The sequence below is a fragment of the Coregonus lavaretus genome (assembly GCF_964263955.1).
Source record: "Coregonus lavaretus genome assembly, chromosome: 14".
In the NCBI taxonomy this organism is placed as follows: Eukaryota; Metazoa; Chordata; class Actinopteri; order Salmoniformes; family Salmonidae; genus Coregonus; species Coregonus lavaretus.
The window spans coordinates 45,113,980-45,182,263 of NC_140001.1; the positions used below are offsets into that span (position 1 = coordinate 45,113,980).

The 68,284-nt window shown below is 44.6% G+C and overlaps 1 protein-coding gene across 1 annotated transcript; it reads left to right on the forward strand.

The window, feature by feature from the left end:
• Positions 1-11,980: 11,980 nt before the first annotated feature.
• LOC311141148 (MAM domain-containing protein 2-like) lies at positions 11,981-60,284 on the forward strand (the record flags this gene model as incomplete). The annotated part of the gene is made up of 14 exons (XM_084176401.1): positions 11,981-12,152; positions 17,924-18,040; positions 33,980-34,230; positions 37,299-37,383; positions 39,907-40,044; positions 40,300-40,556; positions 46,460-46,553; positions 48,362-48,508; positions 48,768-49,033; positions 49,289-49,385; positions 55,368-55,523; positions 58,875-59,134; positions 59,319-59,406; positions 60,223-60,284. 14 exons carry the CDS (start codon positions 11,981-11,983, stop codon positions 60,282-60,284), a joined length of 2,190 nt encoding a protein of 729 aa, XP_084032527.1.
• Between the last annotated feature and the right edge of the window lie 8,000 nt (positions 60,285-68,284).

Genomic DNA, 68,284 nt, shown 5'->3' on the forward strand with positions numbered 1-68,284 from the left:
AGTGTGCTACTGATGGTAGGCTTTGTTACTTTGGTCCCAGCTCTCTGCAGGTCATTCACTAGGTCCCCCCGTATGGTTCTGGGATTTTTGCTCACCGTTCTTGTGATCATTTTGACCCCACGGGGTGAGATCTTGCATGGAGCCCCAGATCGAGGGAGATTATCAGTGGTCTTGTATGTCTTCCATTTCCTAATAATTGCTCCCACAGTTGATTTCTTCAAACCAAGCTGCTTACCTATTGCAGATTCAGTCTTTCCAGCCTGGTGCAGGTCTACAATTTTGTTTCTGGTGTCCTTTGACAGCTCTTTGGTCTTGGCCATAGTGGAGTTTGGAGTGTGACTGTTTGAGGTTGTGGACAGGTGTCTTTTATACTGATAACAAGTTCAAACAGGTGCCATTAATACAGGTAACGAGTGGAGGACAGAGGAGCCTCTTAAAAAAGAAGTTACAGGTCTGTGAGAGCCAGAAATCTTGCTTGTTTGTAGGTGACCAAATACTTATTTTCCACCATAATTTGCAAATAAATTCATTAAAAATCCTACAATGTGATTTTCTGGATTTATTTTCCTCAATTTGTCTGTCATAGTTGACGTGTACCTATGATGAAAATTACAGGCCTCTCTCATCTTTTTAAGTGGGAGAACTTGCACAATTGGTGGCTGACTAAATACTTTTTTCCCCACTGTATATGGGAATCAGAATATCACTGTGGTCCAGTTCTGTGGTTATCACTGTGCATCTTAAGCAATGGAAAGAGTTTGTTCTGGTTGACAGGGTAGGAAAAGTAAATGGCTTCACATACAGTGCATTCGGAAAGTATTCAGACCCCTTGACTTTTTCCACGTTCTTTACGTTACAGCCTTATTCTAAAATTGATTAAATTGTTTTTTTCCCCTCATCAATCTACACACTATACCCCATAATGACAAAGCAAAAACAGGTTTTTAGAAATGTTTGTAAATGCATAAGAAATATAAAACAGAAACACCTTATTTACATAAGTATTCAGACCCTTTGCTATGAGACTCGAAATTGAGATCAGGTGCATCCTGGAGTATGGCTCTGTCTTTGTCAGGTCTGGCAGCGCCAATGACTGTTTCACCTCCTGCAGCTGTGCTCCTCTGACATAAAATACTTACTCACCCCCCCCCCCCCCCCACAGACTAATATACACTTAGATGTACACGGAGGGAAAGTGTCAGTAACATGCATGTCAGTCTCTCCTGGCTCAAAGTTGAGGAGAGATTGACTGCATCACTAATGGTCTTTGTGCGAGGTATTGATGTGTTGAAGGAACCGAACTGTCTGTACAAGCAGTTGGCACACAGTTCGGACACTCATCGGTATAACAGAAGACATGCAACCAGAGGTCTCTTCACAGTCCCCAGATCCAGAACAGAGGCTGGGAAACGCAAAGTATTAAATAGAGCCATGACTACATGGAACTATCTGCCACACCAGGTAACTCAAGCTAGCAATACAACAGATAAACAGATAAAATAACACCTTACTGCACAAAGGGGACTGTGAAGAGACACAGCCATTATATATATATTGTATTGTAATTTGCACTGTATTATGTATTAGACCTAGATATTGTGTGTAAGTACAGATACACTATATATACAAAAGTATGTGGACATCCCTTCAAATGAGTGGATTCGGCCATTTCAGCCACACCTGTTGCTGACAGGTGTATAAAATCGAGCACACAGCTTTGCAATCTCCATAGACAAACATTGGCAGTAGAATGGCCTTACTGAAGAGTTCAGTGACTTTCAACGTGGCACCGTCATAGGATGCCACCTTTCCAACAAGTCAATTAGGCACATTTCTGCCTTGCTAGAGCTGCCCCGGTCAATTGTAAGTGCTGAGTGCTGAAGCGCATAGCGCGTAAAAATCATCTGTCCTCAGTTGCAACACTCACTACTGAGTTCGAAACTGCCTCTGGAAGCAACTTAAGCACAACAACTGTTCGTCGGGAGCTTCATGAAATGGGTTTCCATGGCCAAACATCCGCACACAGGCCTAAGATCACCATGCGCAATGCCAAGAGTTGGCTGGAACATGTAAAGATCGCCGCCATTGGACTCTTTGGCAGTGGAAATGCTTTCTCTGGAGTGATGAATCACGCTTCACCATCTGGCAGTCTGACGGACAAATCTGGGTTTGGCAGATGCCAGGAGAATGCTACCTGCCTCAATGCATAGTGCCAACTCTAAAGTTTGGTGGAGGAGGAATAAGGGTCTGGGGCTGTTTTTCATGGTTTGGTCTAGGCCCCTTAGTTCCAGTGAAGGGAAATCTTAACGCTACAGCATACAATTACATTGTAGACGATTCTGTGCTTCCAACTTTGTGGCAACAGTTTGGGGAAGGCCCTTTCCTGTTTCAGCATGACAATGCCCCCATGCACAAAATGAGGTACATACTGAAATGGTTTGTCGAGATCGGTGTGGAAGAACTTGACTGGCCTGCACATCCCTGACCTCAACCCCATCGAATTTCTTTGGGATGAATTGGAACGCCTACAGCGAGCCAGGCCTAATCGCCCAACATCAGTGCCCGACCTCACTAATGCTCTTGTGGCTGAATGGAAGCAAGTCCCTGCAGCAATGTTCCAACATCTAGTGGAAAGCCTTCCCAGAAGAGTGGAGGCTGTTATAGCAGCAAAGGGGGGACCAACTCCATTTTAATGCCCATGATTTTGGAATGAGATGTTCGACGAGCAGGTGTCCACATACTTTTGGTTATGTGGTGTACCTCAACTCCTTACATGTAAACCCATATGGTACCCCCCCCCCCATACCAATTCCTGGATTGCCCCCCCCCGGGACCCCACATACACAATTGTGTTCTTTACTATATTCTAAAGAATATACTTTTGGTTTACATATGTTTATGGTTTTGTTGTATGCTACTGTATACAACAGTAATGTTTGGCCTAATAAATATTTTCTGTTTTTACATTGCATTGGTGTTTACAGTGTACTTGTTACCCCTCTCAGCAGATTACTTTCACTGTAGAACATTGTATTGAAATGTAGATATAAGCCTATGAAAGACCAAAGAGCTTTATATTTAGAACAGTGTCTACATGGTATATCCAAAATTTTACTATTATGAAAGAAGTGTTTGCCATTTGATGCAAATGCTTCATTCTGACATGTGTTTATGGCATTTTTAATGCAGTGTTACATTTTGAAGGAGATGTGTGCAGTTTTGGGAATTGTGTGTAGAGTTTTGAAAAAAGGAGACAGTTTTGAAAACATGTGTAAGCAGTTGGAAAAAACTGTAATGTAACTTCAACTTTCAGAATGGTATCAGTATAGTACTGAACCGAGACAGTACTTATTTGTACATGAAAGAGGAGGTATGGCTGTATGGACGGAGGCACAAGTGGTTTTCCTGTTCTCCACTGAACGGACCTGGAAGGATACTTTTCTGTCTGGTCTGGTCTAGTGGAAACACTGTGCGTCCCAATTGGCAACCTATACCCTATATAGTGCACTACTTTTCACAAGAGCCCTGGTCAAAAGTAGTGCACTTTTTAAGGACTAGTGTGCCATTTGGGATGCAAATCTCTTTTCAGTTACATAACCACCAGGCAATGTGCTACTATAATGATCCCAAACTCTGTTCCTCTTACAAAAAATATATATATATACTTTAACAGATGAGGCTCCACAGACAGGACAAAGACAATGGTGAGATAGTGGTTCTGTCCCAAATGGCACCCTATCCCCTATATAGTGCACTACTTTTGACCAGGGCCTATAAGGCTCTGGTCAAAAGTAGTGCACTTTGTAGGGAATAGGGTGCCATTTGGGACATACACACTGTTTCTGTTTAATGGGGATTCTTGTAAGATAAGAATAACCAAATCAAAGTTTATTTGTCACTTGCAAAGGATACAGCAGGTTTACATTTTAAATTGTAGTCATTTAGCAGACGTGCTTATCCAGAGCGACTTATGGGACAAACAGGACCCTACATTACTTTACAAACACACACACACACAGACACACACACACAGAACTTGATGAGTGCACTTCAGTAGAGTTCCATCAGCTGATGAAGCTCCTGTTGACCCAGCTAGCTAACAGCTTGGCTCAGTTTACACCAGTAAAACCATGCTGCTGCTTAATTCAGACTGTTCCATTACCTCATCCCATCCATACAGACACATTACCACACTCTGACTGAGTCAGTGGGTAGACACTGGTGGCAACTAGGGTAGCACATACCGTGCAACAGATGAACACTGGCATAAGGATCTGTCCACAGACAAAACGGAGACAGAAAGACAGGAGCTAGACAGGCACCAAACAAAGATTCATCATAAACCGAAACTCTCAATCTTAAATAAACATGCCCCTTTCAAAAAATACAGAACTAAGAACCGATATAGCCCCTGGTTCTCCTCAGACTTGACTGCCCTTGACCAGCACAAAAACATCCTGTGGCGTACAGCATTAGCATCAAATAGCCCCCGCGATATGCAACTTTTCAGGGAAGTTAGGAACCAATATACACAAGCAGTCAGGAAAGCAAAGGCTAACTTTTTCAAACAGAAATTTGCATCCTGTAGCACTAACTCCAAAAAGTTTTGGGACACTGTAAAGTCCATGGAGAATAAGAGCACTTCCTCCCAGCTGCCCACTGCACTGAGGCTAGGAAACACTATCACCACCGATAAATCTACAATAATCGAGAATTTCAACAAGCATTTTGCTACAGCTGGCCATGCTTTCCATCTGGCTACCACTAACCCGGCCACCAACTCTGCACCCTCTGCTGCAACTTGCCCATGCCCCCCCCGCTTCTCCTTCACACAAATTCAGACAGCTGATGTTTTGAAAGCGCTGCAAAATCTGGACCCCTACAAATCAGCTGGGCTAGACAATCTGGACCCTTTCTTCCTAAAACTAGCCGCCGAAATTGTCGCAACCGCTATTACTAGTCTGTTCAACCTCTCTTTCATAACGTCTGAGATCCCCAGAGATTGGAAAGCTGCCGCGGTCATCCCCCTCTTCAAAGGGGGTGACACTCTAGATCCAAACTGCTACAGACCTATATCCATCCTGCCCTGCCTTTCGAAAGTATTCGAAAGCCAAGTTAATAAACAGATCATCGACCATTTCGAATACCACCGTACCTTCTCCGCTATGCAATCTGGTTTCCGAGCTGGTCACGGGTGCACTTCAGCCACGCTCAAGGTCCTAAACGATATTATAACCGCGATTGATAATAGACAGTACTGTGCAGCCGTCTTCATCGACCTGGCCAAGGCTTTCGACTCTGTCAACCACCGCATTCTTATTGGCAGACTAAATAGCCTTGGTTTCTCAAATGACTGCCTCGCCTGGTTCACCAACTACTTCTCAGATAGAGTTCAGTGTGTCAAATCGGAGGGCCTGTTGTCTGGACCTATGGCAGTCTCTATGGGGGTGCCACAGGGTTCAATTCTTGGGCCGACACTTTTCTCCGTGTATATCAATGATGTCGCTCTTGCTGCTGGTGACTCTCAGATCCACCTCTACGCAGACGACACCATTTTGTATACATCTGGCCCTTCATTGGACACTGTGTTAACAAACCTCCAAACGAGCTTCAATGCCATACAACAATCCTTCAGTAGCCTTCAACTGCTCTTAAACACTAGTAAAACTAAATGCATGCTTTTCAATCGAACGCTGCTAGCACCCGCCCACCCGACTAGAATCACCACTCTCGACGGGTCTGACCTAGAGTATGTGGACAACTACAAATACCTAGGTGTCTGGTTAGACTGTAAACTCAACTTCCAGACTCACATAAAGAATCTCCAATCCAAAGTTAAATCTAGGATCGGCTTCCTATTTCGCAACAAAGCCTCCTTCACTCATGCTGCCAAACATGCCCTCGTAAAACTGACTATCCTACCGATCCTTGACTTCGGCGATGTCATTTATAAAATAGCCTCCAACACTCTACTCAGCAAATTGGATGTAGTCTATCACAGTGCCATCCGTTTTGTCTCCAAAGCCCCATACACTACCCACCACTGTGACCTGTACGCTCTTGTTGGCTGGTCCTCACTACATGTTCGTCGTCAAACCCACTGGCTCCAGGCCATCTATAAATCACTGCTAGGCAAATCCCCGCCTTATCTTAGCTCATTGGTCACCATAGCAGCACCCACCCGTAGTCTGCGCTCCAGCAGGTATATCTCACTGGTCATTCCCAAAGCCAACACCTCCTTTGGCCGCCATTCCTTCCAGTTCTCTGCTGCCAATGACTGGAACGAATTGCAAAAATCTCTGAAGCTGGAGACTCTTATCTCCCTCAATAACTTTAAGCATCAGTTGTCAGAGCACCTTACCGATCACTGCACCTGTACACAGCCCATCTGAAATTAGCCCACCCAACTACCTCATCCCTATATTGTTATTTAATTTGCTCTTTTGCACCCCATTATCTCTATTTGCACATAATCTCTTGCACATCTAGCATTCCAGTGTTAATACTATTGTAATTATTCTGCACTATAGCCTATTTATTGCCTTACCTCCATAACTTGCTACATTTGCACACACTGTATATATATTTTCTGTTGTATCTCTGACTTTATGTTTTTTTTACCCCATATGTAACTCTGTGTTGTTTTTTGTTGCACTACTTTGCTTTGTCTTGGCCAGGTCACAGTTGTAAATGAGAACCTGTTCTCAACTGGTTTACCTGGTTAAATAAAGGTGAAATAAAAAAATAAAAAAAAATACTCTCTCTCTGTCTTGCACACACACACACACACAGGGTGAAGTGTAAATGAAAAAAGTTCACAGATCTTTCAGAAGCCTACAGACAGGAAACATGACAGGAAGTGTGTGTAAATTAAAGTCGCTGTGAAGGGAAAGAAAGCATTCCTATGGCGATGGCATAACCTTAACCTGGGTAAATCCCAATGTCTCTCTCTCTGTGATCAATCTGCCCAGCAAATGTTTCCATTTCCAGAAACCAAAATGTGCCATGAAGAGGAACATAGTTATATCACTGTCTGTTAATGAATGAACATTTTATATAAATATTGTCTATTCTAGAATAGGACTCAAAATACTCAAAATAAATAATAAATAATAATAAAGATAATAAAGGACATTAAATTTTTTTTCGATCGCTAACAAGCATCGTTCAATACTGCGGATACATGTGCAAAACTCTAAATACAGTTATCACAACAACACTTAGTGGCAACCTGTGGATCATTTGTCATTGCTTTGACGCAAAATGAATTCAATGACAACATCTTTCAAATTACATAAATACTTGTCTGTCACGGATTCTGCCGAGGCTGCCCCTCCTCCTTGCTCGGGCAGGCTTCAGCGTGGTCGTCACCGGAATACTAGCTACTGCCGATCTATGTTCTACGTTTCTATGTTTCCTGTTGTTGTCTGATTGTCACACACCTGTTTCCCATCATGTCATTACTCCTTCCCTATTTAACCCAGTGGCTCCCATTGGGTTTTGTGCGTGTTTATTTTTCGTTTCGTGTGTCGTTTGGTGAGTGGGTTTGTTCCTCCCTGTGTGGAGGTATTTTGCATTGGTTTCTTTACTTCTTCAGTAAAGTACGTTTTCATAGAGTTCTGTGTCCTGCGCCTGACTTCGATCCACCGCATTACACTGACACTCGTGTCATTGTCTCACAAAAACTACTGAATATTGAATTAGACAAAATAATAATAACTCTTAATTATTATTTTCATTCTACATTACGTAACTGAAGACCTACCCAGGTGTTTTCCATTTTTATGTCATTACCATCTCTACAAAAGGGGACATCTTTGGAATATGTTTTACATAAACATGGACCCAGCCAGAGATCGTGTAGTGGCTTACAGAGGGGGAAGAGTTGCCGGGAGAGGCAGAGGATTACGTATCCGTGGTGGAAGACAACTGAGGGAAGACCCAGAGTTGTAGTGTCAGATGAGATTAGGGCTACAATCATTGATCGTGTTGTCAATCATGGTCTATCAATGAGAGATGCTGGTCTCAGAGTGCACCCAAATTTGCAACGCTCAACTGTGTCATCTATTATAACAACCTTCCAGCAAGCTAACAGGTAAGATATGCATTCTGCATGGGCATCTAACTGTACTGAATATTACAGTAGAGTATTAAATAGAGCAAAAGCTCTCCGAACAACTTGTGTGTAATTTTAGGTCTGTTTTAGGACCCAACGGTTACCAAATGGAGGGGGGAGAGGTAGGATTTTCTCTGCTCAGCAGGAAGCTGTAATTGTTGACATGGTCTTTAGCAACAATGCCATAAAACTCAGAGAAATTCAAGAGAGAGTGTTGGCAGACAATGATACATTTCAAAATGTTGAAAGCACAACCATTGCTAGAGTCTACTGTTATAGAATAACTTATGTTGCCCTGTGGATTTAAAATATTTTAGAGTGTCATGGAGCTTGAAGCCAGGCCAACACCCCACATGTTCGTCTTTGTGGATGAGGCTGGTTTTAACATGGCCAAAACACACCGACGTGGAAGGAATGTGATTGGGAAAAGAGCAACAGTGAATGTCCCGAGCCAGAGGGGTGCCAGCATCACAATGTGTGCTGCAATATCCTCTGAAGGATCTGCTGTTACATAAACCACTAATTGGGCCATACAACACAGAGCGCCTCATTTCGTTCATGGATGACCTCTATGGAAGGCTTTTGCCAGGTGAAAAAAGAGGGCAAGTCAGAAGAAATATGGAAACCAGGGTGATTGTATGGGACAATGTGGCATTTCACCACTCCCATGCAGTCACATTTTACATTTTAGTCACTTAGCAGAAGCTCTTATCCATACATTTTTCACAGAGTGGTTTGCAGCCCATCCCAGGATGGTGTCACTTTTCCTCCCCCCTTACTCTCACTTCCTCAACCCCATAGAATAATTATTTTCCTCATGGAGGTGGAAAGTTTTTGACCACCATCCACATGATCAAATGTCACTCTTGGATGCAATGAATGCAGGATGCCTGGATATCTCTGCAGAAGATTGCCAGGGATGGATCAGGCATGCAAAGAGATTCTTTCCCAGGTGTATTGCGCGAGAGGCCATACGGTGTGATGTGGATGAGAACTTGTGGTCCAATGCAGCAGACGGGGTTGACTAGCATTGTTATATATCTGTTTCATTTGGACAATATGCATATTCATAGTGTTTATACACTTTTTGTTTGTTTAACAGTACTATTTTTGTGTAGTTTGGAATTACTCTGCAAAAAAGCAAAATACAGTAATTTGCAAAAATACAGTAAATTGTATTGAAGCATATTGCAGCCTTTCTGCTTTATTTCTTTACATATCCTGCAGGGCATTCTATACAGTATAGGTTAGCCACTCTTCTTTTGTAAAAATGACTGTTGGTTCATCTAAAAAAATATGATACAGTTTTTTTCGATTGCTAAGACACATTTCTTGAAACCTTCACCCATTTTCTAAAAACTTTAAACACAAAACCAAATCTTCAAACTACATTCACAAAACCCCTGACTCTTCTGGCAAAATCAAACAATCGCCTCAAAACCATTTAACCTGTGCTCAAAATCAAACAATGCTTTCAGATCATACACACAGCCAGTCAATATATAAACACTACAGAGCGTTCATTAGACACTACATAAAAAAAATGGAGAACACAGCGTCCAGGGCATGTAGTTACAGATCATTTTTTAAATTGTATATAGTAAACGCATTTTGCAATTAAAACAAAAAGTATAGTAATCACAACTTAGTACAGTGAATATATTGTATACTGTAAGTAATACATTTCAGTCATTTAGCAGACGCTCTTATCCAGAGCGACTTATAATTAGTGAGTGCATACATTTTTCATACTGGCCCCCCGTGGGAATCGAACCATGCTCTACCAACTGAGCTACAGTATTAAATGTCTGTATATTCAGCATTTGCATAAAAATACAGTAGTCCAACTGCAAAAGCCCAAAGAACAAAGAAAACTCTAAATGAAAAGCACATTACAGTACACTCAAAAATGTTGTGCAACTGCGAAATCAAAGTCAATGAGAGATTCATTCTGCCTCAGCATCACGTCTTTGTGCTGGTTCCGGCCAGAGGACTTCGTCCACATCACAGGCAACGTTGTCCCTTGTCAGGCAACAGGGGAAAAACCCTCTGGTGTGCCGGATCCAGCCTTGACAACACATAACACCTACAGTGAGGGAAAAAAGGATTTGATCCCCTGCTGATATTGTAAGTTTGCCCGCTGACAACGATATGATCAGTCTATAATTTTAATGGTAGGTTTATTTGAACAGTGAGAGACAGAATAACAAAAATCCAGAAAAACACGTGTCAAAAATGTTATAAATTGATTTGCATTTTAATGAGGGAAATAAGTATTTGACCCCTCTACAAAACATTATTTAGTACTTGGTGGCAAAACCCTTGTTGGCAATCACAGAGGTCAGATGTTTCTTTTAGTTGGCCACCAGGTTTGCACACATCTCAGGAGGGATTTTGTCCCACTCCTCTTTGCAGATCTTCTCCAAGTCATTAAGGTTTCGAGGCTGATGTTTGTTAACTCGAACCTTCAGCTCCCTCCACAGATTTTATATGGGATTAAGGTCTGGAGACTGGCTAGGCCACTCCAGGACCTTAATGTGCTTCTTCTTGAGCCACTCCTTTGTTGCCTTGGCCGTGTGTTTTGTGTCATTGTCATGCTGGAATACCCATCCACGACCCATTTTCAATGCCCTGGCTGAGGGAAGGAGGTTCTCACCCAAGATTTGACGGTACATGGCCCCGTCCATCGTCCCTTTGATGCGGTGAAGTTGTCCTGTCCCCTTAGCAGAAAAACACCCCCGAAGCATAATGTTTCCACCTCCATGTTTGACGGTGGGGATGGTGGTGTTGGGGTCATAGGCAGCATTCCTCCTCCTCCAAACACGGCGAGTTGAGTTGATGCCAAAGAGCTCCATTTTGGTCTCATCTGACCACAACACTTCCACCCAGTTCTCTTCTGAATCATTCAGATGTTTATTGGCAAACTTCAGACGGCCCTGTATATGTGCTTTCTTGAGCAGGGGGACCTTGCGGGTGCTGCAGGATTTCAGTCCTTCACCAATTGTTTTTCCTCCCGTGTAGTTCTGGGCTGATTCCTCACCGTTCTCATGATCCTTGCAACTCGACGAGGTGAGATCTTGCATGGAGCCCCAGGCCGAGGGAGATTGACAGTTCCTTTGTGTTTCTTCCAATTGCGAATAATCGCACCAACTGTTGTCACCTTCTCACCAAGCTGCTTGGTGATGGTCTTGTAGCCCATTCCAGCCTTGTGTAGGTCTACAATCTTGTCCCTGACATCCTTGGAGAGCTCTTTGGTCTTGGCCATGGTGGAGAGTTTGGAATCTGATTGATTGCTTCTGTGGACAGGTGTCTTTTATACAGGTAACAAACTGAGATTAGGAGCACTCCCTTTAAGAGTGAGCTCCTAATCTCAGCTCTTTACCTGTATAAAAGACACCTGGGAGCCAGAAATCTTTCTGATTGAGAGGGGGTCAAATACTTATTTCCCTCATTAAAATGCAAATCAATTTATAAAAAAAATTACATGCGTTTTTCTGGATTTTTTTGTTGTTATTCTGTCTCTCACTGTTCAAATAAACCTATCATAAAAATTATAGACTGATCATTTCTTTGTCAGTGGGCAAACGTACAAAATCAGCAGGGGACCAAATACTTTTTTTCCCTCACTGTATGTCACCACAGGCCAATTCCATTGCCTGTAAGAGATTTTCCCTGGAATATGGGTTTCGGTCATAGACCTTCCACTGCCACGCAGAGAAAAACTATTCTATAGGGTTGAGGAAAGGGCTGTATGGTGGAAGGCAAACTTTTAGGAATCGCTGATTGATGTTGAACCACTCGCGTATCCGGACACCACGGTGAAAGCTGACATTGTCCCAAACCACGACATAGCACTGCCTGCTGATGATCCTGCTGCTCACGCTCAAACAAAACATCCTGAAGACCACCCAGAAATGTAAGAAGATGTTCAGTGTTATATGGCCCCAGGGTTGCATGACGGTGGAGAACCCCACGATTACTTATGGCTGCACAAAGGGTGACATTGCCACCACGCTGGCCAGGGACTTCCACAATGGCACGTTGGCCAATTATGTTCGTGCCTCTCCTTCTCCTCTTCGCCAGATTGAATCCTGCTTCATGTACAAAAATGTATTAATGGGGCCTTTCCATGGAATCCAATTCAAACACTCTCTATCTATATAAAAATAGATAAATAAGTAGTTTAGTACGTGATACAGAAAGACAAACTTCTGCAATAGTGCATTTGTATGCACTCCTGATTTACATACACTACAATATAGTGCAGTTTACAGTAACAGTAGGCTACCAGCATAGCATTGTACTGTAAGCATCAGCGCTGAAAGTACACTTACTTGTACATACTGAAATCGTAGATCTTTGACCCTTTCTGAGTTGCGCTCAAAGGGTACTCTGTACACTTGCTTCATGCGTACCCTGCTGCGCTGGAGGACACGGTCAATGGTAGAAAGGCTGACACTGTTGATTCCTTCAAAGTTTACATTGTGTTCAACAACTCTCTGCTGTATTTCACGCAGTCGGATGGCATTGTTTTGAAGGATCATATCAACAATGAGAGCCTCTTGCTGTTGGGAGAACATAGCAGGCTTTCCACCCTCATGTGGTAGTCTTGAAATTCTACAAAAAGGGAAAATGCACTTACAAACGTATACATACAGTAAAAATAGTAATGAACATTACTTCTATACGTAAAATATTGTATGGCAAGAATTTTTTATAAATTTTTTTCCCCAGTCCCCTTTCTATTGACAAAGTGATGTACTGAATCAAATGTATACAGTAAACTTTCAATGACCAAAATAAAAAGAAACAATTACCTGTTCTCTTCTCTGAATGTCCTGATTATGGTGGCCACAGAGAATCTGCTCAAATTGGGTTGTACTCTTTGTCCTGCTTCCCTCATTGTCATTCCATGAACAACAACATGGTCTATCACAGTTGCTCGAATTTCTTCTGAAATTACTGTTCTTGTTCTTGCTTTTCCTCGTACTCTTCCTCCTCGTCCACCACCTCTTACACATACTCTTCCTCCTCTGCCTCTCAGATTGTTTCCATCCATTGTTGGTATCAACATTCAACGCACCTGTGCCACCTGTGCACTCTGAACCGGCTTATATTCTGTACAATTGGTTTGATCACATCATTAGAAACAAGTGTGAACAATTTGGAGTTGTTGTGTGTAAACGATGACAACTGTGTTGTAGTTGTGTTTAACTTTTGTGCATCACAGTGCGAAATGTGTTTTAGTGAGTGAGAATGTGTTTAGAGATTTGCAAAAAGAGTGATTGATTCGACAAATGGGTTTAGGCCACTGAGCATTTGGTTCAGCGAATGGGGTTTAGTGTTTTAGCAATTCAGAAAAACTGTATTAAAGACAAATTGACACATTTTCAAGTGGTAGCTGTTTTTAGAGTTTTGTAGGTCATGATACTATGAATGACAAAGTGTGCATGTCGTGAGAGACTGTTAGCTTTCATTTGGTAGAAAGATTTGCTTTTGAGACATGTAGGATGTGCATTGCCAAGTTGCATATTATTTTGATAACTGTATTTAGAATTTTGCACATGTATCCGCAGTATTGAACAATGCTTGTTAGCAATTTAAAAAAAACTCTAATAAGTGCATAGATGACATCATCCCCACAGTGACCGTACGTACATATCCCAACCAGAAGCCATGGATTATAGGCAACATCCGCACTGAGCTAAAGGCTAGAGCTGCCGCTTTCAAGGAGTGGGACACCAACCCGGATGCTTATAAGAAATCATGCTACACCCTCCGACGAACCATCAAAGAGTCAAAGAGTCAATACATGACTAAGATCGAATCCTACTACACCGGCTCTGGCGCTCGTCTGATGTGGCAGAGCTTGCAAACTATCACGGATTACAAAGGAAAATCCAGCCGCGAGTTGCCCAGTGACGCGAGCCAACCAGACGAGCAAAATGTATTTTATGCTCTCTTCGAAGCAAGCAACACTGAACCATGTGTGAAAGCACCAGCTGCTCCAGACGACTGTGTGATCACGCTCTCCGTAGCCGATCTGAGTAAGACTTTTAAACAGGTTAACATACATGCGCACAGTAGTCCGGATAATAGCACATATCCCGGTTAAGGTCTTATTCAGGATATGCTGTTTACATGCACATTTGATATCCCGCTCACAAGTATCTCGGTATCCATGAATAAACAGAATACTCCTAATTTGCCCAGGGACAGCATAATTCTTTTTTGGACAGAGGTATGTGTAAAAAAAATTTAAAGCCTCGTTTAGATATTTTCTTCGTAGAATTTCCCAGTGGTGTAGCGCAGTTTCGCGGCCCCAAGCATGGTCCGAGCAAGGCCCCGCCAACCCCCCAAAAATGGGGCAGGGAAAATGTTTCAGTTTTATAGCTAATCTCATGCTATTCTATACATTTTTCCATGAGGCTAAAAGAAAATGTTGCTGTTTTAGAGAAAATGTCCTGCTATTCTACACATTTTGCCAAGAGGTTGAGAGAACATTTTGCAGTTTTAAAGCTAATTTCCTGTATTTCTATACAAAACATCATGGCTTATGAGGTGTTCATACAGTGACTTGCGAAAGTATTCACCCATTTTGGCATTTTTCCTATTTTGTTGCCTTAAAATTTATTTTTTGGGGGGTTTATATCATTTGATTTACACAACATGCCTACCACCTTGAGCATGCATAACTATTCACCCCCCCCAAAGCCAATACTTTGTAGAGCCACCTTTTGCAGCAATTACAGTTGCAAGTCTCTTGGGGTATGTCTCTATAAGCTTGGCACATCTAGCCACTGGGATTTTTGCCCATTCTTCAAGGCAAAACTGCTCCAGCTCCTTCAAGTTGGATGGGTTCCGCTGGTGTACAGCAATCTTTAAGTCATTCCACAGATTCTCAATTGGATTGAGGTCTGGGCTTTGACTAGGCCATTCCAAAACCACTCGAGTGCTGCTTAAGCAGTATGATTAGGGTCATTGTCCTGCTGGAAGGTGAACCTCCGTCCCAGTCTCAAATCTCTGGAAGACTGAAACAGGTTTTCCTCAAGAATTTCCCTGTATTTAGCGCCATCCATCATTCCTTCAATTCTGACCAGTTTCCCAGTCCCTGCCGATGGTAAAACATCCCCACAGCAATATGCTGCCACCACCATGCTTCACTGTGGGGATGGTGTTTTCGGGGTGAAGATGGGTATTGGGTTTGTGTTTTCCTTGATGGCCAAAAAGCTCAATTTTAGTCTCATCTGACCAGAGTACCTTCTTCCATATGGTTGGGGAGTCTCCCACATGCCTTTTGGCGAACACCAAACGTGTTTGTTTATTTTTTTCTTTAAGCAATGGCTTTTTTCTGGCCACTCTTCCGTAAAGCCCAGCTCTGTGGAGTGTACGGCTTAAAGTGGTCCTATGGACAGATACTCCAATCTCCATTGTGGAGCTTTGCAGCTCCTTCAGGGTTATCTTTGGTCTCTTTGTTGCCTCTCTGATTAATGCCCTCCTTGCCTGGGCCGTGAGTTTTGGTGGCCCTCTCTTGGCAGGTTTGTTGTGGTGCCATATTCTTTCCATTTTTTAATAATGGATTTAATGGTGCTCCGTGGGATGTTCAAAGTTTCAGATAAAAAAAATGATAACCCAACCCTGATCTGTACTTCTCCACAACATTGTCCCTGACCTATTTGGAGAGCTCCTTGGTCTTCATCGTGCCGCTTGCTTGGTGGTGCCCCTTGCTTAGTGGTGTTGCAGACTCTGGGGCCTTTCAGAACAGGTGTGTATATATACTGAGATCATGTGACAGATCATGTGACACTTAGATTGCACACAGGTGGACTTTATTTAACTAATTATGTGACTTCTGAAGGTAATTGGTTGCACCAGATCTTATTTAGGGGCTTCATAGCAAAGTGGGTGAATATATATGCATGCACCACTTTTCCGTTATTGATTTTTTAGACTTTTTTGAAATAAGTTATTTTTTTCATTTCACTTCACCAATTTGGACTATTTTTCCATTACATGAAATCCAAATAAAAATCCATCTAAATTACAGGTTGTAATGCAACAAAATAGGAAAAAAGCCAAGGGAGATGAATACTTTTGCAAGGCACTACTTGGGGCTCATGTGCAAAGCTCGTGCAAAATTTCCAATAATAAACAGGAAATAAAAAGCTGTGAAAAAGATCCAACATGTTTCTGATAGAAAATCTTCCAAAAGGACTAATTCGAGGCATGTTTCTGATAGTATTTCAGTTAATCTTGGATCCATATTTTATGTGGTTGAAAGTGAAATACTGTCAACATTTACATAAAAAAATTGCACATGAAAGAAACATATTTGCTCTTTCATCAGAATATGACTCCATAAAAAGACTGCTATTTTGAACCAATAATCTAATTTTGGGTTGGGGATGTCCTGTGGGTGGGGGGTGGGAAGGGAACATTTTGTCTTGTTCGGTCTTGTCACTTGTTCCTCTGTCCATGTGTACCTGTTTTGTGTACCTTAAAATAAAAAAAAATAAAAAAAATGATTCTAACAATTTAGGCTACACAACATGGTCAGTAGACCTATGCCAGCATTCACATTTTCTCAAGATGAATGAAACCCACTGGGCACGTAATTTCAACGTGGAAATGTGGGTATTTGGTTGAGACATTGATCAATTAGATTTCAACCTTTATTCACCCACTCAAAAAGACAGCCAGAAGTTTGTTGAATTCCTAATGTGTTATCATTATACTTTCAAACATCTAAAAGCACAACCAAATTCCAACGGGGGAAAAAAATAAACAGTCATCTAAATGTGTTATCACTGTGTTTTAAACCATTTAAAAGCACAACAAAGTTAAAGTGGGAATACAATGTCAGATATTTTGTATTTATACAACAACTTAATGTGTTATCACTGTGCTTAATCTAATAGCACAACCAAATTACCTGTATTGTAAATTAGTTGAGAGTACATTAAAAGTCCACAGCGCAAGTGATCAATGCTGGTCAGTGATTCCCTGTTGCTATGCTTCCACTGTCCGTTAGAACCTGGGCTGCATTACCATCTGGCGCTTCCTCCCTCTCCTCTCTCCTCCTCCACCTCTCCTCTTCTATCCATCTCTCCCGTTTACAACCCGTGTGTCAAGCGCGTTTTTCCAAGTCTTATTAAGACCGTTAACGTGACAAGAGCTGCTCCAATGAGTGAGACTGCTCCACTGTCGCTGTGGGAGTAGGTAGATGAACTTGAACTGTAAACGAGCTAAACTGTCTGGACATTGGCAGTGCAGAAGATACTTGCGCTCGCGCCGTTTGGTGGTTGTAGTCCCTGTGGAATCTGAGGAATGAGGATTTAACGAGTTGCGGGCAAGATCTACATTACCTGCCTAATTGTCTGTCTCGCTGCAGACTCAATATGAACAGCATTTACCTTCTCGCTGTTCTGTGTAAGTTGCAGCCTTTTTCTTTCGATATTCTTTTTTTTTTTTAAAGTTATTTTTAAATACTGCCCCTCAAATATATCTGGCTGACACATAGCCTATTTTTTAGTTTCTCTTTTAGGATCTGGTTCCGTTACTTTTGAGTTTTTCCATCGTTGTTTCTTTCTGGGCACGGTAGACGCTCATGGCAGTTCAAACGAATGACTCCAATTGTAGGCTCGCAGGCACTGCAGCATGATTTGCCATAACTTGAAATAACTTATCTGACTGACTTTGCATGATAGAAAACAGACGCGCTCACCTTTTACAGTAAATTCCGCCAATGGCATACCTGTACCATATGCTATAGCTGTATGTATTGTTCTCATTTTCCTTGTTCTTCAGTCCCCGTGCTTGTTGGGGCGCAGCAGCAGCTGTTACCTGGTTCCTGCAGCTTCAATACTGGTACCTGCGACTACACCTCTGACCCTGCCTATGCCAAATGGACCAGAAACGAGGAAGGTTGGACAACTCACTTACTTTGCTTTTTTTTTTCGATCGAGGCGTAAGAGGGATGGGGGAGAGAAGCTAAAAAAGGCACAGAGAGTGGGGGTAGTTAGAGAGAGAGAGAGAGGCAGAGTTGGGAAGAGACAGAGATGAATCTGTGTGTAGGGGTTTGGGGAGATGCTAATGGTTCCGTACAAACATTTTTCAGAACAGTAAAAAGATGAACCAGTACATTATAGTTTTAAGGACAATAATTGGAGATTGACCTCTGTGCAATAAGTTAAACTTCTGGCACTACAGTTTATACATGTCAATGTATGAGTTCACCCAAACAGGAAAACCAGTCCGGTGAAAGAGAGATGGGGTAGAGGACAGAAAGAGAGATAGAGATACAGTAGATAGATAGAGAGCGTAGATAGATAGAGAGAGAGAGATAAAGAGAGAGAGAGAGAGCAAGAGAGAGAGAGAAAGAGAGCGGAAGGGAGGATGGAGGAAAGAGAGTGTGAGAGATACTGCTTTCCCATAGGATTTATGGAATGTTTATATAACCCCCTTACAAACAGGCCCATTTTTATCACATTCTTGCCGACATGCCGGGGAAGAGTGGTGGTAGTGGTGTGCAGATGTGGGTGGGCATCTGTTCGAATAAATCCATTGACAATATATACCATAACAAATAAATCCATTATTAATTTGTTTAGGCAGGTCCTAAGAAACATTATAAGACTAATAAAATGTATTTTCAAAATAATAGAATAGCATATTTTGAGTTTAATTAGGCCTATTTTACGGGTCTGTGCAGTCATGGCTACGCCATCCAAATGAAATCAATAGTTCGTTATTTTGTTCATTAAACAGACAAGACCCACTGGGCACAGACGTCGAATCAATGTCTATTACACCTTGGTTCAAAGTAATTTCATTGAAATGACATGGAAACAACATTGATTCAATAGTAAGAATATAATGCAATATAACACAATAAAATAATATTATAATGGAATATAACAGAATAAAATATTTTTCACACACAACTTGTGTCACGGAAACGTGTGGAACCGCTGTCATATACAAATTTGATATTTTGAAACAGAGCCCATGCCCATGCTTTTAAAAAATCCATGTTTCATCTCTTTCCTACCATCACTCCACTTTGTTAGGGAGAAGGCATAGGGTCTTATCTTCATCATGATACCGATAGAAAATAATAGCAATCCTATTTTCAAAAGCATGTGACTCACATGATGTGAGTCTCGTGTTCGCATTTCACAACCTCCGCTGGCTTTTAGAGTTGCCTATACGCAACTAAGGAAAATAATCCATTTAATTTTGATGTTCTGGTGCCGTTCGGGCAATTTAAAGTATTGATTGAGCATTTATTTATGGAGGAATGCAACTGTTTTTCTGGGTGATTTGTGATGTTTTATTTGTGCTTCCCATGGCTGTGTTTTTCTATTTTAATGTGTATACAGTACATCGGGAAAGTATTCAAACCCCTTTACTTTTTCCGCATTTTGCTATGTTACAACCTTATTCTAAAATGGATTAATGTCACAAGGCTGATGCGGTGTTGGAGTCAGGCGCAGGACACAGAAGCTTAGTCGATCCGACTTTAATAGTCACAGGAGTAAAATACAAAACACAACGGGCCTCATAAACAGGAGGCGAGCGGATACGCAAAACAGTGCGTAAAGTGCGAACAGCACTAACAATAAGAAAACAAAATATCCTACACCAACAGACAGGCGTACAACGACACACAACTACAAACAAAACCAAAGGAAACTTATAGGTGACATAATCAATACGTAATCGACCCCGGCCTCGGGGACGGCCAGGAGGACGTGGAGTAGGGCGCGTAGGATGACTCCGATAGAACTCAGTCAGGAGGGATGGATCTAGAATGTCCCTCCTAGGCACCCAGCACCGTTCCTTGGGACCGTACCCCTCCCACTCCACGACATATTGTAGACCCCCATCCGACGTCTCGAATCCACGATGGACCGGACTGAGTACGCCGGAGCCCCCTCAATGTCCAGTGGGGGCGGAGGGGTCTCTCTTATCTCACTCTCCTGGAGTGGACCAGCTACCACCGGCCTGAGGAGAGACACATGGAATGAGGGGTTAATGCGATAGTCATTAGGCAGTTGCAACCTGTAACACACCTCATTCAATCTCCTCAGGACTTTAAATGGCCCCACAAACCGCCGGCCAAGCTTCCGGCAGGGCAGGCAAAGGGACAGGTTTCGAGTCGAGAGCCAGACTCGATCTCCAGGGGCGTAGACTGGACCCTCACTGCGGTGGAGGTCGGCGCTCGCCTTCTGCCTGCGGATGGCCCGCTGCAGATGTACGTGGGCAGCGTTCCACATCTCCTCCGAGCGCCGAAACCACTCATCCACCGCAGGAGCCTCGATCTGGCTCTGATGCCATGGTGCCAGAACCGGCTGATAACCTAACACACACTGAAAAGGGGTCAGGTTAGTTGAGGAGTGGTGGAGAGAGTTCTGAGCCATCTCTGCCCAGGGGATATAACCCGACCACTCCTCCGGCCGACCCTGGCAATAGGATCTCAGAAACCTACCCACATCCTGGTTCACTCTCTCCACCTGCCCATTACTCTCAGGGTGGTAACCCGAGGTAAGGCTAACCGAGACCCCCAAGCGTTCCATGAACGCCCTCCAGACTCTAGAGGTGAATTGGGGACCTCGATCAGACACTATATCCTCGGGAACCCCGTAGTGCCGGAAGACGTGGGTGAACAAAGCCTCAGCGTTCTGCAGGGCAGTAGGGAGACCCGGCATTGGAATGAGACGACAGGCCTTAGAGAACCGATCCACAACGACCAGAATAGTGGTATTCCCCTGAGAGGGGGGAGTCCACCGAGAGGTGAGACCACGGCCGTTGTGGAACGGGCAGAGGTTGTAACTTCCCCCTGGGCAGGTGTCTAGGCGCCTTACACTGAGCGCACACCGAGCAGGAGGAGACATAAACCCTCACATCCCTAGCCAATGTTGGTCACCAGTACTTAACACTAAGGCAGTGCACTGTCCGGCCAATACCTGGATGTCCAGAGGAGGGTGACGTATGAGCCCAATAGATGAGACGATCACGGACCTCGAGCGGCACGTACGTCCGACCCACTGGACACTCTGGGGGAGTAGGGTCGGTGCGTAACGCCCGCTCAATCTCCGCATCGACCTCCCATACCACCGGTGCCACCAGACAAGACTCCGGCAGTATGGGAGTGGGCTCAATGGACCGCTCCTCTGTGTCATACCGCCGGGACAGGGCGTCTGCCTTACCGTTCTGGGACCCTGGGATGTAAGTGATCTTAAAAACGAACCGGGTCAGGAACATGTTCCACCTAGCCTGACGAGGGTTCAATCTCCTCGCTGCCCGGATGTACTCCAGGTTGCGATGGTCAGTCAGAATGAGAAAAGGGTGTTGAGCCCCCTCAAGCCAATGCCTCCACACCTTAAGGGCTTGAACCACGGCTAACAGCTCCCTGTCCCCTACGTCATAATTACGCTCCGCCGGGCTGAGCTTTTTAGAATAAAAAGCGCAGGGACGGCGCTTAGGAGGCGTGCCGGAGCGTTGCGATAGTACTGCCCCAATACCGGCCTATGACGCGTCCACCTCTACCTGGAACGCTAAATTGGGGTCCGGGTGCGCCAGCACCGGAGCCGAAGTGAACAGGTCCTTTAGTTTACGAAACGCCCTGTCCGCCTCAGCCGACCACTGCAAACGCACCGGGCCCCCCTTCAGCAGGGAAGTAATGGGAGCTGCTACCTGTCCAAAACCCAGGATAAACCTCCGGTAGTAATTGGCAAAACCCAAAAACTGCTGCACCTCTTTAACAGTGGTTGGGGTTTGCCAGTTACGCACGGCTGACACCCGGTCAATCTCCATCTTCACCCCTGACGCGGACAACCGATGACCCAATAAGGAGATGGACTCCTGGAAAAACAGACATTTCTCTGCCTTGACATACAAGTCATGCTCCAACAGCCTACCCAACACTCGGCGCACCAGGGCTACATGCTCGGCTCGTGTAGCAGAGTACACTAGGATGTCGTCAATGTACACTACCACTCCCTGCCCATGCAGGTCCCGGAAGATCTCGTCCACAAATGATTGGAAGACTGAAGGAGCATTCATTAATCCGTATGGCATGACCAGATACTCATAATGACCTGAGGTGGTACTAAATGCCGTCTTCCATTCATCCCCCTCCCTAATGCGCACCAAGTTATAAGCGCTCCTGAGATCCAGTTTTGTGAAGAAACGCGCTCCGCGTAATGATTCAGTCATACTCGCAATCAGAGGTAGAGGGTAACTGTATTTCACAGTAATCTGATTGAGACTACGATAATCAATACATGGGCGCAAACCTCCGTCCTTCTTCTTCACAAAAAAGAAACTTGAGGACGCAGGGGAAGTGGAGGGCCGTATGTATCCTTGTCTCAGGGACTCCGCTATGTATGTTTCCATAGTCGCCGTCTCCTCTTGAGAGAGAGGATACACATGGCTCCGCGGAAGTGCCACACCTGTCTGGAGGTTTATCGCACAATCTCCCTGTCTATGAGGTGGCAATCGCATCGCCTTCGTCTTGCTGAACACGAGTGCCAACTCCTCATACTCAGGGGGAATGTGCATTGCGGGCACTTGGTTCGGACTCTCCACCGTGGTCGCCCCAACGGAAACACCTAAACATCGCCCAACACACTGGCCAGACCATTCCTTGAGAGCCCTCTGTTGCCACGAAATGGTGGGGTCATGGGTGACTAACCAAGGAAGCCCCAGCACCACGGGATACGCAGGAGAGTCAATGAGGTACAACTGAATAATCTCCTCTTGACCCCCCTGCGTCTTCATCTTTAGTGGCGCTGTGACCTCCCTAATCAACCCAGATCCCAACGGGCGGCTATCTAGGGCATGGACAGGAAAGGGTGCATCAACGGGCAGGAGGGGAATCCCTAACTTAGAACAACATTTCCGATCAATAAAATTCCCGTCTGCGCCTGAATCGACTAGCGCCTTATGCTGGGAATGAGATGCAACCTGAGGAAATACCACAGGTATACACAAGTGAACAACAGAGAGCTCTGGGTGAGTGGGGCGCCTACTCACCTGAAATGACTCCCCAGTGCGCGACCTGTTGCCTCGATTCCTCGGAGACCCTCCCCAGCACCTCGCCGCAGTGTGTCCTCCACGGCCACAGCTGGTGCAGGGGACGGCCCCCCTCGGGTTCTCTCTCCTACTCTCTCTTGCGCCAGCCCCCCCGAGCTCCATCGGGCTCGGCTCGGAGGTGCTGGGGGATGGAATGGACGGCCCCATCTCGGGACGTCCGCGGGTGACCAGCAGGGTATCCAAACGGATGGACATGTCCACTAGCTGGTCGAAGGACAGATTGGTGTCCCTGCAGGCCAGCTCTCGACGAACGTCCTCACGCAGGCTACACCGATAGTGATCGATAAGGGCCCTCTCATTCCACCCCGCATCCGCCGCTAGCATCCGGAAATCCAGGGCGAACTCCTGTGCGCTCCTCTTCCCCTGTCGGAGGTGGAACAGACGCTCCCCCGCCGTTTTACCCTCAGGAGGGTGATCGAAAACTGCCCTGAAGCGGTGGGAGAACTCTGCGTAGCTGATGGTGGCGGCGTCTATTCCCCTCCATTCGGCGTTGGCCCACTCCAACGCCTTGCCTGAGAGACAGGAGATGAGGGCGGAAACGCTCTCGTATCCCGAGGGCGCCGGGTGTATGGTGGCCAGGTAGAGTTCCACCTGAAGGAGGAACCCCTGACACCCGGCTGCGGTGCCATCATACGCCCTCGGGAGCGAGAGCCGAATCCCACTGGATTCCGGAGCTGGTCAGGTGGAGCTGGCCGATGGTGGTGGTAATGTAGGAGGAGGTGTGGGCACGCCTCCCCTCTCCCATCGGCGCAGGGTGTTCATAAACTCCTGCATGGCGGAGCCGAGTTGCTGGATCATGGCGTCCTGGCAGCTGACCCGATCCTCCAGCGACTCGGTCGCCGCCGCTGCTCCTGCTGACTCCATGTATGGTGTGTCGTTCTGTCACAAGGCTGATGTGGATGCGGTGTTGGAGTCAGGCACAGGACACAGAAGCTTAGTCGATCCGACTTTAATAGTCACAGGAGTAAAATACAAAACACAACGGGCCTCATAAACAGGAGGCGAGCGGATACGCAAAACAGTGCGTAAAGTGCGAACAGCACTAACAATAAGAAAACAAAATATCCTACACCAACAGACAGGCGTACAACGACACACAACTACAAACAAAACCAAAGGAAACTTATAGGTGACATAATCAATACGTAATATGGAACAGGTGCACTAATCAGACAAAACCAAACAAACATAGATAACATCAAACGGTGGCAGCTAGTACTCCGGGGACGACGAACGCCGAAGCCTGCCCGAACAAGGAGGAGGAGCAGCCTCGGCGGAATTCGTGACAATTAAATAATTTTTTCCCTCATTAATCTACACAAAATACCTCATAATGACAAAGCGAAAACAGATTTTTTTTTAAATGTTTGCAAATGTTTTTAAAATAAAAAAACAGAAACCTTATTTACATAAGTATTCAGACCCTTTGCTATGAGACTCGACAATTGAGCTCAGGTGCATCCTGTTTCCATTGATCATCCTTGAGATGTTTCTACAACTTGATTGGAGTCCACCTGTGGTACATTTAATTGATTGAACATGATTTGGAAAGGCACACACCTGTCTATATAAGGTCCCACAGTTGACAGTGCATGTCAGAGCAAAAACCAAGCCACGAGGTCGAAGGAATTCTCCGTAGAGCTACGAGACAGGATTGTGTCAAGGCACAGATCTGTGAAAGGGTACCAAAAAATGTCTGCAGCATTGAAGGTCCCCAAGAACACAGTGGCCTCCATCATTCTTAAATGGAAGATGTTGGAACTACAAAGATTTTTCCTAAAGCTGGCCGCCCAGCCAAACTGCAACAGCAATCGGGGGAGAAGGGCCTTGGTCAGAGAGGTGACCAAGAACCCAATGGTCACTCTGACAAAGCTCCAGAGTTCCTCTGTGGAGATGGGAGAACCTTCCAGAAGGACAACCATCTCTGCAACACTCCACCAATCAGGCCTTCATGAAAAATGGCACGACAGTAAAAGGCACATGACAGCCCGCTTGCAGTTTGCCAAAAAGCACCTAAAGGACTCTCAGACCATGAGAAACAAGATTCTCTGGTCTGATGAAACCAAGATTGAACTCTTTGGCCTGAATGCCAAGCGTCACGTTTGTAGGAAACCTGACACCATCCCTACGGTAAAGCATGGTGGTGGCAGCATCATGCTGTGGGGATTGAGGGAAAGATGAACGGAGCAAAGTACACAGAGATCTTTGGTGAAAACCTGCTCCAGAGCGTTCAGAACCTCAGACTGCCTTTACCACCTGAACAAAAGGAACACCAATGTGAGAATGCTGTTCATTGACTACAGCTGAGCGTTCAACACCACAGTTCCCACAAAGATCATCACTAAGCTAAGGACCCTGGGACTAAACACCTCCCTCTGCAACTGGATCCTGGACTTCCTGACGGGCCGTCCCCAGGTGGTAAGAGAGGCAACAACACATCTGCCATGCTAATGCTCAACACTTGGGCCCCTCAGCAGTGCGTGCTTGGTCCCTTCCTGTACTCCCTGTTCACCCACGACTGCATGGCCAAACACGACCCCAACACCATCTATAAGTTTGCTGACGACACAACAGTGGTAGACCTGATCACCGACAATGATGAGACAGCCTATAGGGAGGAAGTCAGAGACCTTGAAGTGTGGTGCCAGGTCATCAACCTCTCCTTCAATGTGAGCAAGACAAAGGAGCTGATCGTGGACTACAGGAAAAGGTGGGCCGAACAGGCCCCCATTAACATCGAAGGGGCTGTAGTGGAGCGGGTTGAGAGTTTCAAGTTCCTTGGTGTCCACATCACCAATGAACTATCATGGTCCAAACACACCAAGACAGTCGTGAAGAGGGCACGACAACACCTTCTCCCCCTCAGGAGACTGAAAAGATTTGGCATGCGTCCCCTTCTACAGCTGCACTATCGAGTGCATCCTGACCGGTTGCATCACCGCCTGGTATGGCAACTGCTCTGCATCTGACCGTAAGGCGCTACAGAGGGTAGTGCGTACGGCCCAGTACATCACCGGGGCCAAGCTTCCTGCCATCCAGGACCCCCCATCCCTTTGTTTTTATTATTATTATTATTATCTATGCAAAGTCACTGTACAAATTACCTCGACTAACATGTACCCCCGCACATTGACTCGGTACCAGTACCCGCTGTATATAGCCTCGTTATTTTATTGTGATAATTGTTTTACTATTTTTACTTTTTTAACTTGAGTTTATTTAGTAAATATATTCACTGCATGTGACATTTAATTTTTTTAATTAGCCAAAATGTCTAAAAACCTGTTAATGCTTTGTCATTATGGGGTATTGGGTTTAGGCCGATGAGATTGTAAAAATAAAAATAAAAATTTAGAAAAAGGCTGTAACGTGACAAAATGTGTAAAAAAAACATTGGCAGTAGAATGGCCTTACTGAAGAGGTCAGTGACTTTCAACGTGGCACCGTCATAGGATGCCACCTTTCCAACAAGTCAGTTTTTCCAATTTCTGCCCTGCTAATGCGGCCCCAGTCAACTGTAAGTGCTGTTATTGTGAAGTGGAAATGTCTAGGAGCAACAACGGCTCAGCCGCGAAGTGGTAGGCCACACAAGCTCACAGAAAGAGACCGTAGAATGCTGAAGCGCTTAGCCCGTAAAGATCACATGTCCTCGGTTGCAACACTCATTACCGAGTTCTAAACTGCCTCAGGAAGCAACGTCAGCACAAGAGCTGTTCGTCGGGAGCTTCATGAAATGGGTTTCCATGGCCGAGCCGTCGCACACAAGCCTAAGATCACCATGCGCAATGCCAAGCGCCAGCTGGAGTGGTGTAAAGCTCACCGCCATTGGACTCCGGAGCAGTGGAAACGCATTCTCTGAAGTGAAGAATCACGCTTTACCATCTGGCAGTCCGACGGACTAATCTGGGTTTGGCGGATGCCAGGAGAACGCTACCTGCCCGAATACATAGTGCCAACTGTAAAGTTTGATGGAGGAGGAATAATGGTCGGGGGCTGTTTTTCATGGTTTGGGCTAGGCCCCTTAGTTCCAATGAAGGGAAATCTTAATGCTACAGCATACAATGACATTCTAGACGATTCTGTGCTTCCAACTTTGTGGCAACAGTTAAGGGAAGGCTCTTTCCTGTTTCAGTATGACAATGCCCCATGCACAATGCGAGGTCCATACAGTAACGGTTTGACGAGATTGGTGTGGAAGAACTTGACTGTCCTGCACAGAGCCCTGACCTCAACCCAATCGAACACCTTTGGGATGAATTGGAATGCCGACTGCGAGCCAGGCCTAATCGCCCAACATCAGTGCCCAACTTCACTAATTCTCTTGTGGCTGAATGGAAGCAAGTCCCAGCAGCAATGTTCCAACATCTAGTGGAAAGCCTGGAGGCTGAGTGGAGGCTGTTATAGCAGCAAAGGGGGGACCAACTCCATATTAATGCCCATGATTTTGGAACGAGAAGTTCGAGATCTATATACAGTACCAGTCAAAAGTTTGGACACACCTACTCATCTTTATTTTTACTATTTTCTACATTGTAGAATAATAGTGAAGACATCAAAACTATGAAATAACACATCATGTAGTAACCAAAAAAAAGTGTTAAACTAATCAAAATATATATTTTATATTTGAGATTCTTCAAACAGCTGCCGTTTGCCTTGATGACATCGTTGCACACTCTTGGCATTCTCTCAACCAGCTTCACCTGGAATGCATTTCTAACAGTCTTGAAGGAGTTCCCACATATGTTGAGCACTTGATGGCTGCTTTTCCTTCATTCTGCAGTCCGAGTCATCCCAAACCATCTCAATTGGGTTGAGGTCAGTGGATTGTGGAGGCCAGGTCATCTGATGCAGCTCTCCATCACTCTCCTTCTTGATAAAATAGCCCTTACACAGCCTGGAGGTGTGTTGGGTCATTGTCCTGTTGAAAAACAAATGATAGTCCCAATAAGCCCAAACCAAATGGGATGTTATATCGCTGCAGAATGCTGTGGTATCCATGCTGGTTAAGTGTGCCTTGAATTCTAAATAAATCACAGACAGTGTCACCAGCAAAGCACCCCCACACCATAACACCTCCTCCTCCGTGATTTACGGTGGGAAATACACATGCGGAGATCATCTGTTAACAAACACCGCTTCTCACAAAGCCACAGTGGTTGGAATCAAAAATCTCCAATTTGGACTCCAGAATAAAAGGAAACATTTCCACCGGTCTAATGTCCATTGCTCGTGTTTCTTGGCCCAAGCAAGTTTCTTCTTCTTATTGGTGTCCTTTAGTAGTGATTTCTTTGCAGCAGTTCGACCATGAAGGCCTGATTCACACAGTCTCCTCTGAACAGAGATGTGTCTGTTACTTGAACTCTGTGAAGCATTTATTTGGGCTGCAATTTCTGAGGCTGGTAACTCTAATTAACTTATCCTCTGCAGCAGAGGTAACACTGGGTCTTCCATTCCTGTGGCGGTCCTCATGAGAGGCAGTTTCATCATAGCGCTTGATGGTTTTTGTGACTGCACTTGAAGAAACCTTCAAAGTTCTTGAAATGTTCCGTATTAACTGACCTTCACGTCTTAAAGTAATGATGGACTGTTGTTTCTCTTTGCTTATTTGAGCTGTTCTTGCCATAATATGGACTTGGTATTTCACCAAATAGGGCTACCTTCTGTATACCCCCCTACGTTATCACAACACAGCTGATTGGCTCAAATGCATTAAGTAGGAAAGAAATTCCACAAATTAACTTTTAAGAAGGCACATCTGTTAATTGAAATGCATTCCAGGTGACTACCTCATGAAGCTGGTTGAGAGAATACCAAAGAGTCTGCAAATATGTCATCAAGGCAATGGGTGCCTATTTGAAGAATCTCAAATGTAAAATATATTTTGATTTATTTAACACTTTTTTGATTACTACACACTTCCATATGTATTATTTCATAGTTTTGATGCCTTCACTAATATTCTACAATGTAAAAAATATTATAAAGAAAGAAAAAACCTTGAATGAATAGGTGTGTCCAAACTTTTGACTAGTAGTGTATGTAGTTTGGGTGTAATGTGTATGTTTATGTTGTATATACAGGGCACATTTGTAAAAGAGACCTAGGTCTCAATATGTCTTCCCTGTTAAAATAAAGGTCAAATAGAAATAGACCTTCACTTGATTTAGGCTACATTATTGCATGCTAATTGTTTCTGATCAATGATAAATTAGCAGATGAATAGATGAGCCAAACCACCACCACTTATTTACCCTGCCAGAAAGCAATTAACCAAATATCCTGTACAGACGGAGATTCAGTGAAACAAAATCACATTGATTGATTATCAGTCAAGTCAGTGAAGTCACAGGCTTTTGGTCGGGAGTAGGCCTAAGTGACTGCGAGTAAAGAGCAAAATAATCAACTTGTTAAACTACATAAAATGCTGGCAAAATGTTCTAATAAACTAGGCAAGATGATCATGAGCGTCACTCACCTCAATGTAGTTAACATTTCCCCGTCTGTTTCATTTTTCTGTTTTTATAGTTATTGTTTGGATAACCTTATTTGTATAGATTTTTTATTTGATTACTTATTTTTAAATATTTGTTTACTCTTCATGCGATGCGCACTGCAGAGAACACCGGAAGAACAATTATCACTGAATTATCACAGTGAATTATTGTAATGTTTATGTGTCAATTAATCCCATAAGGGAAGGGTTGCCAACTGGCGAGTTGACACGAAAATTAAATTGCATTCATTTTGTAGCCTAATCAATATCCAAACGGAGGTTCAGTGAAAACAAAACATTTACATTATTGATTTATCAAGACGAGTCCCCACGCTTGTCTCAAAGCAGCTTGATGACGCTGAAATTATAATCTAGTTGACCACACGCGGGTAACAGTTTCAGATTTGATAACGGCAATACCGTTCAGATATAAAGAAAATGTGGAAAAAAGTTGGCGGTATGGTAAAGTTAGCGTAAAAACGTCTTAGTATGAAAGTGTTACAAGAGAGCAAAAGAGAGAGAGAAGACAAAGACAGGAAGAGAGAGAACAAGAAAGAGAGAGCAAGTTAGACAAGCAGTTGGACTGAAAGTATGTACAGGTAACTTCCAAAATAATGGAAACACTTGAGTAAATGAAGGATACAAAGTATATTGAAAGCAGGTGTTTCCACACAGGTGTGGTTCATGAGTTAATTAAGCAATTAACATCCCATCATGCTTAGGGTCATGCATAACAAATGATGGGCAGGCCATTATTTTGGCTACCATGGCTATTCCCCCATAGGATGACAATGCCCCCATTCACAGGGCACTAGTGTTCACTGAATGGTTTGATGAGCATGAAAACGATGTAAACCATATGCCATGGCCGTCTCAGTCACCAGATCTCAACACAATTGAACAATAATGGGAGATTCTGGGGTGGCGCCTGAGACAGCGTTTTCCACCACCACCATCAACAAAACACCAAATGATGGAATTTCTCATGGAAGAATGGTGTCACATCCCTCCAATAGAGTTCCAGACACTTGTAGAATCTATGCAAAGGTACATTGAAGCTGTTCTGGCTCGTGGTGGCCCAACGCCTTATTAAAACAGTTTATGTTGGTATTTCCTTTATTTTGGAAGTTACCTGTATGCCACCAGAATCCTGATGCCAAGCCACACACTCTACAGCACTCCACTCCCAGCAGGCTTTCTGTTTTTCAGTCGGACAACTCTAACATTACATTAGTCTCTGGGTTCACTGCAGTTCTTGAGGACAGCGGCCGCCTCCAACAGCAGGGCTCAGTCCTGGTTTATAATAATCTGTCTCAGGAGTTTACGTAACCCCCTCTAAAAATAAGCGTTGGTGTTGTAGCCTACCAACTCTGTGCCATCGTTGCTTGCCAAATCAAAGGGCCTGCCTCCCAAATGGCACCCTATTCCCTATATAGTGCACTACTTTTGACCACTATATAGGGTGTAGGGTGCCATTTGGGACACAGCCATAATAGTGTGTCTGCAGTCAGCTTCACTCTGGGTAGTGCCGGTTGGGACAATTACCTGCTAACCCTGCGGCTAGACATCCAGCCGGGTTTAGGATTTCAAGTGGTTGAAGAACTGAAGCGTTCACTTTACTACATTGAACGACTGAAGCATTACAAAAGAGGCCTGGCTGACAGAAAGCAAAGCAGAGCAAGCAGCCAAGAGAATGGAATAACTGCCAAACATGAAACTCCAATCCCCTGATGGCGACCCGACACAATCTTGGCGATGTCGGTGGATCATGGTGGCTTGCGGTTTGTTACGCCCACCTGGTCTGTAAATATAGCCATAAAACCAAAAGACTGTGCCGCGTCGTGTTTTCTGTTTGGTTTCCACAGCAACACTGGATTGGAACGAGGGCCAGGCACACCAAAAAAAGAAGAAGACAAAAAAAGACTGGTGGTGGAATGCAAGATGGATGTCATCTGAGTTAATGGTTATTGTTGTGAAGCAAAGACATTATGGAACATCATGGCAGCAGTAAGAAGAAAGAAAGAATACCTGAAAGAAATGAAAGAAAGGATGATTTTCCTCTTTGTCCTCATTTCACAGCACCAGGCCACCCAGAGGGACACAAATTATTCTCTAGCTTGATTAGAGAGATCCCTAACAGTCTCACACTCATGGCCCAGTTTCCCAAAAGCATCTTAAGGCTAAGTTCATCATTTGAACCTTCGTAGGAGCATTGTTAAATCTCCAAGCTGTTTCCCAAAACCATAGTTACCTAAGTTGCACTTGAAAACGGTTGTTATTTACCGACAGCCTCAGACAGTTAGATGTATTAACACATGCTCCAACGATGCACTTAGCAAAAGTTCTCTTTGCGTGGTGTTTTGGGAAACGCATGTTACATCTTTGGCCGTTGTAGGAGCGATGTGTCTTTTAAAACACTCCTAAGCCTAAATTACATCGCTATCAGGAAACCGGGCCATGGTCTGTAGGTGAGCTGGTGTTCGTTCGCTCCTTCAGGTGTATTGGTTTTTGGGATAGGAAGATTAGACAGAATGACTCATAGGAGCGGTGGGATTCGTACCCATGCTGACACACAGTGTGCATGTGCTGACAGGTGACGGAGTAGACCACTAGACCAAGCCCAGTCACTTGGTTTAGGATTTTACAATGGTCCACAGATAGTTCCTCTCCTCAGTGATGTCTTTCTGTCAGAAAAGAGATGTAGAGGGGGTTTTCCCACCCTGTCCTGTGTTAAACACATGGCCTGTGTCCCAAATGCCACCCTATCCCCTACATACTCTTGACCAAAAGTACTGCATTATAGGGAGCTATTTGGGACGCAACCATCATCATCATCTTGTCCTTGACCGTGGTTCACTAGTCTGATGACTGTCTGGTCAGTATGGACTGTCTCCAACAGCTGTAGAGAGAGTTTGTAATACACGCCGGATTTAAAGCAGACATCTATGGTTTGTCTGTTCTCTGTCTAGTCAAACATAATATATAGATCTGTGAGTCAAACCAATAGAGACATACAGTATAACACTTATAACACTCAACAGGAGTGCAGCTGCCCTGTGTAACTTACTTCACCTACTCCACAAACCCCCTCCAGCAGTCACTGTGTTGTGTGGTTAAATGTGCCTCGCTTATACCTTTAACTTCATGTCAGTAGATACCCATTTTGGTACTCTGTAGCTCAATTGGTAGAGCATGGCGCTTGTAACGCCAGGGTAGTGGGTTCGATCCCCGGGACCACTAAATGGCATATTATTATTATTATTATTATTATTATTATTATTATTATTATTATTATTATTATTCCAGGCATTGCGCTAACTCTGGTTAGCATTAGCTCGCAAAACTACCTTGAACTTCCTTCATACTGGACAGAGAGACATACAAATGTTATCCACAAGTTCATCTGACTCTGGGTAAGTAGATAAAGGGCCTCATTGCCAAAATCCCAAAGTATTCCTTTAAGCTAATCAAACGGATGTTTAGCATTGTTCAACTCAGTGATTATTTACATATTTCAAACTGCATTAGATGCAAGCATATGACAAACAACCGTTACAGTAAAATGAAAAGTTAAGTGCTGAACCAAATATTTGTATCATTCCAAGAGAGCCCATCTCCTTATGTCCAGTTTGAACATTGCAGTATTAGTGGTATATAATATATATTCATACTCTTTGGCTTCAATGTGTGGACCTGTTTACAGTTAGGGGATCACTCTGAGGCTTTGTCTGAGGACACCAGTATGAGTCAGGAGTGTTGGTGTTAGGAGACTGTCTGTGGTGCAGTAGAAGAGTCTAAGAAGCTGCCAGCCTGTGTGCCTTTCTCTCACTTTAAGAAAGCAGAGGGCAGTGCCAGACAGTTTGCTCTGCCGATCAACCGTTTAGGCAGTGCACCAATTGCTTTGAATTTGATGTTGGCATTTGAACTCTGCCTTGTAAGCCTCGCGGCCAGCTGTTTTATGCACATCTATGTCAGCATTTGAAGTTGGCCTTGTTGTGACTCGATAGCTTGTATTATGCATCTATTTCACGTTGCACTGTATGTGCCGTTCCAGAAGTAAATGAGCAGGGCTTGATATTGTACATGCCATTCCACAGACGTTTAAACTGTGATATTTAATGGCTGGGGTCATTTTTGTTTGTTTTTGCAGTTCTCCAAATAGCATTTCAGAGTTTTAAAATTGTGTAGAAATGAGGTAAATGGGCTTCAACTTTTAAAAAAATCCTAAACGACACTATTTTGATATCCCTCTCTCTCATCCCCCATAGGGCGTTTCATCACGGCAGACTCGTCCTTCATCGATGGGAGGGAGAAGGCTGTCCTGGTGAGCCCAGTGTTAGAGATTCTGGACTGGAGCTGTCTAAGGCTGGTCTACCAGATCACTGGAGCTGGCTCTCTGCAGCTGCATCTCAGACCAGAAGCAGACAACTTTGACTACAGTCTATGGAGTGCAGACAAGCCTTCAGACAGCTGGCTCATTGCTAGCATAGACCTGAGAAACACTTCCAACGCATACCAGGTACACGCACAAGCACGCATCCACGCACACACACACACATACAAAACGCAACACCTCCAAACCTACCAGGGAGGTATACCCCAAAACACTCAGCCCTCTATAAATTCTATAACTGGGGCCAGGAGTTTTTCCTGACAACATGACCTGACCAGGAAAAACTGTGGGACCTCTTTGGCATTCTAAGACACCCCGGCATACCATTTGGCGGCAGGTAGCTACCATATAAAATTATTTGACTTAAGACCGTAAGATAAAGTGTTATTGCGTTATGTAATAGAAGTAAAAACACTTAAACGAGGGGATTTCAAATATACCGTAAGTGACAAGTGTTAACTAAATAATTTATAACACTTTATGGCTATCTGATATCACAGGAGCCAAGTAACCCCCCTTTAAAGACCTGAGAGGGTTGTGTTTTGATTTTAGGCCAAGGCCACACAGACCATAATAATGACAGAGTACTGATGATGATGTAATACTAAATACTTCTAAGGATTTTTTCCTAATAATTGCACCTTCTCTCCCTACCTTCTAACCACAGCAACGCGCTCATAGGTTGAATCACAAATGGCACCATAATCCCTATTTAGTGCACTGGGCCCTTGCCAAAAGTAGTGCACTATACAGTGGGGAAAAAAAGTATTTAGTCAGCCACCAATCGTGCAAGTTCTCCCACTTAAAAAGATGAGAGAGGCCTGTAATTTTAATCATAGGTACACGTCAACAATGACAGACAAAATGAGAAAAAAAAATCCAGAAAATCAAATTGTAGGATTTTTAATGAATTTATTTGCAAATGATGGTGGAAAATAAGTATTTGGTCAATAACAAAAGTTTCTCAATACTTTGTTATATACCCTTTGTTGGCAATGACACAGGTCAAACGTTTTCTGTAAGTCTTCACAAGGTTTTCACACACTGTTGCTGGTATTTTGGCCCATTCCTCCATGCAGATCTCCTCTAGAGCAGTGATGTTTTGGGGCTGTTGCTGGGCAACACAGACTTTAAACTCCCTCCAAAGATTTTCTATGGGATTGAGATCTGGAGACTGGCTAGGCCACTCCAGGACCTTGAAATGCTTCTTACGAAGCCACTCCTTCGTTGCCCGGGCGGTGTGTTTGGGATCATTGTCATGCTGAAAGACCCAGCCACGTGTCATCTTCAATGCCCTTGCTGATGGAAGGAGGTTTTCACTCAAAATCTCACGATACATGGCCCCATTCATTCTTTCCTTTACACGGATCAGTCGTCCTGGTCCCTTTGCAGAAAAACAGCCCCAAAACATGATGTTTCCACCCCCATGCTTCACAGTAGGTATGGTGTTCTTTGGATGCAACTCAGCATTCTTTGTCCTCCAAACACAACGAGTTGAGTTTTTACCAAAAAGTTATATTTTGGTTTCATCTGACCATATGACATTCTCCCAATCCTCTTCTTGAGCATCCAAATGCACTCTAGCAAACTTCAGACGGGCCTGGACATGTACTGGCTTAAGCAGGGGGACACGTCTGACACTGCAGGATTTGAATCACTGGCGGCGTAGTGTGTTACTGATGGTAGGCTTTGTTACTTTGGTCCCAGCTCTCTGCAGGTCATTCACTAGGTCCCCCCGTGTGGTTCTGGGATTTTTGCTCACCGTTCTTGTGATCATTTTGACCCCACGGGGTGAGATCTTGCGTGGAGCCCCAGATCGAGCGAGATTATCAGTGGTCTTGTATGTCTTCCATTTCTTAATAATTGCTCCCACAGTAGATTTTTTCAAACCAAGCTGCTTACCTATTGCATATTCAGTCTTCCCAGCCTGGTGCAGGTCTACAATTTTGTTTCTGGTGTCCTTTGACAGCTCTTTGGTCTTGGCCATAGTGGAGTTTGGAGTGTGACTGTTTGAGGTTGTGTACAGGTGTCTTTTATACTGATAACAAGTTCAAACAGGTGCCATTAATACAGGTAACGAGTGGAGGACAGAGGAGCCTCTTAAAGAAGAAGTTACAGGTCTGTGAGAGCCAGAAATCTTGCTTGTTTGAAGTTGACCAAATACTTATTTTCCACCATAATTTGCAAATAAATTCATTAAAAATCCTACAATGTGATATTCTGGATTTTTTTTCCTCATTTTGTCTGTCATAGTTGACGTGTACCTATGATGAAAATTACAGGCCTCTCTCATCTTTTTAAGTGGGAGAACTTGCACAATTGGTGGCTGACTAAATACTTTTTTCCCCCACTGTATAGGGAATAGGGTGACATTTGGGGCGCAGACGTACTCTCCCATTACATAAAACCACCCAAGGATCTTCAAGAGAGTGATCGATGGGAAAATAATAGTGTGTACTTTATTAGAGGTTTAACGTAAACCCTCTAATGGAAATAGTCATGGAAATATAAAGCTGTTGTACAAGTGAGAGTGAATTATGAAGGGAAAACCCTGTTCCCATCCCACACGTTGTCACCGTGAGTAATAAGGTGACAGGAATGTTTGAAAGAAAGAAGATGAGTAGGCGGCCAGTACGTTGCAATAAACATTTAACCGAAAATATTTACAAAAGCATACATAAAGGGGCAGATCAGCATTGTACATCAGCACACACAACCAGACGACAGGAATGTTGAAAAGGTGGACGGCGTGTATACCTTTTAAATCACTAGAATATGGCCCCAATCTCATCTTCATCTCTTCCATCATTAGGAATAGACAGATTAGACAGACAAACTTTACTGTACAGGCCAGGGGGCCTAATGGTTCACAGGATACAGGCTCTGCAGCTGTGTCGCCTGGCAGATTTCACCTCTGATTGACTGATGGGAGGTGATAGGTTAATAGGTGCTTACTGTTAGGGCAGAGGCCCAATCCATAGAGTGTAGGAGGTGCTGTCATCTGTTAGGGTTTTATTGCTTTTAGAGTGGAAACTTCTTAATGGAAACTAAACTTCATAACAGTGCTTATCTGAGATTATGGCTTTTTCTCTTTTATTTCATTCTCTCACTCTGTTTCTCTGTCTCTCTCGTTCTTTCTCTCTCTCTCCTCCGCTCCCTCTCTCTCCCTCCCTCTCTCTCTCTCTCTCTCCTAGCTCTTGATGGAAGGTCGACCGAGTGAGGATGCAGGCAACAGTGTGGCGATCTTTGAAATCCACATTGTACCAGGCTACTGCATAGGTCAGTTCTCAGGGGAAAATAGAACTGTTAAGCCCTATATCAGGGCTCATCAACTAGATTCAGCTGCGGGCCGATTTTTTCTTGAGCGGATGGTCGGGGGCCGGAACATAATTACAAATAATTTGTAGACTGCAAATTGACCGCAAGAAGCCCAAACTTATATAATATTTGACAAAAACATAATAATTTCTAACCTTGCTTACATTTGTATACGTTCACGTGTCTCTCTATTATATGCGTGGGAATACTTGGGAATTTGGGAATACTCGCAGAAAACGTGGGGGGCCAAATTAAATTACATTTGTCCCGCTAGCCGCCTGTTGCGGAACCCTTCCCTACATCATGTGGTTTATGATTTAAGATCAAGAATGATAAGACAACACATTTAAAAAAAAAAAAAATTATTTCACCTTTATTTAACCAGGTAAACCAGTTGAGAACAAGTTCTCATTTACAACTGCGACCTGGCCAAGATAAAGCAAAGCAGTGCGATAAAAACAACAACACAGAGTTACATATGGGGTAAAACAAAACAAAGTCAAAAAAATACAACAGAAATACATATATATACAGTGTGTGCAAATTTAGCAAGTTATGGAGGTAAGACAATAAAATAGGCTATAGTGCAAAATAATTACAATTAGTATTAACACTGCAATGATAGATGTGCAAGAGATGATGTGCAAATAGAGATACTGGGGTACAAATGAGCAAAATAAATAACAATATAGGGATGAGGTAGTTGGGCGGGCTAATTTCAGATGGGCTGTGTACAGGTGCAGTGATCGGTAAGGTGCTCTGACAACTGATGCTTAAAGTTAGTGAGGGAGATAAGTGTCTCCAGCTTCAGAGATTTTTGCAATTTGTTCCAGTCATTGGCAGCAGAGAACTGGAAGGAATTGCGGCCAAAGGAGGTGTTGGCTTTGTGGATGACCAGTGAGATATACCCGCTGGAGCGCAGACTACGGGTGGGTGTTGCTGTGGTGACCAATGAGCTAAGATAAGGCGGGGATTTGCCTAGCAGTGATTTATAGATGGCCTGGAGCCAGTGGGTTTGGCGACGAATATGTAGTGAGGACCAGCCAACAAGAGCGTACAGGTCACAGTGGTGGGTATTATATGGGGCTTTGGAGACAAAACGGATGGCACTGTGATAGACTACATCCAATTTGCTGAGTAGAGTGTTGGAGGCTATTTTGTAAATGACATCGCCGAAGTCAAGGATCGGTAGGATAGTCAGTTTTACGAGGGCATGTTTGGCAGCATGAGTGAAGGAGGCTTTGTTGCGAAATAGGAAACCGATTCTAGATTTAACTTTGGATTGGATATTCTTAATGTGAATCTGGAAGGAGAGTTTACAGTCTAACCAGACACCTAGATATTTGTAGTTTTCCACATACTCTAGGTCAGACCCGTCGAGTGTAGTGATTCTAGTCGGGTGGGCGGGTGCAAGCAGCGTTCGGTTGAAGAGCATGCATTTAGTTTTACTAGTGTTTAAGAGCAGTTGGAGGCTACTGAAGGAGTGTTGTATGGAATTGAAGCTCGTTTGGAGGTTTGTTAACACAGTGTCCAATGAAGGGCCAGATGTATACAAAATGGTGTCGTCTGCGTAGAGGTGGATCTGAGAGTCACCAGCAGCAAGAGCGACGTCATTGATATACACAGAGAAAAGAGTCGGCCCAAGAATTGAACCCTGTGGCACCCCCATAGAGACTGCCATAGGTCCAGACAACAGGCCCTCCGATTTGACACATTGAACTCTATCTGAGAAGTAGTTGGTGAACCAGGAGAGGCAGTCATTTGAGAAACCAAGGCTATTTAGTCTGCCAATAAGAATGCGGTGGTTGACAGAGTCGAAAGCCTTGGCCAGGTCAATGAAAACGGCTGCACAGTACTGTCTATTATCGATCGCGGTTATAATATCGTTTAGGACCTTGAGCGTGGCTGAAGTGCACCCATGACCAGCTCGGAAACCGGATTGCATAGCGGAGAAGGTACGGTGGGATTCGAAATGGTCGGTGATCTGTTTGTTGACTTGGCTTTCAAAAACTTTTGAAAGGCAGGGCAGGATGGATATGGGTCTGTAACAGTTTGGATCTAGAGTGTCATCCCCTTTGAACTTAGTCAGACAGTGCAGGTCCTATAGTATGGTGGTGTATGTGGTTCAATTCCTGTCTTCACCCTTCCAACTTTGTCTCCTCCTAATCTGTCTCCCCCGCTGTTTCTAATCTGTCTGAATAAAAGTCATAATGGCCCAACAAATTGAGAACTCAGTCAGAACATTTCTCTGACGATATTGAAACCAAAAATATTCCTTGTGCATGGTACAGAATTTCCATATGCCCACTTATTTGGGGATATGTAGGCCTATAAAGATGGTGTAATGTCACAAAAAACTCACAGGACAAATACATAAATAAGGAAAGTACTAACACTTTACATAACGTTTTCTTATACCTGTGTAGTAACACTGTAGTAACAACATGAAGTGTTACCAGGAAACCTAACTGTTGTTGTTGTCAGAGTGTAACTTTGAGGAGCACCACCTTTGCGGCTACAGTAACCACTGGAACCCCAATGTCAACTGGTACGTTGGAGGAAGTCTGGCCCGAGACCCACAGTCCAACCTGCCTGATGATCACACCATGAGCAACCAGAGAGGTACTTACACACACTGATCACACCATGAGCAACCAATATAAACACATACACACATAAATGCATGCACACTGAAACACACATACCGATACACACATACACATACTGATCTCACCATGAGCAGTGCCTGACCTTAGCGTGTGTTCTGTTCCTTGGGGTATGTGTACTAGTTTTTGTTCTTCGTATCATGATTAACCCAATATTTGCTGTCATGTTTTTACACTACGCCCCCCAACCTTCCACACCACCTCACTCCAGGCCACTACATGTATGTGGACTCGGTTTACGCCAAACGGTTCCAGGAAGTGGCCAAGCTGATGTCTCCCATGACGACTACGCCGATGTCGGGCTGCCTGACGTTCTACTACCAGCGGGACCAGGAGAGAGGCAACATCTTCTCAGTGCTCACTAGAGACATACTGGGACACTACGAGGAGATCTGGAGACCAGAGGTCTATGCTACACCCACCTGGAGGCTGGTCAACGTGGACATCAAGGCCCCACACCCCATGGAGGTCAGTACTGGTAGTGCACACCCTAGAGTTCAGGGGTCAGATGGAAAGGACAGACATACCAGTCAAAAGTTTGGACACACCTACTCATTCAAGGGTTTTTCTTTATTTTTACTCTTTTTAATAATACTGAAGACATCAAAACTATTAAATAACACATATGGAATCATGTAGTAACGAAAAAGGTGTTCAACAAATCAACATCTATTTTATATTTGAGATTCTTCAAATAGCCACCCTTTGCCTTGATGACAGCTTTGCACACTCTTGGCATTCTCTCAACCAGCTTCATGAGATAGTCACCTGGAATGCATTTCAATTAACAGGTGTGCCTTCTTAAAAGTTAATTTGTGTCATTTCTTTCTTTCTTAATGTGTTTCAGCCAATCAGTTGTGTTGTGACAAGGTAGGGGAGGTATACAGAAGATAGCCCTATTTGGTAAAAGACCAAGTCCATATTATGGCAAGAACAGCTCAAATAAGCAAAGAGAAGCAACAGTCCTTCATTACTTTAAGACATGAAGGTCAGTCAATACGGAACATTTCAAGAACTTTGAAAGTTTCTTCAAGTGCAGTCACAAAAAACATCAAGCGCTATGATGAAACTGGCTCTCATGAGGACCACCACAGGAATGGAAGACCCAGAGTTACCTCTGCTGCAGAGGACAAGTTCATTAGAGTTACCAGCCCCAGAAATTGCAGCCCAAATAAATGCTTCACAGAGTTCAAGTAACAGACACATCTCAACATCACCTGTTCAGAGGAGACTGTGTGAATCAGGCCTTCATGGTCGAATTACTGCAAAGAAACCACTACTAAAGGACACCAATAATAAGAAGAGACTTGCTTGGGCCAAGAAACACGAGCATTGGACATTAGACTGGTGGAAATGTGTCCTTTGGTCTGGAGTCCAAATTGGAGATTTTTGGTTCCAACCGCTGTGACTTTGTAAGATGCGGTGTGGGTGAACGGATGATCTCTGCATGTGTATTTCCCACCGTAAAGCATGGAGGAGAAGGTGTTATGGTATGGGGGTGCTTTGCTGGTGACACTGTCTGTGATTTATTTAGAATTCAAGGCACACTTAACCAGCATGGCTACCACACCCAATTGAAATGGTTTGGGATGAGTTGGACCACAGAGTGAAGGAAAAGCAGTCAACAAGTGATCAGCATATGTGGGAACTCCTTCAAGACTGTTGGAAAAGCATTCCAGGTGAAGCTGGTTGAGAGAATGTGCAAAGCTGTCATCAAGGCAAAGGGTGGCTATATGAGGAATCTCAAATATAATATATATATTTTTTTCTGTTTTACTACATGATTCCATATGTGTTATTTCATGGTTTTGATGTCTTCACTATTATTCTACAATGTAGAATACAGTAAAAATAAAGTAAAACCCTTGAATGAGTAGGTGTGTCCAAACTTTTGACTGGTACTGTACATACACACACACACACACACACACACACACACACACACACACACAGGCTGGTCGGCACACACGCGCACACACACACACACACACACACGTATGCACACATGCGCATGCTCGCACACACACACACACACACCACAAACACACATACACCACCAACTTTTATGACCTCAGGTCCAGACAGTGACCCTCTTCACTGACCCCTAACAACACTTCTTCCGACACCAGGGACTCCGACACGCACGCGCACACACACACACACACAGATGAAGTGGTGCCAGGAAAATAGCCTCTCCCTCAATGTCAACAAAACAAAGGAGCTGATCGTGGACTACATCGACGCCGCCGCAGTAGAGAGGGTCAAAAGCAAGTTCCTCGGCATGCACATCACTGACAACCTGAAATGGTCCCTTCACACAGACAACGTGGTGAAGAAGGCGCAACAGTGCCTCTTTTTTTATTTTTTTTTATTTCACCTTTATTTAACCAGGTAAGCCAGTTGAGAACAGGTTCTCATTTACAACTGCGACCTGGCCAAGATAAAGCAAAGTAGTGCAATAAAAACAACACAGAGTTACATATGGGGTAAAAAAAAAACATAAAGTCAGAAATACAACAGAAAATATATATACAGTGTGTGCAAATGTAGCAAGTTATGGAGGTAAGGCAATAAATAGGCTATAGTGCAGAATAATTACAATAGTATTAACACTGGAATGCTAGATGTGCAAGAGATTATGTGCAAATAGAGATACTGGGGTGCAAAAGAGCTAAATAAATAACAATATAGGGATGAGGTAGTTGGGTGGGCTAATTTCAGATGGGCTGTGTACAGGTGCAGTGATCGGTAAGGTGCTCTGACAACTGATGCTTAAAGTTATTGAGGGAGATAAGAGTCTCCAGCTTCAGAGATTTTTGCAATTCGTTCCAGTCATTGGCAGCAGAGAACTGGAAGGAATGGCGGCCAAAGGAGGTGTTGGCTTTGGGAATGACCAGAGAGATATACCTGCTGGAGCGCAGACTACGGGTGGGTGCTGCTATGGTGACCAATGAGCTAAGATAAGGCGGGGATTTGCCTAGCAGTGATTTATAGATGGCCTGGAGCCAGTGGGTTTGACGACGAACATGTAGTGAGGACCAGCCAACAAGAGCGTACAGGTCACAGTGGTGGGTAGTGTATGGGGCTTTGGAGACAAAACGGATGGCACTGTGATAGACTACATCCAATTTGCTGAGTAGAGTGTTGGAGGCTATTTTGTAAATGACATCGCCGAAGTCAAGGATCGGTAGGATAGTCAGTTTTACGAGGGCATGTTTGGCAGCATGAGTGAAGGAGGCTTTGTTGCGAAATAGGAAGCCGATTCTAGATTTAACTTTGGATTGGAGATTCTTTATGTGAGTCTGGAAGTTGAGTTTACAGTCTAACCAGACACCTAGATATTTGTAGTTGTCCACATACTCTAGGTCAGACCCGTCGAGAGTGGTGATTCTAGTCGGGTGGGCGGGTGCTAGCAGCGTTCGATTGAAAAGCATGCATTTAGTTTTACTAGTGTTTAAGAGCAGTTGAAGGCTACTGAAGGATTGTTGTATGGCATTGAAGCTCGTTTGGAGGTTTGTTAACACAGTGTCCAATGAAGGGCCAGATGTATACAAAATGATGTCGTCTGCGTAGAGGTGGATCTGAGAGTCACCAGCAGCAAGAGCGACATCATTGATATACACGGAGAAAAGTGTCGGCCCAAGAATTGAACCCTGTGGCACCCCCATAGAGACTGCCATAGGTCCAGACAACAGGCCCTCCGATTTGACACACTGAACTCTATCTGAGAAGTAGTTGGTGAACCAGGCGAGGCAGTCATTTGAGAAAACCAAGGCTATTTAGTCTGCCAATAAGAATGCGGTGGTTGACAGAGTCGAAAGCCTTGGCCAGGTCGATGAAGACGGCTGCACAGTACTGTCTATTATCAATCGCGGTTATAATATCGTTTAGGACCTTGAGCGTGGCTGAAGTGCACCCGTGACCAGCTCGGAAACCGGATTGCATAGCGGAGAAGGTACGGTGGTATTCGAAATGGTCGATGATCTGTTTGTTAACTGGGCTTTCGAATACTTTCGAAAGGCAGGGCAGGATGGATATAGGTCTGTAGCAGTTTGGATCTAGAGTGTCACCCCCTTTGAAGAGGGGGATGACCGCGGCAGCTTTCCAATCTCTGGGGATCTCAGACGTTATGAAAGAGAGGTTGAACAGACTAGTAATAGGGGTTGCGACAATTTTCGGCGGCTAGTTTTAGAAAGAAAGGGTCCAGATTGTCTAGCCCAGCTGATTTGTAGGGGTCCAGATTTTGCAGCGCTTTCAAAACATCAGCTGTCTGAATTTGTGTGAAGGAGAAGCGGGGGGGGCATGGGCAAGTTGCAGCAGAGGGTGCAGAGTTGGTGGCCGGGTTAGTGGTAGCCAGATGGAAAGCATGGCCAGCTGTAGCAAAATGCTTGTTGAAATTCTCGATTATTGTAGATTTATCGGTGGTGATAATGTTTCCTAGCCTCAGTGCAGTGGGCAGCTGGGAGGAAGTGCTCTTATTCTCCATGGACTTTACAGTGTCCCAAAACTTTTTGGAGTTAGTGCTACAGGATGCAAATTTCTGTTTGAAAAAGTTAGCCTTTGCTTTCCTGACTGCTTGTGTATATTGGTTCCTAACTTCCCTGAAAAGTTGCATATCGCGGGGGCTATTTGATGCTAATGCTGTACGCCACAGGATGTTTTTGTGCTGGTCAAGGGCAGTCAAGTCTGAGGAGAACCAGGGGCTATATCGGTTCTTAGTTCTGTATTTTTTGAATGGGGCATGTCTATTTAAGATTGAGAGGAAATTACTTTTAAGGAACAACCAGGCATCCTCTACTGACGGAATGAGATCTATATCCATCCAGGATACCTGGGCCAGGTCAATTAGGAAGGCCTCCTCGCTAAAGTGTTTTAGGGAGCGTTTGACAGTGATGAGGGGTGGTCGTTTGACCGCGGACCCGTTACGGACGCAGGCAATAAGGCAGTGATCGCTGAGATCCTGGTTGAAGACAGCTGAGGTGTATTTAGAGGGTATGTTAGTCAGGATGATATCTATGAGGGTACCCATGTTTACGGATTTAGGGTTGTACCTGGTAGGTTCGTTGATAATTTGCGTGAGGTTGAGGGCATCTAGCTTGGATTGTAGGATGGCTGGGGTATTAAGCATATCCCAATTTAGGTCACCAAGCAGTACAAACTCAGAGGATAAATGGGGGGCAATCAATTCACATATGGTGTCCAGGGCACAGCTGGGGGCTGAGGGGGGTCTGTAGCAAGCGGCAACAGTGAGAGACTTATTTCTGGAAAGGTGGATTTTTAGAAGTAGAAGCTCAAACTGTTTGGGCACAGACCTGGATAGTATGATGGAGCTCTGCAGGCTATCTCTACAGTAGATTGCAACTCCACCCCCTTTGGCAGTTCTATCTAGACGGAAAATGTTATAGTTGGGGATGGAAATTTCAGAATTTTTGGTGGCCTTCCTGAGCCAGGATTCAGACACTGCTAGAACATCAGGGTTGGCAGAGTGTGCTAACGCAGTGAATAACTCAAACTTAGGAAGTAGACTTCTGATATTTATGTGCAAGAAACCAAGACTTTTGCGATTACAGAAGTCATCAAATGATAGCGCCTGGGGAGTAGGAGTGATACTGAGGGCTGCAGGGCCTGGGTTAGCCTCTACATCACCAGAGGAACAGAGGAGGACTAGAATAAGGATACGGCTAAAGGCTTTAAGAACTGGTCTTCTAGTGCGTTGGGTACATAGAATAAAGGGGGCAGATTTCCGGGTGTTATAGAAAAGATTCAGGGCATTATGTACAGACAAGGATATGGAAGGATATGAGTAAAGTGGAGGTAAACTGGCTGGAGAAATGTGGCTTGGCCCCTAAGACCCTCACAAACTTCTACAGCTGCACCATTGAGAGCATCCTGTTGGGCTGTTACCTCGCCTAGTATGGCGATTGCACCACCCGCAACCGCAGGGGGTGGTGCGGTCAGCCCAACACATCATCGGGGGCACACAGAGTGCCCTCCAGAACATCTACAGCACCCGGAGTTACAGGAAGGCCAAGAAGATCATCAAGGACCTCAGCCACCCGAGCCACGGCCTGTTCACACGCTACCATCAAGAAGGCGGAAAACAGTACAGGTGCATCAAAGCTGGGACCGAGAGACTGAGAAACAGTTTCTATCTCCAGGCCATCAGACTGTTAAACAGTCACCACTAGCCGGCCTCCACCCAAAACCCTGCCCTGAACCTTAGTCACTGTTCTAGATGGCTACCACCCGGTACTCTACCCTCCACCTTAGAGACTGCTGCCCTATGAACATAGAGTAATTGAACACTGGTCACTTTAATAACGTTTACATACCGTTTTACAATGTTGTGTGTGTGTGTGTGTGTGTTTCAGGTGGTGTATGAGGTTGCCTTTAACAGTGCTCGTGGAGGATATGTGGCCATTGATGACATCTCCTTCTCTCCAGAGTTCTGCCACACAGAGACAGGTGAGAGGGTACAGTGGGGTGGGGAATCCTAGAGAATCTTCATTGAGCATGCTTTTTAGTCCAGGGCTAGGTTTAATCTGTGTCTGGGAAACTGGCACAGCATGTTTCAGCAGCAGCAACAGTAGCTACTATCCACATTACAACACTACCATTGAGTCCTAGAGAACCACATAGCCCCTACTCTGCCATCTAACCCACTCTCATTCCCCTCAAGTCTTCCAAACAACATCTTTTTGATTAAGCAAGAGAGGTGGGATGGGAGAAGATGTGCTCTTTGTAGAAAAGTACTGGAATTTATTAGATTAAGATTGGAACATTTATAAAGTTTACAAATATTCATCATCAGACAGCAGGTGAAACCTGAAGACACACATACTGCGACTGTAGAGATTCACAGTCTAAATTCCAGAGAGAACCTCCCTAGTGGTTAAGAGCGCTGGGCCAGTAACCGAAAGGTCGCTGGTTCGAATTCCCGAGCCAGCAAGGTGGAAAAATCTGCCATTCCTCCCCTTAAGCAAGGCAGTTAACCCTGAACAACAACTGCTCCCCATGCGCCGATGACGTCGATTAAGGCTGCCCCATGCACCTCTCTGAGGAATTATCCAGCATGGCACATAATCTATTTAACCACCGCTCTGATGTCATGACTGCATCAATACATACAATCTATGGCTCATTTCTAATGCATGGATACTTTTTTGATTGTTAACAAGTATCCAACCATGTATCCAGTAAAAAGCCCTTGCAGCAGAAACATTGACATTGAAAACCTTCCGTTAAGTCTGTTTGTTTTTGTTTAAAGGTCCAATGCAGCAGTTTTTATCTCAATATCAAATCATTTCTGGGTAAGAATTTAGTGCCTTACTGTGATGGTCAAAAAAAAATATATTTGCTTCTTAGTAAAGAGCAATTTCTCAAGCCAAAAAATGTCTAGGACTGTCTGGGAGTGGTCTGAGCGGGGAGCAGAAAACTGAAAACTAGCTGTTATTGGCAGAGAGGTTTGGAACTCTCTTTCTTATTGGTCTATTAACTAATTAACCACCTGGTGATGTCACCAAGCAGGCCAAAACTCCATCCCACCAAAACGGGCTGACATTTCAGGCGGTCTTTTCAAATAGCTCTAACACTAAAAGGGCATTATCACCTTTTTCACAATTTCACAGTATTATTCCAACTTCATAGTGTGGAAATATATATAAAACACAGGAAAATCAAATTGTTGACCGCACCGGGCCTTTAACTAACTAAACCCCATGACAGACGTTTACTGATCACATAACTCGGCCTCTGACCGCAAGTCACTACAGAGGGTAGTGCGTATGGCCCAGTACATCACTGGGGCCAAGCTTCCTGCCATCCAGGACCTCTATACCAGGCGGTGTCAGAGGAAGGCCCTAAAAATGGTCAAAGACTCCAGCCACCCTAGTCGTAGACCGTTCTCTCTGCTATCGTACGGCAAGCAGTACCGGAGCGCGAAGTCTAGGTCCAAAAGGCTTCTTAACAGCTTGTATCCCCAAGCCATAAGACTCCAGAACAGCTAATCAAAAGACTCCAGGACAGCTAATCAAATGGCTACCCGGACTATTTGCATTGTCAACCCCCCCCCCCCCCCCCCATTTCACTGTAAGGTCTACACCTGTTGTATTCGGCACGTGTGACAAATACAATTTGATTTGATTTGATTTGATTTGATTTAACTAATGTAGAGAAACCCAAAGACTAGTAAGGTTTCAACTATTGCTCTGTCTTTGTCAGGACTCAGGACACATTTGTCCCACCTCTGGACTGTCATGGCTGCTTTCTTTCAGAGCCTGTGGTTGACCCGTCCATTGCCAACTGTGACTTTGAGGAGGGTCTGTGTCACTACTACCAGGAGAGAGTGGAGGGCAAGGTGTGGAACAGAGTATCAGTGAAACCCAACGCATTCAGGATAGGAGACCACACCACAGGGACTGGTGAGTTATAATTACAGTATATAACACTTTACTTAAAGGCTGTAAGACTTTTAATAAGCATTTACCCTTTATAACGTCTTATTGTCATCTCATAAGGGTGAATCCTAACTTCCTCAAAAGTTTTTAAATGTATGCCTCCCATTGACTTAGTGAAAAATGTACTTGGAAGTGGAAGTTAGGCATAACAGCCATTTTGGGTCAGTTGGAAATGTCCTATATAAAGAGAGAGATAGCATTATATCCTTTGTCTACCCTCCAGGCTCGTTCCTCCTGGCAAACACGCGCTTCACGTCGCGGCCGGGTTATGTGGGTCGTCTCCACGGTCCCTTCCTACCCGGCAACCATAGGTACTGCCTGCGTTTCCACTACGCCCTGCATGGCTTCAGGAAGGTGGACAATGCACTGGCGCTCTACATCTACGATGAGAACAACGTGGCTCAGGAAAAGGTCTGGAGCCTCTCTGATACCACCAGAGACATCTGGACCGAGGTGGACATCACATATATGAAGCCCATGGCTACCAAGGTAAGACGAGTAGGGAGGGAGGTAGGGAGGGAAGTGGACATTACCTACAACAAACCCATGGCCACCAAGGTGACACCATGATGGGGGATAAGAGTAGGGGAGGAAGGGACAGATTGATAATAGTTTAGCTTTTGCATGGTGATTAGCCTGGCAATGTCTGTGTTAAGGCCTGTCTGTCTTTCCAGCTTGGTCTCACAGACTAGAATTAAATGTATGTTTACTATGCTACGTCTACCAGGTTGGTCTTTCTTCCAGGTAGTGTTTGTCAGCATCTGTAAGAACTTCTGGGACTGTGGTCTAGTGGCTGTCGATGACATCACAGTGACCATTGGGGACTGTCGAATCACAGCAGGTAAGACAGGACAGGCGTGGGCTTCTATACCTCAGATCTTTGACCTTGTCATTCTGTCAAAGAGACTGCAAATGATAACATACTGCAAGATCCTAACTTGGGATATGCAACTCCAACTGTTTTGCAAATCTCCCATTGATTTCAATACTTAAAAACAGAACTCAAACAGTGAGGTACCCAATATATGGGGTCAGGTGATTCATAGTACTGTATCTGCTCCATTGTTGATTTCTTTGGAAATAAACTCCCTATTTGTAAGTTAGCCTTGCTTGCCATGCCCATAGCTCTTTAGTTTCCATCCAAAGTTAAGTGGTTCTTAAACACTTTGCTATGGATGTTAGCACAGACAGCTGGTTTGGCTAGGTTACATATCGGGGCTTTGTGCTAGGAGTGTGATAGATAGCAAACAGTGGTACATTGGTAGGAGTCAATTGTGTAGTTAAGCCAGGAGTCACTACATGACCAGATCAGGAGAAGCACCAGAGTTTTTTCCTGCTCAGTTCATGTGGCCAGAAAAAACTCATGGCCCCTTTATTCATTAATACACTGAACAAAAATATAAACGTGTTGGTCCCATGTTTCATGAGCTGAAATAAAAAATCCCATACGCTCAAAAAGCACATTTCTCTCAAATGTTGAGCACAAATTTGTTTACATCCCTGTTAGTGAACATTTCTCATTTGCCAAGATAATCCATCCACCTGACAGGTGTGGCATATCAAGAAGCTGATTGAACAGCATGATCATTACACAGGTGCACCTTGTGCTGGGAACAATAAATGGCCATTTTAAATTGTGTTTTGTCAACACAATGCCACAGATGTCTCAAGTTTTGAGGGAGCGTGCAATTGGCATGCTGACTGAAAGGAATGTCCACCAGAGCTGTTGCCAGATCATTTAATGTTAATTCTCTACCATGAGCTGCCTCCAATGTCATTTTAAAGAATTTGGCAGTACATCCAATTGGCCTCATAACCCCAGACCACGTGTAACCACGCCAGCCCAGTACCTTCACATCTGGCTTCATCACCTGCGGGATCGTCTGGGGGGGGGTTGGGGGGGTTTCTGAGGAGTATTTCTGTCTGTAATAAAGCCCTTTTGTGGGTAAAGAAATATTCTGATTGGCTGGGCCTGGCTCCCCAGTGGGTGGGCCTATGCACTCCAAGGCCGACCCATGGCTGCACCTCTGCCCAGTCATGTGAAATCCATAGATTTAATTATTTCAATTTCCTTATTTCCTTATATGAACTGTAACTCAGTAAAAAAAAATGAAATTGTTGCATGTTGTGTTTATATTTTTGTTCAGTATAGCTCTTGTGAATGGCAAATTTGGCAAGACAACTTGCTCAATTAGCTTGAGAAAATGTCAAGCTGGAATCCACCACAACTCTGCTCTTTTTCTCCTACCCAAGCCCAGACTATGGCTGTGGATATGTGGATATGTGGTTTTCCTGCTGGTCCTTTTTTAGCCAGCTGCTGAGAGACTGGGCTGGGTCCTTCAGTTAAACTGTTACCATTCATAAGTTCTTAGATGATCAGTCATAGTGGAATACATCTGGTCTCACCATCTACAGTTGAAGTTGGAAGTTTACATACACTTAGGTCGGAGTCATTAAAACTAGTTTTTCAACCACTCCACATGTCTTGTTAACTAACTATAGTTTTGGCAAGTCGGTTAGGACATCTACTTTGTGCATGACACAAGTAATTTCTCCAACAATTGTTTACAGACAAATTGTTTCACTTATAATTCACTGTATCACAATTCCAGTGTGTCAGAAGTTTACATACACTAAGTTGATTGTGCCTTTAAACAGCTTGGAAAATTCCAGAAAATGGCTTTAGAAGCTTCTGATAGGCTAATTGACATCATTTGAGTCAATTGGAGGTGTACCTGTGGATGTATTTCAAGGCCTACCTTAAAACTCAGTGCCTCTTTGCTTGACATCATGGGAAAATCAAAAGAAATCAGCCAAGACCTCAGAAAAAAATATTGTACACCTCCACAAGTCTGGTTCATCCTTGGGAGCAATTTCCAAACGCCTGAAGGTACCACGTTCATCTGTACAAACAATAGTATGCAAGTATAAACACCATGGGAACACGCAGCCATCATACCGCTCAGGAAGGAGTCTCCTAGAGATTAACGTACTTTGGTGCGAAAAGTGCAAATCAATCCCAGAACAACAGCAAAGGACCTTGTGAAGATGCTGGAGGAAACAGGTACAAAAGTATCTATATCCACAGTAAAACGAGTCCTATATCGACATAACCTGAAAGGCCGCTCAGCAAGGAAGAAGCCACTGCTCCAAAACCACCATAAAAAAGCCAGACTACGGTTTGCAACTGCACATGGGGACAAAGATCGTACTTTCTGGAGAAATGTCCTCTGGTCTGATGAAACAAAAATAGAACTGTTTGGCCATAATGACCATCGTTATGTTTGGAGGAAAAGGGGGATGCTTGCAAGCCTAAGAACACCATTCCAACTGTGAAGTACGGGGGTGGCAGCATCATGCTGTGGGGGTGCTTTGCTGCAGGAGGGACTGGTGCACTTCACAAAATAGATGGCATCATGAGGAAGGAAAATTATGTGGATATATTGAAGCAACATCTCAAGACATCCGTCAGGAAGTTAAAGCTTGGTCGCAAATGGGTCTTCCAAATGGACAATGACCCCAAGCATACTTCCAAAGTTGTGGCAAAATGGCTTAAGGACAACAAAGTCAAGGTATTGGAGTGGCCATCACGAAATCCTATAGAAAATGTGTGGGCAGAACTGAAAAAGCGTGTGCGGGCAAGGACGCCTACAAACCTGACTCAGTTACACTGTCACGATCGTTGTAGGAGTGAGTAGACCAAGGCGCAGCGTGTGAAACAAACATGACTTTATTTAATTAAAGTATCAAACAAAACACGACTCGTGAAGTCCACGGTTAACAATACCGACACGGAACAAAAACCCACAACACCCAAGGGAAAACATACAGTATAAATATGGCTCCCAATCAGAGACAACCCACAACAGCTGACACTCGTTGCCTCTGATTGGGAGCCACTCTGGCCAACATAGACATAGAACAACTTAGAATACCCAACATAGAAAATGAACACATAGAAAGAACACACCCTGGCTCAACATATAGACTCCTAGAGCCAGGGTGTGACAGTACCCCCCCCTAAAGGCGCGGACTGCGACCGCGCCTCAACAAAACCCCAAACAGGGGAGGGCTGGGTGGGCATTCCTCCTCGGAGGCGGCTCCGGCTCCGGCCTTGACCACCACCCTTCCATAATTCCCCCGTAGCGCCCCTGGTCCGGTCTGACCCCGCTGGCTGGATCTGGACTGGACATTGACGGAGCGGATTGCTTACGCTCCGTTGTGGAGCAGCTGACCGGTCTTACCAGGCTGACGACTCACACCCCGGACTTGATGCGAGTAGCAGGAACAGGCCGGGCTGGGCTGTCGACGCACACCGTAGGCTTGGTGCGTGGAGCGGGAACAGGCCGGGCTGGGCTGTCGACGCGCACCGTAGGTTTGATGCGAGTGGCAGGAACAGGCCGGGTCGGGCTGGCGACACGCACCGTAGACTTGGTGCGGGTGGCAGGGACAGGCCGGGCTGGGCTGTCGACGCACACCGTAGGCATGGTGCGTGGAGCAGGGACAGGCCGGACAGGGCTGGCGACGCACACCGTAGGCTTGGTGCGTAGAGCAGGGACAGGCCGGACAGGGCTGGCGACGCACACCGTAGGCTTGGTGCGTGGAGCAGGGACAGGCCGGGCTGTCGACGCACACCGTAGGCTTGGTGCGTGGAGCAGGGACAGGCCGGGCTGGGCTGGCGACGCACACCGTAGGCTTGGTGCGTGGAGCAGGGACAGGCCGGACAGGGCTGGCGACGCACACCGTAGGCTTGGTGCGTGGAGCAGGGACAGGCCGGACAGGGCTGGCGACGCACACCGTAGGCTTGGTGCGTGGAGCAGGGACAGGCCGGGCTGGGCTGTCGACGCACACCGTAGGCTTGGTGCGTGGAGCAGGGACAGGCCGGACAGGGCTGGCGACGCACACCGTAGGCTTGGTGCGTGGAGCAGGGACAGGCCGGGCTGGGCTGTCGACGCACACCGTAGGCTTGGTGCGTGGAGCAGGGACAGGCCGGACAGGGCTGGCGACGCACACCGTAGGCTTGGTGCGTGGAGCAGGGACAGGCCGGACAGGGCTGGCGACGCACACCGTAGGCTTGGTGCGTGGAGCAGGGACAGGCCGGACAGGGCTGGCGACGCACACCGTAGGCTTGGTGCGTGGAGCAGGAACGGGCCGGACCGGACTTGCAATACACCTCAGTACCTCTCGCCGTGCCTCTACAACTTCCTTCCCTCCTCTCGCCAATGGCTCCCGTAACCCGGTGGCCTTCTCTCCTCGTCTCCCATTTCGCCCTGTGGCAGCCTCCTGCTGCCCAGTCGCCCATGCCGTGTGGACCCCCCTAAAAAATTATTGGGGGTGCCTCTCGTCCGTCCGACGATGGCACTGCTGACGCCGCTTCTCCACTCCTGCCTGGATCTCCCCCTTCATCGCCTTCCGGTACCGGACGGCCTCCTCCTTCGTAATCTGCCCCCAGCGTTACCTCCTGCGTGTGTTCCTGGACACGCTGCTTGGTCCTGGTTTGGTGGGTTTTTCTGTCACGATCGTCGTAGGAGTGAGTAGACCAAGGCGCAGCGTGTGAAACAAACATGACTTTATTTAATTAAAGTATCAAACAAAACACGACTCGTGAAGTCCACGGTTAACAATAGCGACACGGAACAAAAACCCACAACACCCAAGGGAAAACATACAGTTTAAATATGGCTCCCAATCAGAGACAACCCACAACAGCTGACACTCGTTGCCTCTGATTGGGAGCCACTCTGGCCAACATAGACATAGAACAACTTAGAATACCCAACATAGAAAATGAACACAGAAAGAACACACCCTGGCTCAACATATAGAGTCCCAGAGCCAGGGTGTGACATACACCAGCTCTGTCAGGAGGAATGCGCCAAAATTCACCCAACTTATTGTGGGAAGCTTGTGGAAGGCTACCCGAAAAGTTAAACAATTTAAAGGCAACGCTACCAAATACTAATTGAGTGTATGTAAACTTCTGACCCACTGGGAATGTGATGAAATAAATAAAAGCTAAAATAAATCATTCTCTCTAATATTATTCTGACATTTCACATTCTTAAATAAAGTGGTGATCCTAACTGACCTAAGACAGGGGATTTTTACTAGGATTAAATGTCAGGAATTGTGAAAAACTGAGTTTAAATGTATTTAGCTAAGGTGTATGTAAACCTGACTTCAATTGTATGATGTTACATGGTAAATACATGGGCAGTGCAGCAGGCCTCTTTGACTTGACAGGAGTTTCTCCAGAGGCCGTTTGGGCTGCATTCACAGTCTGCTGTGGTGAAAACATAAATGAGGCCTTCGCAACAGTTTGTGCCCAGACCTTTAGATGGGTGGTTCTTCTAGGACCATGATATAATAATATTACTGCAACCTTTCAGAGACTATCACAAATGAGCTGGCTTTGATTTTAATAATAATTTATTTCACTTATATGCTGTAGTGTATAACAGAAACCATTTCAAAGCACTGGTAATGTTGTGTTGTAATATTGTGTCACTCTTAAAGCTAAGAAATGGAAAAGGAATGTTTAGCCTTATATACTGCTACTGACTCGGATGATATAGCTACAACCCCGATTGTGCAGAGCAATGGGGATATGGAGTCAAAGCTGCTATCACAGTTATACATTATCTGATTATGAACTCACTTGAGTGATCGTTTTGAACAACACTCATGCCAACCCCCAGTGAGTGAGAACAAGCTTGAAGTAGATCATACCCATATTTCTACATCGAATCAAGATTTGCTGTCAAATTCCTTAAAACAGCTGTGTGTGTGTGTGTGTGTGTGTGTGTGTACGTCTGTGTCCCAGGGCCGTTGAGACGCCTGCCTGGCCAGTGTAACTTTGAGACAGGGGACTGTGGCTACAACCAGGAGAAGGAGACAGACAAAGGGGACTGGCTCCGGGTGCGAGGACAGACCCCCACCTCCTACACCGGGCCCCGAGGGGACCACACTACAGGGGTGGGTGAGTCACCACTTCATTCATTCATCCCTTCATTCATACATACACCGAGTTCAGGCATCAGTTATACACACACACACAGGTTAAATCCAGGTTAACTGGAGTGAGGAAATCACACACACATAAACCCACGCGCATGTGCATGCACATACGGGTAATGCTGATATGCTGTAATTCACCTACGGGTGTTTTTATGTATGACCTCTGATATCTCAAGATATCTAAGAGTTTATGTTTTTTTTTATCTTTGTTGATACGACCTCTAACTCCAGAGCCCTAAGAATCAGTTTTTTAAAAAGATTGTATTTATTTATTTCACCTTTATTTAACCAGGTAAGCCAGTTGAGAACAAGTTCTCATTTACAACTGCGACCTGGCCAAGATAAAGCAAAGCAGTGCGATTAAAAACAACAACAACACAGAGTTACATATGGAATAAACAAAAACAAAATGTACAGTCAATAACACAATAGAAAATATATATACAGTGTGTGCAAATGTAGTAAGTTATGGAGGTAAGGCAATAAATAGGCCATAGTGCAAAATAATTACAATGTAGTATTAACACTGGAGTAATAGATGTGAAGAAGATGATGTGCAAATAGAGATACTGGGGTGCAAATGAGCAAAATAAATAACAATGTAAATAACAATATGGGGATGAGGTAGTTGGGTGGGCTAATTACAGATGGGCTGTGTACAGGTGCAGTGATCGGTAAGCTGCTCTGACAACTGATGCTTAAAGTTTGAGTTAGCGCAGTAGCGGTGCATGGGTAAAGTCACCGGGGAAGCCAAACCAGAAAAAGAAAATACATATTACAACCTATGTGACATTTTCAACCTCTCCCTGTCTGAGTCTGTAATACCAACATGTTTCAAGCAGACCACCATAGTCCCTGTGCCCAAGAACACTAAGGTAACCTGCCTAAATGACTACCGACCCGTAGCACTCACATCTGTAGCCATGAAGTGCTTTGAAAGGCTGGTCATGGCTCACATCAACACCATTATCCCAGAAACCCTAGACCCACTCCAATTTGCATATCGCCCCAACAGATCCACAGATGATGCAATCTCTATTGCGCTCCACACTGCCCTTTCACACCTGGACAAAAGGAACACCTATGTGAGAATGCTATTCATTGACTACAGCTCAGCGTTCAACACATTTACATTTTAGTCATTTAGCAGACGCTCTTATCCAGAGCGACTTACAATTAGTGAGTGCATACATTTTCATACTGGCCCCCCGTGGGAATCGAACCACGCTGATCCTCAACACGGTAACCCCTCACGGTGCGTGCTCAGTCCCCTCCTGTACTCCCTGTTCACTCATGACTGCATAGCCAGGCACGACTCCAACACCATCATTAAGTTTGCCGATGACACAACAGTGGTAGGCCTGATCACCGACAACGATGAGACAGCCTATAGGGAGGAGGTCAGAGACCTGGCCGTGTGGTGCCAGGACAATAACCTCTCCCTCAACGTGATCAAGACAAAGGAGATGATTGTGGACTACAGGAAAAAGAAGAGCACGCCCCTATTCTCATCGACGGGGCTGTAGTGGAGCAGGTTGAGAGCTTCAAGTTCCTTGGTGTCCACATCACCAACAAACTAACATGGTGCAAGCACACCAAGACAGTCGTGAAGAGGGCACGACAAAACCTATTCCCCCTAAGGAGACTGAAAATATTTGGCATGGGTCCTCAGATCCTCAAAAGGTTCTACAGCTGCACCATCGAGAGCATCCTGACTGGTTGCATCACTGCCTGGTATGACAACTGCTCGGCCTCCGACCGCAAGCCACTACAGAGGGTTGTGCGTACGGCCCAGTACATCACTGGGGCCAAGCCTCCTGCCATCCAGGCAGTGTCAGGGGAAGACTTCAGCCACCCTAGTCATAGACTGTTCTCTCTGCTAATGTACGACAAGCTGTACCGGAGCTCCAAGTCTAGGTCCAAGAGGCTTCTAAACAGCTTCTACCCCCAAGCCATAAGACTCCTGAACATCTAATCAAATGGCTACCCAGACTATTTGCATTGCCCCCCCCCCCCCCCTTCTTTTACGCTGCTGCTACTCTGTTTATTATCTATGCATAGTCACTTTAATAACTCTACCAACATGTACATATTACCTCAATTACCTCGACTAACTGTTGCCCTCGCACATTGACTCGGTACCGGTACCCCCTGTATATAGCCTTGCTATTGTTGTTTTTACTGCTGCTCTTTAATTATTTGTTACTTTTATTTCAAATTATTTTATATTGTATTATTTTGTGATTTTTTGGGGAGTATTCTTTCTTAAAATTGCATTGTTGGTTAGGGGCTTGTAAGTAAGCATTTCACTGTAAGGTCTACACCTGTTGTATTTGGCACGTGACAAATACAATTTGATTTGATCAGATAGATGGGCTTCACATAGAGAGACAGAGGGGCACTGTTTCACTCGCTCGGATGCTTTCTCCGGTGAGATACATTCAGCCTCTTGCTAATTGAAGGAAATTTACGAAACACAGAGAGATGAAAGATACATTATTTCGTATGTTTTTTCTTGGTCACACTTACATTTTTGGTGGAAGCCTGGCTTCCCTTGGTAACCATGAATACACGCCACTGGGAATACGACAGATTTAAATATTTTATTAATTCAATGTTTCTTTGTGTGTCATATTTCTTTTTAATGTCTATCACGTTACACATTAGTAATGACAGCATTTGCTTTCCAAACTGTAAATTTTTCACTTACCAAAGACGGCATTAACGATAAGTAATAAAATAAAGACACACGTATAAAAGCCTATTTCCCACCATAGCCTGCTTTTGCAAGATAACTTTTTGTTTGCAAGATAACTTTTCTTTCATTTAGATTTTGGCACAAATGAAAATGTGACACTGACTTACCCCTGGATTGATGTTTCAGCATTGTCTCAATGAAGAACGCGACGTTCGACTAGCCATGTGTGACATAGTTACTGTACAAGCCTGCTAGAGTTAGCGGCAGGCAGACTAGCAATATCCACCATCATAGTACGGATGAAGCCTGTCCTGAAATGTGACAATAACTGAAGCTGCCTAGCTTGATAAAAGCATGAGTAGATCTAGCTTGCTTTGTGCTAAACCACTTTGGGGTTTATAGGACCCTGATACTGTATCCCACACCTCCTGAGAGTTTACATTTCACCTAACCTCTCATATATCAAAACTTCCATAACTTCTCTGTGTATGGGGTACTTCATGTACGTAGTACCTCATGTCTTATATCTTCTATGCCTTCTCTCTCTCTTTCTCTCTCCAGGGTACTTCATTTACATGTATAATCTCTTATATCTTATTCTACTTCTCTCTCCAGGATACTTCATGTACATCGAGGCCTCTCTGATGCGTCCTGGTCACACAGCCCGCCTGCTGTCCTCAGACCTAAGGGGCTCCGTGGAGCCCCAGTGTCTGGTCTTCTACTACCACATGTACGGCTCAGGCACCGGCATACTGAGTGTGCTCCTGGGCCGCGGCGACAGCGAGCGGGACGCTTTGCTATGGAGACGGCGTGGCGAGCAAAGCATCTCCTGGATGAGGGCCACGGTGGACTACGAGTGTGACCACAGACACCAGGTAGACACACACACCCACACAAGCTTGCATACACACACGTATAGGCACACACAGACACATAGGCATGCGCACACACACTCACACACACAGTTACGGACACACACATTGATTATAGATATAGCCATGATATTGTGAGAAGTATGAGGACTTGCATGATTTATGATGATTATTCTTCACTTTGTAGATTATATTTGAAGCAATCCGAGGCCCATCAATTAGAAGTGATATCGCGATTGATGACATTGTGTTTAAAAAAGGACCATGCACAACAGGTGGGTATTCTAGAGCTATGTTGGACTTGAGAACACACATTACACACATTTCACAGTTAACACATTATACGCTATCTAGAAAAACTTTAATTAGTTCAGTATGACATAATTATGACACACTAAATCAACGGCATTGCAAAGTTTTACAGTAATTACTGTGCTATTTTTTTATTGTGTAGAGCCGCTTAACCAAGTCTAGACAGGGGCTGGAGAAATACTGTCAGTACAGTACAGTAAGTACTAGACAGTGTCGTGTCTAATCACGTTTCAGTAGCTCAGGATAATACCCACTGGGCAAAGACACAGTTCAACGTCTAGTTTTGATTTACATTTGGTTAAGTTATCAACTAACGTGAATTCAACGTGAAATCAACAAAAAAAATCACCCGGTCATTGGATTTAGAATAAAGGTTGGGTGAAAAAAAGACAAAATTCCCTTAAGTCGATGACTTTTTGCAAATCCAATCAGCTTTCCACATTGATTCAACGTCATCACATTGTTTTTGCTTTTTTTAAATAACATGGAAACAAATTTTTTCAAGCTGTTTTTGCCCAGTGGGTAACTTCATTCACACACTGCAGTACAGCTTCCTACCACAGGTTCTGGGTCAGAATATACTTAGTTCTCTATACATAGAAAAAGCAAGTAAAGAATAGAAACAGTTCTCTATACATATAAATAGGAATATAATCATTGTTACCACATGAGAGCCGGCTGGGAACAAGATTAAGAATAAAATATACACCTCTCTATTCCCTTCCAACATGAGATTGATTCACAGATGCATTTTAACATTTCTCATATTTCTCTTCTAGATCCTGGTGATAATATTCCATACTCCGGCTTCTCAGAAAACTTAAACGAGATCGAGTACTGAGGGAAACACTGGAGTGGCTGTGTGACTATGTGTTTGTGTGTGAGAAGGTTGGTTGGGGACAATGGTGAGTGTGTGTTTGTGTGTGTGAGTACACTCCAGCAAGACAATTTACCTAGAGTAGAGCAAGGCTCAGTGACAGTATGGACGTTAGTTTTCTCTTCTTCTACAAGGTAGGATATGCTATGATGTAGGCTACAGCACATTGTACAGTCAAGCATTCAATATATTCTGATCGCCCAAACATAAGAAACCAAATGTTCTGGATGTACACTACTGGTCAAAAGGTTTAGAACACCTACTCATTCAAGGGCTTTTCTTTATTTTTACTTTCTACATTGTAGAATAATAGTGAAGACATCAAAACTATGAAATAACAAATATGGAATCATGTAGTAACCAAAAAAGTGTTAAACAAATCTAAATATATTTTAGATTTGAGATTCTTCAAATAGCCACCCTTTGCCTTGATGACAGCTTTGCACACTCTTGGCATTCTCTCAACCAGCTTCACCTGGAATGCTTTTCCAACAGTCTTGAAGGAGTTCCCAAATATTCTGAGCACTTTTCCTTCACTCTGCGGTCCGACTCATCCCAAACCATCTCAATTTGGTTGAGGTCGGGGATTGTGGAGGCCAGGTCATCTGATGCATCACTCTCCTTCTTGGTAAAATAGCCCTTACACAGCCTGGAGGTGTCTTGGGTCATTGTCCTGTTGAAAAACAAATGATAGTCCCACTAAGCCCAAACCAGATGGGATGGCGTATCGCTGCAGAATGCTGTGGTAGCCATGCTGGTTAAGTGTGCCTTGAATTCTAAATAAATCACAGACAGTTTCACCAGCAAAGCACCCCCACACCATAACACCTCCTACTCTATGCTTTACGGTGGGAAATACACATGCGGAGATCATCCATTCACCCACACCACGTCTTACAAAGACACGGCGGTTGGAACCAAAAATCTCAAATTTGAACTAAAGGAATCATTTCCACCGGTCTAATGTCCATTGCTCGTGTGTCTTGGCCCAAGCAAGTCTCTTCTTCTTATTGGTGTCCTTTAGTAGTGGTTTCTTTGCAGCAATTCGACCATGGAGGCCTGATTCACACAGTCTCCTCTGAACAGTTGATGTTGAGATGTGTCTGTTACTTGAACTCTGTGAAGCATTTCTTTGGGCTGCAATTTCTGAGGCTGGTAACTCTAATGAACTTATCCTCTGCAGCAGAGGTAACTCTGGGTCTTCCATTCCTGTGGCGGTCCTCATGAGAGCCAGTTTCATCATAGCGCTTGATGGTTTTTGAGATTACACTTGTTAGGGCTTAGTGGGACTATCATTTGTTTTTCAACAGGACAATGACCCAACACACCTCCAGGCTGTGTAAGGGCTATTTTACCAAGAAGGAGAGTGATGGAGTGCTGCATCAGATGACCTGGCCTCCACAATCCCCGACCTCAACCAAATTGAGATGGTTTGTGATGAGTCGGACCGCAAAGTGAAGGAAAAGTGCTCCGAATATTTGACTGTTGGAAAAGCATTCCAGGTGAAGCTGGTTGAGAGAATGCCAAGAGTGTGCAAAGCTGTCATCAAAGCAAAGGGTGGCTATTTGAATAATCTGTTCTTGCTGAAAAGATGATCTTCTTCTCATCTGTATATCGAATGTGTATCTTTCATTCACACAATGCATTTTTATGATGTGGAACTCCTCACTGTGACAAAGGATTTGTGTCCAGCTTTAGGTCTTAAGTTACAAGATACCAGCGATTCATAATATTCATATTCACTACTTGGATAACCTTCTCTTCTCTTCTATCTCCATCAGGTTTCTAACTTTTCTCTAGTAAAAACATGTTATCCCGTACGTAGTAGGGCTATCTTCTGCTGAAGTCTAGTATGTAAATAGTGTTCTACAAAGAACCAAATTAAATTGAGAGAAATTCTTTGTTTTGATAGAACCTAGAACACCTTGTCAAGAGAGTCAATGTGTGACCAAATCAGTATGACTGACTGATTGATTGACAGAGTCAGAGGTCGCATTCCACTGCTTGCACATTGCATGCATTAACCAGTGGTTGCGTGCCACGTCATCAACTGTGTCATCGACTTACAGATTGCTATAACAGATGATGTGTTTGTAAGATCCGGAAACGTCTAAGCAGTGAGAAGGTTGGTACCCTCACCCAGAGACGGTAGGGAAAGCGAGACACCCCACTCCACTCGTTAATTGTTTAGGGGCGGGGCCACACTGGTCTACTTATTGCGAGTGGGAAGAGTGGGGACAATAGTAGACCAGAGCCATTGGTCTCACCTGGGAAAGCATGCTCACATGAGAGAGACTTACACAGATGGGAACCTTTACCATTTTTTTCCAATGTTAAACTGAATATGACTTCATTAATCCACAATCTTTGCCCTCACCTACCTGCTACTTCCAGTGTTGTGCCTTGTCATAATGTTTACAGTTCATAGGTTAGTCTGGGAAAGAAGGATGAGGAACATGATTAAACAATTGATCTGTTTGTTTACATTTATCAGCAATATGTAGAGTACTCTTTTAAAACAAATAAAAATGACAAGATGTTTTATCATTCTCTTTTTAATCTTTTTTATTTTTTACCAAGCATATTAATAATGTAATCAGTGAAAGCATTGCCATGTTTATCTCTCAATACCACAAGGATGACGCAAGTGAAGTTTAGTCTAGTGCTGTAGGTTGGTTATCTTTGAATGCAGCAGGTATTCATTCTTAAAGTCATTACTTAATGTATTGAGTTTATATATAAATATGAATGCGTCGTGCCTAAGAACAGCCCTTAGCCGTGGTATATTGGCCACATACCACACCCCCTCATGCCTTATTGCTTAAATATATACTGTATACGCTGACTGCACAAGCAGGAGGACTTCTGGTTTCTCATTTTCCCGAATAAAATATCCACTTTTCACTACATTCAGACCACATACAGTGCCTTGCAAAAGTATTCATCCCCCTTTAACGTTTTTCCTATTTTGTTGCATTACAACCTGTAATTTAAATGGATTTTTATTTGGATTTCATGTAATGGAAATACACAAAATAGTCCAAATTGGTGAAGTGAAATGAAAAAAATAACTTGTTTCAAAAAAGTCTTAAAAATAAATAACGGAAAAATGGTGCGTGCATATGTATTCACCCCTTTTGCTATGAAGCCCCTAAATAAGATCTGGTGCAACCAATTACCTTCAGAAGTCACATAATTAGTTAAATAATGTCCAACTGTGTGCAATCTAAGTGTCACATGATCTGTCACATGATCTCAGTATATATACACCTGTTCTGAAAGGCCCCAGAGTCTGCAACACCACTAAGCAAGGGGCACCACCAAGCAAGCGGCACCATGAAGACCAAGGAGCTCTCCTAACAGGTCAGGGACAAAGTTGAGGAGAAGTACAGATCATGGTTGGGTTATACATTTTTTTTATCTGAAACTTTGAACATCCCACGGAGCACCATTAAATCCATTATTAAAAACTGGAAATAATATGGCGCCACAACAAACCTGCCAAGAGAGGGCCGCCCACCAAAACTCACGGCCCAGGCAAGGAGGGAATTAACCAGAGAGGCAACAAAGAGACCAAAGATAACACTGAAGGAGCTGCAAAGCTCCACAGCGGAGATTGGAGTATCTGTCCATAGGACCACTTTAAGCCGTACACTCCACAGAGCAGGGCTTTACCGAAGAGTGGCCAGAAAAAAGCCATTGCTTAAAGAAAAAAATAAGCAAACACGTTTGGTGTTTGCCAAAAGGAATGTGGGAGACTCCCCAAACTTATGGAAGAAGGTACTCTGGTCAGATGAGACTACAGTTGAGCTTTTTGGCCATCAAGGAAAACGCTATGTCTGGCGGAAACCCAACACCTCTCACCACCCCGAGAACACCATCCCCACAGTGAAGCATGGTGGTGGCAGCATCATGCTGTGGGGATGTTTTTCATCAGCAGGGACTGGGAAACTCGTCAGAATTGAAGGAATGATGGATGGCGCTAAATTAAGGGAAATTCTTGAGGGAAACCCGTTTCAGACGGAGGTTCACCTTCCAGCAGGACAATGACCCTAAGCATACTGCTAAAGCAACACTCGAGTGGTTTAAGGGGAAACATTTAAATGTCTTGGAATGGCCTAGTCAAAGCCCAAAGTTTTCTGTTTTTTTGTCTTATTTCTTGTTTGTTTCACAATAAAAAATATTTTGCATCTTCAAAGTGGTAGGCATGTTGTGTAAATCTAATGATACAAACCCCCAAAAAATATATTTTAATTCCAGGTTGTAAGGCAACAAAATAGGAAAAATGCCAAGGGGGTGAATACTTTCGCAAGCCACTGTAATAGGGCAACACTATGTGATTATACAGATACTGTATACCAATCACGATATTTCACATTGTTCATCTGCTAATTTAAATCGAACATTAATTTGCATGAGACAATGTCCACTTGATTAATAGTTATTGCTCTAGTGTCCTATGGTGCCAATGACATCTATAGTGCCACCAACTGGTCTGGTGCAGCAATCTAAGGTTGCAGTGGCTTTATAGTCACACAGCGTATAAGGACTTATACATAAGGTTTACATACCAAGTTTCATGGCTCCATGTCCATCGGTTCAGTTCTAGTGGTGTAGCGTGGCCGACTTTGAATGCAGCAACTAATCATTCTCAAATTCATTACAGGCTTATTCATTGAGTCTATATACCAAATCTGGAGTTAATCTGATTTATGGTTCATGAGAAGAAGATTTTGAAAGTGTTTTTAGCATTAGCATATGTGCTAACGTGCATCTATAGGTGCAGTGCGACCCCTATTTATTCTCAAAACCATTAAAGACTGATGTAATGTGTATTTTGTTTCTTTCTCATTTTATGCAAACAAAACACCACATGTAAACACATGACAACATTGTTCTCTCTCCTCCTATTTTGACTCACGTTTCTATACTTTCCTTTCTTTGCATATTACAATTTCATCCTAACAAAAAATTTAAATACAAATGTGTCACGCCCTGACCTTGAGAGCCCTGTTTTTCTCTAGTTGGTGTGGTCAGGGTGTGAATTCTAGATTGTGTATTTCTATGTTGGCCGGGTGTGGTTCCCAATCAGAGGCAGCTGTCGATCATTGTCTCTGATTGGGGATCATACTTAGGCAGCCATGTTGCCTACCTTAGTTGTGGGATCTTGTTTCTGTTTGATGTTTAGCCTCCTGAACTTCACGTTCTGTTGGATTTTGTTATTTTGTCGGTGTTTATAATAATAAACAACTATGTACGCATACCACGCTGCACCTTGGTCCGATCCTTTACACAACGACCGTGACAGAAGATCCCACCACCAACGGACCAAGCAACGTGGCCAGGCGGAGCAAACATGCTGGACACAGGTGGGGAAGACATTCTGGACATGGGAGGAGATATTGTCCGGTAAGGGAGGAGATATTGCCCTGTGTGCCACGCCCAATTTTTTTTCTTGGGACCTGGGCAAAGGAAGAAGCCCAGGCAGGAAAGGATAAACGTCGACGACGAAGGAAGCCCAAGAGACAGCCCCAAGAAAAATAATTGGGGGTGGCACACAGGGTGGTTGGCGACGCAGCAGGAGGCCCTGGAAGAGCTGATTGTGGAGAGGGAGATAGCGATAGAAGAAGCCGCTATGATAGATGCCCTCGAAGACCTGCAGCTCAGTACTCTGAGAGAGGAGACCACCACCTTACGGGGGCTGAGTGAAGAGGGAGCAGGAGCTCTCCCTTCAGAGGGAGGCGCTGCAGGAGGCCCACAGGGAGAAGGACTCAGTGGATGCACAGAGAGAGGAGCTGGCCAGGCAAAAGGAGGAGCTGAGAGAGGAGTTAACCCTCCAGCAGCAGAGAGCTCGGGCCTTAGAGCAGAGGCTGGCGAAGCCAGGTTTAGCAGAGCCAACTCCCCGCACTCGCTTTGAGGAATGTGTGACCGTGCAGGCACCAGGCTATGCTCCGGCTTTACGCACTGTGCCGCCAGTGCGCCTTCACAGACCGATACGGCCCGTGCCTGCTCCTCACACCAAACCAGTGGTGCATGTCTCCAGCCTGGTATGGCCCGTGCCTGCTCCTCGCACCAAACCCGTTGTGCGTGTCTCCAGTCCGGTACGGCCCGTGCCTGCTCCTCGCATCGTGGGAGGACTGCCGAGCCAGAACCAGATGTCAGCCCCTCTCCAGGGTCGAGAGCTCCCACACCAGGGTCCGGACAGGGCTTGGTGCATCGTGGGAGGACTGAGAAGGGAAGCGTTGCGCCGGGTGTGCAACGGGGAGGCAGGAGGGGAGAAGAGGTTTATACCGACGTCGCAGCCGGAGCCGCCACCGGGGCTAGATGCCCACCCGGACCCTCCCCTAATGAGTCAGGTTGGTGCGGCCGGAGTACGCACCTTTGGGGGGGGGGGGGGGGTACTGTCACGCCCTGACCTTGAGAGCCCTGTTTTCTCTAGTTGTTGTGGTCAGGGTGAATTCTAGATTGTGTATTTCTATGTTGGCCGGGTGTGGTTCCCAATCAGAGCCAGCTGTCGATCGTTGTCTCTGATTGGGGATCATACTTAGGCAGCCATGTTACCTACCTTAGTTGTGGGATCTTGTTTCTGTTTGGCGTGTTTGATGTTTAGCCTCTTGAACGTTCTGTTGGATTTTGTTATTTTGTCTGTGTTTATAATAATAAACGACTATGTACGTATACCACGCTGCACCTTGGTCTGATCCTTTACACGACGAACGTGACAAAATGTTGCATATACAGTGGGGGAAAAAAGTATTTAGTCAGCCACCAATTGTGCAAGTTCTCCCACTTAAAAAGATGAGAGAGGCCTGTAATTTTCAGCATAGGTACACGTCAACTATGACAGACAAATTGAGAAAAAAGAAATCCAGAAAATCACATTGTAGGATTTTTTTATGAATTTATTTGCAAATTATGGTGGAAAATAAGTATTTGGTCACCTACAAACAAGCAAGATTTCTGGATCTCACAGACCTGTAACTTCTTCTTTAAGAGGCTCCTCTGTCATCCACTCATTACCTGTATTAATGGCACCTGTTTGAACTTGTTATCAGTATAAAAGACACCTGTCCACAACCTCAAACAGTCACACTCCAAACTCCACTATGGCCAAGACCAAAGAGCTGTCAAAGGACACCAGAAACAAAATTGTAGACCTGCACCAGGCTGGAAAGACTGAATCTGCAATAGGTAAGCAGCTTGGTTTGAAGAAATCAACTGTGGGAGCAATTATTATGAAATGGAAGACATACAAGACCACTAATAATCTCCCTCGATCTGGGGCTCCACGCAAGATCACCCCGTGGGGTCAAAATGATCACAAGAACGGTGAGCAGAAATCCCAGAACCACACGGGGGGACCTAGTGAATGACCTGCAGAGAGCTGGGACCAAAGTAACAAAGCCTACCATCAGTAACACACTACGCCGCCAGGGACTCAAATCCTGCAGTGCCAGACGTGTCCCCCTGCTTAAGCCAGTACATGTCCAGGCCCGTCTGAAGTTTGCTAGAGTGCATTTGGATGATCCAGAAGAGGATTGGGAGAATGTCATATGGTCAGATGAAACCAAAATAGAACTTTTTGGTAAAAACTCAACTCGTCATGTTTGGAGGACAAAGAATGCTGAGTTGCATCCAAAGAACACCATACCTACTGTGAAGCATGGGGTGGAAACATCATGCTTTGGGGCTGTTTTTCTGCAAAGGGACCAGGACGACTGATCCGTGTAAAGGAAAGAATGAATGGGGCCATGTATCGTGAGATTTTGAGTGAAAACCTCCTTCCATCAGCAAGGGCATTGAAGATGAAACGTGGCTGGGTCTTTCAGCATGACAATGATCCCAAACACACCGCCCGGGCAACGAAGGAGTGGCTTCGTAAGAAGCATTTCAAGGTCCTGGAGTGGCCTAGCCAGTCTCCAGATCTCAACCCCATAGAAAATCTTTGGAGGGAGTTGAAAGTC